The sequence below is a fragment of the Zea mays genome, chromosome 9 (genome assembly GCF_902167145.1).
Source record: "Zea mays cultivar B73 chromosome 9, Zm-B73-REFERENCE-NAM-5.0, whole genome shotgun sequence".
Classification (NCBI taxonomy): domain Eukaryota; kingdom Viridiplantae; phylum Streptophyta; class Magnoliopsida; order Poales; family Poaceae; genus Zea; species Zea mays.
This window is the reverse complement of record NC_050104.1, coordinates 26259156-26330748: the sequence shown is the minus strand read 5'-3', so window position 1 is coordinate 26330748 and position 71593 is coordinate 26259156. Positions and strand designations below refer to the sequence as shown.

At 47.8% G+C, this 71593-nt stretch overlaps 2 protein-coding genes, 1 long non-coding RNA gene and 1 other non-coding gene across 5 annotated transcripts; 3 read left to right on the top strand and 1 right to left on the bottom strand.

The window, feature by feature from the left end:
- The first annotated feature begins 33605 nt into the window (after positions 1-33605).
- MIR399j (microRNA MIR399j) lies at positions 33606-33780 on the top strand. The gene has a single exon (NR_121171.1). It is a non-coding gene; the product is annotated as a microRNA MIR399j (primary transcript).
- A 671-nt stretch (positions 33781-34451) lies between these two features.
- Positions 34452-36933, top strand: LOC103638142 (uncharacterized). Its single transcript, XR_002265016.1, has 2 exons — positions 34452-35373; positions 36646-36933. It is a non-coding gene; the product is annotated as an uncharacterized lncRNA (long non-coding RNA).
- Positions 36934-38805: 1872 nt separating this feature from the next.
- LOC100277024 (uncharacterized) lies at positions 38806-45911 on the bottom strand. 2 transcript variants are annotated; one of them, NM_001407164.1, is made up of 7 exons: positions 45585-45911; positions 45393-45498; positions 45204-45281; positions 41120-41212; positions 40947-41039; positions 39357-39483; positions 38806-39262 (listed from the first exon to the last, which is right to left on the bottom strand). In NM_001407164.1, the coding sequence occupies exons 1-7, from the start codon at positions 45830-45832 to the stop codon at positions 39213-39215; spliced, it is 795 nt and encodes a 264-aa protein (NP_001394093.1). In that variant the 5' UTR covers positions 45833-45911; the 3' UTR covers positions 38806-39212. The 2 variants fall into 2 exon arrangements, with proteins under 2 accessions (NP_001394093.1, NP_001144169.1); NM_001150697.2 differs by having other exon boundaries at positions 39385-39483.
- Positions 45912-46037: 126 nt separating this feature from the next.
- Positions 46038-47681, top strand: LOC100276116 (uncharacterized). The gene is made up of 5 exons (NM_001149985.3): positions 46038-46301; positions 46402-46472; positions 46680-46879; positions 46994-47120; positions 47208-47681. Exons 1-5 carry the CDS (start codon positions 46130-46132, stop codon positions 47331-47333), a joined length of 696 nt encoding a protein of 231 aa, NP_001143457.1. The 5' UTR covers positions 46038-46129; the 3' UTR covers positions 47334-47681.
- The last annotated feature ends 23912 nt before the right edge of the window (positions 47682-71593 follow it).

Sequence of the window (71593 nt, the reverse complement as noted above, 5' to 3'; positions counted from 1 at the left end):
CTTCTCCCCTTATCATAGCGAATCTCTCGAGTTCGCCTTCCACCAACTCCATCTTGGTGAGCATTGTGACATCATTCCCCTCATGAGAGATCTTGAGGGTGTCCCAAATTTGCTTGGCGTTATCCAAGCCGCTCACTTTGTGGTATTCATCCCTGCACAAAGAAGCTAGAAGAACAGTAGTAGCTTGTGCATTTTTATGAATTTGCTCATTGATAAACATGGGACTATCACTACTATCAAAATGCATTCCATTCTCAACTATCTCCCATATGCTTGGATGGAGAGAGAACAAATGACTACGCATTTTGTGACTCCAAAATCCGTAGTCCTCTCCATCAAAGTGAGGAGGTTTACCAAGTGGAATGGATAATAAATGAGCATTTGTACTTTGCGAAATACGAGAGTAGTCAAAAGAAAAGTTTGAATTAACCGGTTTCCTTCTCTCGCAGTCGTTGTCGTCGTTGTCCTTTTGGGAAGAAGTGGACTCATCGCTGTCATCGTAGTAGACGATCTCCTTGATGCGTCTTGTCTTCTTCTTCTTCCCATCTTTGCGTCTGTGGCCCGAGCCCGAGTCAGTAGGCTTGTCATCCTTCGGCTCGTTGATGAAGGACTCCTTCTCCTTGTCGTTGATCACGATTCCCTTCCCCTTAGGATCCATCTCTTCGGGCGGTTAGTCCCTTTCTTGAAGAGAACGGCTTTGATACCAATTGAAAGCACCTAGAGGGGGGTGAATAGGTGATCCTGTAAAACTTGAAACTTAAGCCACAAAACTTGGTTAAGTGTTAGCATAATAATGCCAAGTGGCTAGAGAGGAGTCTCACAAAACACGATAACCACAAAGATATCAATCACAGAGATGGCACAATGGTTTATCCCGTGGTTCGGCCAAGACCAACGCTTGCCTACTCCACGTTGTGGCGTCCCAATGGACGATGGTTGCAATCAACCCCTCTCAAGCGGTCCAAAGACCCACTTGAATACCACGGTGTTTTGCTTTGCTTTTCTTAATCCCGTTTGCGAGGAATCTCCACAACTTGGAGTCTCTCGCCCTTACAAAGATGTTCACAAAGAAGCACGGAGTAAGGGAGGGATGAGCAACGCACACAAGACTCACAAATCAGAGCAACAACACGCACACAAGTCGCAACAAGAGCTCGCAACACAACCCAATGAGTTTACAACTCAACTAGAGCTCTAGATGCTATCACAAAGAAACAAATACGTGGAATCGAAGTCTCGATGCTTAGGATTGCTTTGAGTATACTTGATTTTCTCCTCCATGCGCCTAGGGGTTCCTTTTATAGCCCCAAGGCAGCTAGGAGCCGTTGAGAGCAATCTGGGAAGGCAATTCTTGCCTTCAGTCGTCTGGCGCACCGGACAGTGTCCGGTGCCAGATTTCTTTCCTTAACTGGCGCAGCCGACCGTTGGCAGCCAGAGAGCCGTTGGCGCACCGGACAGTCCGGTGCCCCCTTCTAGCCGTTGGCTCGGCCACGTGTCCCGCGCAGATCGCGCGGCCGACCGTTGGCCCGGCCGACCGTTGGCTCACCGGACAGTCCGGTGCACACCGGACAGTCCGGTGAATTATAGTCGTACGTCGCCGGTAAATTCCCGAGAGCGGCCACTTCGCTCGAACCAGCCTGGCGCACCGGACACTGTCCAATGCACCACCGGACAGTCCGGTGCTCCCAGACTGAGCAGATTCTTGGCTGCTCGAGCTAAGACATTTCCAATTGGATTTTTCCTGTTTCTAGCACTTAGACACAATACATTAGTCCATAAAACAATGTACTAAGTCTGAGAAACATACCTTTATCCTTGGTTTGTACTTTGTCCACCATTTTACATTTAAGCACTTGTGTTAGACACTAAATCACCAAAATACTTAGAAGTGGCCCAAAGGCACATTTCCCTTTCAATAGCATAAATTAACATCACATCAAACATGTAAATAACACATACAGTAAAAATCTACACCTTAAAATGAGATCACAGGAACTGGAACCATTAAATTTGGAGTTATAGAGTTCAAGTTATGAATTTCCTAATGTTTAATGTGATTAAAATAGGATTAGATGATAAATTAATTTTCTAACTGAGTTCATGTCAAAACAGTGATACTAAATGAAAGAGAATATTATTACAAAATTTTAGAAATTGGAATGGTTTAATTTGGACCAAAAATGGAATTTCTATGAATTTTACAAGTTTCTAGATTTGTTTTTGTATTAAAAATGAATTTCTAATATTATTTCTCTGTTTTTAATCTCCTCTGGACTGGGCCTCGAATTCTAGAAAAATACAGGGTTCTCGGTGCAAGATTTCTAAGACACAGAGAATAGTGCTCTCTGGATGGCGGGTTGATTAGAAATTTTCTCGGGGGCTCTTTAACAAAAAGTACCCGCGAAGGGGTATGAGGGCATCTGAGCCGCCAGATCTAATTTCAACGGTCACGATTGAATGCGCCAAGGCACGAACCGGTACAAACCCGCGACCATCGGATCCAGAATCAATGGTGCAGATTTAAAATAGCAAAGGTTCCTTCGATCCGACCGATCCCGATCCAAGGGCTAAGGTCCAACCGGTGTGCATGATCTAATCTAATCCGTCCAGTGGCCATCCGACGATAGACCAGTCGTCGTCCCAAAGCAGCGCCAGGCCACGCGGTCAAGCCCCCCCCCCAATGGACGGCGGCGGTCACGCCGGCGACCACGAATTGACGATGCAGAGGACCCAACCTCATACGAAACGTGCTGAACGTAGCTAGGGGCTTAAGGAACTCGGTAAGGACTTCATACCTAGGGATTCGTGGCGCGGAAGACCCTGGCCACGGCAAAGGGGCGGCTTGGCGGCGGTGAAGCGCTCCGGCGAGCAATTCGTGACCACCAGAGGACTTGCTTCGCCCAGGAGGTCCCAAGCCAACTTCAGCAGTCACCCGAGATCACCCCTATGCCCGGCGACGGTCGATTCGTTGCCCTTGTAAGCTCCAAGCCGGCGGCGGCGCGGGCAGACCTCCCCTCTCCCTTTTCTCTCAACGACGGTGGTTCTCGGGTCGTGGGGTAGTGCGGCAAAGCGATTAGGGATGTGCCGCAATGGAGGCTTTATACGCGAGGGAAAAATCGGGGTCAGTCTTCAACGGCCCACCGATTTTGGCGCGGTCTCCCGCCGAGCTCGGGAGCGCCCGTTGAGGGAGGTTGACGACGAGCGCTGACCGAGCCATGAGGGTCGGGGCCCACTGGTCAGAGGGCGCGGGTGTTCGTGAGCGCGAAGACGGGTGATGACAACGCGGGCCCGCGCGACAGCTTAACAGGCGGAGCGCAGGGGATGGCACGTGGGCCCCGTGTGTCGGCGCCGATCTCCTGGGGTTTGGGCGGCGCGGAGAGAGGTGAGGTTTTGGTAGATGGGCCGAAATGGTGCAGTCCGGCCCAGGTAAGCTTTTTATTCTTTTTCTTTTTATTTTTTTCTGTTTTCTTTCTTCTTCTCTTCTAGGTTTAAATTTGAATTTGAATTTAGTTTCAAACCTTGTGCAAATTTGTTATAAAATCATATTATGGAATGTAAAATACAAATTTTAGGAATATATTTATATTATTTATATTTTCATATCATTTCTCTTCTTACTTTCAAACCCTAATTTTCAATTTAGGGTTTAATCCAATTTCTAGTTTTTTTATATTATTATTATTTTTATTTAATGCACAAACATAAAACTCCAACAAGATGTACTTTATTTTATTTTAGAATCATTTGTTTGGATTAAGTCCTCTTACTTACATGTATGCTCTTTTCATAATGCGAATATGACACATAAAATAAGGATAACTCTCTATTATTCTTTGTTTACAATTTTGAGTATTACAAATCCTACCCCCCTTAAAAATAATCTCGTCCTCGAGATTTAGGAAGATCTAGGGAAAAGGTGGGGGAAATCTATACGAAGCTCTTCTTCTCTTTCCCAAGTTACTTCATCTTCACCGTGGTGACTCTATTGAACTTTGCACATCTTTATAATCTTATTCCTTGTAACTCGAGTCAATGTATCAAGAATCTTGATGGGGTACTCAGCATAAGTCAGATCTTCTTGAATACTAAGGTCTTCTATTGGTAATTGTTCCTCAGGTACCCTGAGACATTTCTTCAGCTGAGATACATGGAATACATCATGAACATCTGCGAGATGATCCGGTAACTCCAATTGATATGCAACTTCTCCCACTCGCTTTAAGATTAAGAAGGGTCCAATAAAGCGAGGGGACAACTTTCCTTTGACTTTAAATCTTCTCATACCCCGGAGTGGTGACACCTTCAAATAGACATAATCTCCCTCTTTAAACTCTAGCAGTCTTCTCCGGGTATCAGCATAGCTTTTCTGCCTGGACTGTGCAGTTCTCAAATTCTCCCTTATTTGTTGAACTTGTTCTTCTGCTTCCTGTATAATCTCAGGCCCAAACAACTGCCTTTCACCAGTTTGATCCCAATATAATGGAGTCCTGCACTTTCTGCCATATAAAGCCTCAAACGGTGACATCTTCAAACTGGTCTGATAGCTATTATTATAGGAGAACTCAGCATAAGGCAAGCTGAAAGGGAATTAGGCTTACACCTAGTTCCTAAATAATTTTGGTGGTTGAATTGCCCAACACAAATAATTGGACTAACTAGTTTGTTCTAGTGTATAAGTTATACAGGTGTAAAAGGTTCACACTTAGCCAATAAAAAGATCAAATATTGGATTCAACAAAGGAGCAAAGGGACAACCGAAGGCACCTCTGGTCTGGGGCACCTGACTGTCCGGTGAACCACCGGACAGTGTCCGGTGCACCAGAAGACTCCAACTCCAACTTGCCACCTTCGGGAATTTCCAGAGGCGCTCCGCTATAATTCATCGGACTGTCCGGTGTACACCGGACAGTGTCCGGTGCTCCAAGGAAGAGCAGCCTCCAGAACTCGCCAGCCTCGGAAAAACGCAGCGGCTGCTCCGCTATAATTCACCGGACATGTCCGGTGTACACCGGACTGTCCGGTGAACCAGCAGAGCAACGGCTACTTCGCGCCAACAGTCACTGCAGGCGCATTCAATGCGCGCCAGAAGCGCGCAGAAGTCAGGCACGCCCATACTGGCGCACCGGACATTGAACAGTACATGTCCGGTGTGCACCGGACAATCAGGCGGGCCCAGAAGTCAGAAGCTCCAACGGTCAGAATCCAACGGCATTGGTGACATGGCTGACGCACCGGACATGTCCGGTGTGCACCGGACTGTCCGGTGCACCATACGACAGTCAGCCTCCACCAACGATCATGTTTGGTGGTTGGGGCTATAAATACCCCAACCACCCCACCATTCATGGTATCCAAGTTTTCCACTTCTCAACCTCTTACAAGAGCTAGGCATTCAATTCTAGACACACCAAAGAGATCAAATCCTCTCCAATTCCACACAAGGTTTTAGTGATTAGCGAGAGAGATTTGTCGTGTTCTTTTGAGCTCTTGCGCTTGGATTGCTTCTTTTCTTTCTCACTTGTTCTTGTGATCAAAACTCCATTGTAATCAAGGCAAGAGGCACCAAGTGTGTGGTGGCCCTTGCGGGGAAGTTTTGTTCCCGGTTTTTGATTTGAGAAGAGAAGCTCACTCGGTCCGAGAGATCGTTTGAGAGAGGGAAGGGTTGAAAGAGACCTGGCCTTTGTGGTCTCCTCAACGGGGAGTAGGTTTGCGAGAACCAAACCTCGGTAAAACAAATCCGCGTGTCACACTCTTTATTTGCTTGCGATTTGTTTTTGCACCCTCTCTCTCGCGGACTCGCTTTTATTTCTAACGCTAACCCGGCTTGTAGTTGTGTTTTATTTGTAAATTTCAGTTTCGCCCTATTCACCCCCCCCCCTCTAGGCGACTATCAATTGGTATCAGAGCTCGGTGCTTCATTAGAGCCTAACCGCTCGAAGTGATGTCGGGAGATCACGCCAAGAAGGAGATGGAAACCGGCGAAAAGCCCACTACAAGCCATGGGAGCACTTCATCGGAAGAGTCCCGCACCAAGAGGAAGGAGAAGAAGAACTCCTCCAAAGGGAAGGAGAAGAAGTCTTCTTCACACCAAAAGGAGAAGAAGGAGAAATCCTCTTCTCACAAGACGCGTCGGAGTGGGGACAAGAAAAAGAGGATGAGGAAAGTGGTCTACTACGAGACCGATTCTTCATCGCCATCCACCTCCGGCTCTGACGCGGCATCCGTCACTTCTAAGCGCCAAGAGCGCAAGAAGTATAGTAAGATCCCCCTACGCTACCCTCGTATTTCCAAACATACACCTTTACTTTCCGTCCCATTAGGCAAACCACCAACATTTGATGGTGAAGATTACGCTAGGTGGAGTGATTTAATGCGATTTCATCTAACCTCACTCCACAAAAGCATATGGGATGTTGTTGAGTTTGGTGCACAGGTACCATCCGTAGGGGATGAAGACTATGATGAGGACGAAGTGGCCCAAATCGAGCACTTCAACTCTCAAGCTACAACCATACTCCTCGCCTCTCTAAGCAAGGAGGAATATAACAAAGTGCAAGGGTTGAAGAATGCAAAGGAGATTTGGGACTTACTCAAGACCGCGCACGAGGGTGATGAACTCACCAAGATTACCAAGCGGGAGACGATCGAGGGGGAGCTCGGTCGCTTCCGTCTTCGCCAAGGGGAGGAGCCACAAGATATGTACAACCGGCTCAAAACCTTGGTGAACCAAGTGCGCAACCTCGGAAGCAAGAAATGGGATGACCACGAGGTGGTTAAGGTTATTCTTAGATCACTCATCTTCCTTAACCCCACTCAAGTTCAATTAATTTGTGGTAATCCTAGATATACATCAATGACCCCCGAGGAAGTTATCGGGAATTTTGTGAGTTTTGAATGTATGATCAAGGGCTCAAAGAAGATCAACGAGCTTGATGATCCCTCCACGTCCGAAGCACAACCGGTGGCATTCAAGGCGACGGAGGAGAAGAAGGAGGAGTCTACACCAAGTAGACAACCAATCGACGCTTCAAAGCTCGACAACGAGGAGATGACTTTAATCATCAAAAGCTTTCGCCAAATCCTCAAGCAACGGAAGGGGAAGGATTACAAATCCCGTTCCAAGAAGGTTTGCTACAAGTGTGGTAAGCCCGGTCACTTTATAGCTAAATGTCCATTATCAAGTGACAGTGACAGGGATAACGACAAGAAGGGCAAGAGGAGAGAAAAGAAGAGGTACCACAAGAAGAGGGGCGGCGATGCCCACATGTGCCGCGAGTGGGACTCCGACGAGAGCTCCACCGACTCCTCCGACGACGAGGACGCCGCCAACATCGCCGTCACCAAGGGACTCCTCTTCCCCAACGTCGGCCACAAGTGCCTCATGGCAAAGGACGGCAAAAGGAAGAAGGTTAAATCTAAATCCTCCACTAGATATGAGTCCTCTAGTGATGATAATGCTAGTGATGAGGAAGATAATTTGCGTACCCTTTTTGCCAACCTTAACATGGAACAAAAGGAAAAATTAAATGAATTAATTAGTGCCATTCATGAAAAGGATGACCTTTTGGATTCCCAAGAGGACTTCCTAATTAAGGAAAATAAGAAACATGTTAAGGTTAAAAATGCTTATGCTCTAGAAATTGAGAAATGTGAAAAATTATCTAGTGAGCTAAGCACTTGCCATGAGACAATAGACAACCTTAGAAATGAAAATGCTAATTTGTTAGCTAAGGTTGATTCTCATGTTTGTAATGATTCAATTGCCAATTCTAGAAATAATGATGATGATTTACTTGCTAGGATTGAAGAATTGAACATTTCTCTTGCTAGTCTTAGAATTGAAAATGAAAAATTGCTTGCTAAGGCTAAAGATTTTGATGTTTGCAATGCTACTATTTCCGACCTTAGAACTAAGAATGACATGTTACATGCTAAGGTTGTAGAATTAAAATCTTGCAAACCCGCTACATCTATCATTGAGCATGTATCTATTTGTACTAGATGTAGAGATGTTGATATTAATGCTATTCATGATCACATGTCTTTAATTAAACAACAAAATGATCATATAGCAAAATTAGATGCTAAAATTGCCGAGCATAACTTAGAAAATGAAAAGTTTAAATTTGCTAAAAGTATGCTCTATAATGGGAGACGCCCTGGCATCAAGGATGGCATTGGCTTCCAAAGGGGAGACAATGTCAAACTTAATGCCCCTCCTAAAAACTTGTCTAACTTTGTTAAGGGCAAGGCTCCCATGCCTCAGGATAACGAGGGTTACATTTTGTACCCTGCCGGTTATCCCGAGAGCAAAATTAAGAAAATTCATTCTAGGAAGTCTCACTCTGGCCCTAACCATGCTTTTATGTATAAGGGTGAGACATCTAGCTCTAGGCAACCAACCCGTGCTAAGTTGCCTAGAAAGAAAACTCCTAGTGCATCAAATGATCATGGTATTTCATTTAAGACTTTTGATGCATCTTATGTCTTGACTAACAAATCCGGCAAGGTAGTTGCCAAGTTTGTTGGGGGCAAACACAAGGGCTCCAAGACTTGTGTTTGGGTACCCAAAGTTCTTGTTTCTAATGCCAAAGGACCCAAAACCGTTTGGGTACCTAAAGTCAAGAACTAAAATTGTTTTGTAGGTTTATGCATCCGGGGGCTCAAGTTGGATACTCGACAGCGGGTGCACAAACCACATGACAGGGGAGAAGAAAATGTTCTCCTCCTATGAGAAAAACCAAGATCCCCAACGAACTATCACATTCGGGGATGGAAATCAAGATTTGGTCAAAGGATTGGGTAAAATTGCTATATCACCTGACCATACTATTTCCAATGTTTTTCTTGTAGATTCTTTAGATTACAATTTGCTTTCCGTATCTCAATTATGCAAAATGGGCTACAACTGTCTCTTTACTGATGTAGGTGTCACTGTCTTTAGAAGAAGTGATGATTCAATAGCATTTAAGGGTATGTTAGAGGGTCAGCTATACTTGGTAGATTTTGATAGAGCTGAACTCGACACATGCTTAATTGCTAAGACTAACTTGGGTTGGCTCTGGCACCGCCGACTAGCCCATGTTGGAATGAAGAATCTTCATAAGCTTCTAAAGGGAGAGCACATTTTAGGACTAACAAATGTTCATTTTGAGAAAGACAGGATTTGTAGCGCATGCCAAGCAGGAAAGCAAGTTGGTGCTCATCATCCACACAAGAACATCATGACGACCGACAGGCCGCTTGAACTACTCCACATGGATCTATTCGGCCCGATTGCTTACATAAGCATCGGTAAGAGTAAGTATTGTCTTGTAATAGTGGATGATTATTCTCGCTTCACTTGGGTGTTCTTCTTGCAGGAAAAATCTCAAACCCAAGAAACCTTAAAGGGATTCTTAAGACGAGCTCAAAACGAGTTCGGATTAAGGATCAAGAAAATAAGAAGCGACAACGGAACGGAGTTCAAGAACTCACAAATTGAAGGCTTCCTTGAGGAGGAGGGCATCAAGCATGAGTTCTCTTCTCCCTACACGCCACAACAAAATGGTGTAGTGGAGAGGAAGAATCGAACTCTATTGGACATGGCAAGAACCATGCTTGATGAGTACAAGACTTCGGATCGGTTTTGGGCCGAGGCGGTCAACACCGCCTGCTACGCCATCAACCGGTTATATCTTCACCGAATCCTCAAGAAGACATCATATGAACTCCTAACCGGTAAAAAGCCCAATATTTCATATTTTAGAGTTTTTGGTAGCAAATGCTTTATTCTTGTCAAAAGAGGTAGAAAATCTAAATTTGCTCCTAAGACTGTAGAAGGCTTTTTACTAGGATATGATTCAAACACAAGGGCATATAGAGTCTTTAACAAGTCCACTGGACAAGTTGAAATTTCTTGTGACGTTGTGTTTGATGAGACTAACGGCTCTCAAGTAGAGCAAGTTGATCTTGATGAGATAGGTAATGAAGAGGCTCCATGCATCGCGCTAAGGAACATGTCCATTGGGGATGTGTGTCCTAAGGAATCCGAAGAGCCTCCAAATGCACAAGATCAACCATCCTCCTCCATGCAAGCATCTCCACCGACTCAAAATGAGGATGAAGCTCAAGTTGATGAAGTAGAAGATCAAGCAAATGAGCCACCTCAAGATGATGGCTATGATCAAGGAGGAGATGCAAATGAGGAAGAAAAGGAGGATGAAGAGCTAAGACCGCCACACCCAAGAGTCCACCAAGCAATCCAACGAGATCATCCCGTCGACACCATCCTCGGCGACATTCATAAGGGGGTAACTACTAGATCTCGTGTTGCACATTTTTGTGAGCATTACTCTTTTGTTTCCTCTATTGAGCCACACAGGATAGAGGAAGCACTTCAAGATTCGGATTGGGTGGTGGCAATGCAAGAGGAGCTCAACAATTTCACTAGGAATGAGGTATGGCATTTAGTTCCACGTCCTAACCAAAATGTTGTAGGAACCAAATGGGTCTTCCGCAACAAGCAAGATGAGCATGGTGTGGTGACAAGGAACAAAGCTCGACTTGTGGCCAAAGGATACTCCCAAGTCGAAGGTTTGGATTTCAGTGAAACCTATGCACCCGTAGCTAGGCTTGAGTCAATTCGCATATTATTGGCCTATGCTACTTACCATGGCTTTAAGCTTTATCAAATGGACATGAAAAGTGCCTTCCTCAACGGACCGATCAGGGAAGAGTTCTATGTTGAGCAACCTCCCGGCTTTGAAGACAGTGAGTACCCTAACCATGTTTACAAACTCTCTAAGGCGCTTTATGGGCTCAAGCAAGCCCCAAGAGCATGGTATGAATGTCTTAGGGATTTTCTCATCACTAATGAATTCAAAGTCGGAAAGGCCGATCCTACTCTATTCACTAAAACTATTGAAAATGACTTGTTTGTATGCCAAATTTATGTTGATGATATTATATTTGGGTCTACTAACGAGTCTACATGTGAAGAATTTAGTAGGATCATGACACAAAAGTTCGAGATGTCTATGATGGGGGAGTTGAAGTACTTCTTAGGATTTCAAGTAAAGCAACTCCAAGAGGGCACTTTCATTAGCCAAACGAAGTATACTCAAGATATTCTAAACAAGTTTGGAATGAAGGATGCCAAGCCCATCAAGACACCCATGGGAACTAATGGGCATCTCGACCTCGACACGGGAGGTAAGTCCGTGGATCAAAAGGTATACCGGTCGATGATAGGTTCTTTACTCTATTTATGTGCATCTCGACCAGATATTATGCTTTCCGTATGCATGTGTGCAAGATTCCAAGCCGACCCTAAGGAAGCTCACCTTACGGCCGTGAAACGAATCTTGAGATATTTGGCTTATACTCCTAAGTTTGGGCTTTGGTATCCTAGGGGATCCACTTTTGATTTGATTGGTTATTCGGATGCCGATTGGGCGGGGTGCAAAATCAATAGGAAGAGCACATCGGGGACTTGCCAGTTCTTGGGAAGATCCTTGGTGTCTTGGGCTTCAAAGAAGCAAAATTCGGTCGCTCTTTCTACCGCCGAAGCCAAGTATATTGCCGCAGGCCATTGTTGCGCACAATTGCTTTGGATGAGGCAAACCCCGCGGGACTACGGTTACAAACTAACCAAAGTTCCTCATCTATGTGATAATGAGAGTGCAATCAAGATGGCGGATAATCCCGTCGAGCATAGCCGCACTAAACACATAGCCATTCGGTATCATTTTCTTAGGGATCACCAACAAAAGGGAGATATCGAGATTTCTTACATTAATACTAAAGATCAATTAGCCGATATCTTTACCAAGCCTCTTGATGAACAAACTTTTAACAAACTTAGGCATGAGCTCAATATTCTTGATTCGCGAAATTTCTTTTGCTAAATTGCACACATAGCACATTCACATACCTTTGATCATGTCTCTTTCATATGCTATGACTAATGTGTTTTCAAGTCTATTTCAAACCAAGTCATAGGCGTATTGAAAGGAAATTGGAGTCTTCGACGAAGACAAAGGCTTCCACTACGCAACTCATTCTTCGCCAATCACTCCAAGCAACTCTCCATTTTTGGGGGAGAAAGCATGAGCACCAAGCAAAAGGACTCCATCTTTGGTATAATCTTCACTCATTTATTTATCACCAAAGGGGAGAAAGTAGTTTCAAAGGGATCTAATGATTCCGTTTTTGGCGATTCATGCCAAAGGGGGAGAAAGTATGAGCCCAAAGCAAAAGGACCGCACCACCACCAATTTCAAAAACTTAGTTTTTCAAAGAGTATTTTCAATTTGTATCCTATTGTGTTCAAAAGGGGGAGAAAGTAGTATTTCAAAAATGATATATCAAAACCCTCTTGAACACTAAGAGGTGGATCTCATTTAGGGGGAGTTTTGTTTAGTCAAAGGAAAAGTGTTTGGAACAAGGGGAGAAAATTTCAAATCTTGAAAATGCTTTGCAAAATCTTATTCATTTGCCTTTGACTATTTGCAAAAGAACTTTGAAAAGGATTTACAAAAGAGTTTGCAAAAACAAAACATGTGGTGCAAGCGTGGTCCAAAATGTTAAGAATGAAAGAAACGATCCATGCATATCTTGTAAGTTTTAATATTGGCTCAATTCCAAGCAACCTTTGCACTTACATTATGCAAACTAGTTTAATTATGCACTTCTATATTTGCTTTGGTTTGTGTTGGCATCAATCACCAAAAAGGGGGAGATTGAAAGGGAATTAGGCTTACACCTAGTTCCTAAATAATTTTGGTGGTTGAATTGCCCAACACAAATAATTGGACTAACTAGTTTGTTCTAGTGTATAAGTTATACAGGTGTAAAAGGTTCACACTTAGCCAATAAAAAGATCAAATATTGGATTCAACAAAGGAGCAAAGGGACAACCGAAGGCACCTCTGGTCTGGGGCACCGGACTGTCCGGTGTACACCGGACAGTGTCTGGTGCACCACCGGACAGTGTCCGGTGCACCAGAAGACTCCAACTCCAACTTGCCACCTTCGGGAATTTCCAGAGGCGCTCCGCTATAATTCACCGGACTGTCCGGTGTATACCGGACAGTGTCCGGTGCTCCAAGGAAGAGCAGCCTCCGGAACTCGCCAGCCTCGGAAAAACGCAGCGGTTGCTCCGCTATAATTCACCGGACATGTCCGGTGTACACCGGACTGTCCGGTGAACCAGCAGAGCAACGGCTACTTCGCGCCAACGGTCACTGTAGGCGCATTCAATGCGCGCCAGAAGCGCGCAGAAGTCAGGCACGCCCATACTGGCGCACCGGACATTGAACAGTACATGTCCGGTGTGCACCGGACAATCAGGCGGGCCCAGAAGTCAGAAGCTCCAACGGTCAGAATCCAACGACATTGGTGACATGGCTGGCGCACCGGACATGTCCGGTGTGCACCGGACTGTCCGGTGCACCATACGACAGTCAGCCTCCGCCAACGGTCATGTTTGGTGGTTGGGGCTATAAATACCCCAACCACCCCACCATTCATGGTATCCAAGTTTTCCACTTCTCAACCTCTTACAAGAGCTAGGCATTCAATTCTAGACACACCAAAGAGATCAAATCCTCTCCAATTCCACACAAGGTTTTAGTGATTAGCGAGAGATTTGTCGTGTTCTTTTGAGCTCTTGCGCTTGGATTGCTTCTTTTCTTTCTCACTTGTTCTTGTGATCAAAACTCCATTGTAATCAAGGCAAGAGGCACCAAGTGTGTGGTGGCCCTTGCGGGGAAGTTTTGTTCCCGGTTTTTGATTTGAGAAGAGAAGCTCACTCGGTCCGAGGGATCGTTTGAGAGAGGGAAGGGTTGAAAGAGACCCGGCCTTTGTGGCCTCCTCAACGGGGAGTAGGTTTGCGAGAACCGAACCTCGGTAAAACAAATCCGCGTGTCACACTCTTTATTTGCTTGCGATTTGTTTTTGCACCCTCTCTCTCGTGGACTCGCTTTTATTTCTAACGCTAACCCGGCTTGTAGTTGTGTTTTATTTGTAAATTTCAGTTTCGCCCTATTCACCCCCCCCCTCTAGGCGACTATCACAATCTCTTATCCCAACTACCTCCATGTTGAAGGGCACAAGCTCTCAACATATCTTCCAATACTTGATTAGTCCTTTCAGTTTGTCCATCAATCTGACAATGGTAGGCCGAACTAAAATTCAACTTCGTAACCATATTCTCATGAAAACTTTTCCAAAATCTAGAGGTAAATTGTGATCCTCTATCCAAAATGATCCACTTCGGTATACCATGTAGAGACACAATCCGAGCTATATATAACTCCGCCAATTGAGATACCTTATAAGCAGTCTTGACCGGAATGAAAATAACCCATATAGAATCATATCCTTTCGAGGTGCGAGGCAATCCAGTAATGAAGTCCATACCAATCTTTTCCCACTTCCACTCGGGTATCTTCAGTGGGTATAATAGTCCAGCTGGCCTCTCGTGTTCAGCCTTAACTCTTTGACACACATCGCACATAGCCACCTGTGCAACCACATCTCTCTTCAATCCATACCACCAATATTTCCGCTTCAAATCCTGATACACCTTGGTACTACCAGGATGAATAGAATAATCCGAGTCATGGGCCTCTTTCAAAATAGTCTCTCGAAGGCTTTCAATATCAGGAACACATATCCTGTCCTTGAACCACACAGTGCCTTGTTCATCTTTCGTGAATTCCGGACCTCGACCTTCAGTAATCAGATCCTTAATCTCTTATATTTTAGCATCACCAATATGTCCTTTGCGGATTTCTTGCTCCAAGGTAGGTTCCAATTCAATAGTAACTCCTTCCGTATGTGTAACAATTCCCAGGTTGAGCCTCTCAAAATCTTTTGCTAATTCATCAGGTAGCTGGACAACGAAAGCGGAGTAAACATGCTCCTTCCGACTCAAGGCATCTGCAACCAAATTTGCCTTGCCTGGGTGATAGTGAATCTCCAAATCATAATCCTTAATGAGCTCCAACCAACGGCGTTGCCTAAGGTTGAGATCCTTCTGAGTGAATATGTACTTCAAACTCTTATGATCCGTGTGTACTTGTCACTTAGTTCCCATAATGTAGTGTCTCCAAATCTTAAGTGCATGCACAACTGCTGTCAGCTCCAAGTCATGAGTGGGGTAGTTCAATTCATGTTTCCGCAACTGACGAGATGCATAGGCGATCACATGTCCTTCTTGCATGAGCACACATCCCAATCCTTGGCCACATGCATCACAATAAATGTCAAATCCCTTCTGTAGATCTGGCATAATCAATACTGGTGGTGACATCAATCTCTCCTTCAATTCATCAAAGCTTTCTTGGCATTTCTCATCCCACTTGAATTCTCTTCCTTTCTCCAAAAGCGAGGTCATAGGCTTGGCAATCTTAGAGAATCCTTCAATAAATCTCCGATAATATCCTGCAAGTCCCAAGAAACTCCGAATCTCAGTAACTGTAGTGGACACTCTCCACTCCATTATCTCCTTCACTTTAGCAGGATCCACTGCTATTCCTCCATTAGAAATAATATGACCAAGGAATGGCACCTTGTCAATCCAAAACTCACACTTGTTGAACTTAGCATAGAGTTGATTATCTCGCAGCTTCTGTAGCACCAACATTAGATGTTGTTCATGATCACTTTCATTCTTAGAATAGATAAGAATATCGTCGATAAACACCACGACGAATCTGTCCAAATACTCCATAAACACCTTGTTCATCAAATTCATGAAATAAGCCGATGCATTGGTTAATCCAAATGACATAACAGTAAACTCATATAATCCATATCGGGTTGAGAAAGCCGTCTTAGGAATATCTTAGGGTCTAATCTTCATCTGATGGTATCCCGATCGGAGATCAATCTTCGAGAATACCCTGGCTCCTCTCATCTGATCAAACAAATCCTCAATACGGGGTAATGGATACTTGTTCCTCACCGTGACATCATTGAGTGATCTATAGTCCACACACATCCTTTGCGATCCATCCTTCTTCTGCACAAATAACACCGGTGCTCCCCAGGGTGAGGAACTCGGACGAATATACCCAACCTCTTGCAACTCTGTTAACTGTTTCTTAAGCTCCTTTAATTCTTCTATGGACATCCTATATGGCCGTTTAGAAATAGGAGCAGCCCCAGGTAAGAGATCAATGACCAATTCAACTTCCATATCTGGTGGCATCCTTGGTCACTCCTCTGGAAAGACATCCGGAAAAATCCCTAACTGCACGGATGTTGCCACCCACAAACTTCTCATCTACTAAGAATGTCGCTAGTCTGATGGTGGTAGTTACTGCAATTTCAACTTCAAATCTTTGTCCTTTGGACTGGTGAGTTCTATGGTTCCCTTAGCACAATGTATATACTGCCTTTGCCTTTCTTAACCATGACATACCAAGGATCACATCTATAGTGCCCTCTTCTAACACTATAGGGGTAGTCCATCTGGGTTAGAAATACAGGGTAAGAAAGGAAGAATTGTAGACAAGGCGAGTAATTACGAAAAATGTTACTACGGGGATTTATTAGCTAAGTAGATTAGTGTGTCACCTACTAAAGTTAATTCATTACCTTATGGTGGTACATGCTAAGATGCCCGTCTATACTACTTCAATCAACCAAAGAAGCAAATCAGGCATTGATCATCAGAACAATCAACCAACATTTTTAATAGAGAAAATAATTTTAATTTTGTCTTAGGTTTTCTATCTCTTAAGACTGTCATAGAGGTAGGGATTCGAAGGTGTGAAATCCATCTTGTCTCAGAATAGAAAAGGTAAGAATGATCAGAGTGGAACAGTAGAAGGTGAGACAGGATCAAGATAAATGTAGAAAGAATCAGAGTAAGGTAAGTATAGAATGAATCAGAATGAGATAAGTAGGTAAGGGTTTTGTCCATTTCTATCTAGGTTTCATCCTACAGTCAACATTTGCCTCTGATACCACTTCTGTAACACCTGGCTTTAAGGAACAAAGCTGGGTGCATCTCATACATGCGCCAAAGAAGACAACATATATAATAACAGAGTGTATAGAGATAAATGTCATAATAATCAGAGTATTTATTACATAGCGGAAGACTTACAAAAATAAAAGATAAATATCGCAGGATCTAAAATCTATCCTTGGCGCCAGAAAGCTGACTGGGAGACGCCACCTAGATCAAGTCGAATGCCCCAGTGTTAGGCAACTCCTCTTCGACCACCTGTTCTTCTTCTGTGGGGGGGTGTGAGACAGCAAGAGTGAGCTCACATACGTTCATAGCTCAACAAGTCGTGGGGAATAATGTGACATGAACTCACCAAAGGTGGGAGTTCATGAAGTGTAAGGCTGATCAATGAAATAAAGGCTGAGGCTGAGCATTGCTTTTATAAGTTGGTCAAAATTTTATTAGCAATTACTAGGTGTAAGTAAATACCAAACCTTAATAATAATAAATAAAAGTAGTAATAAAATAATCCCAAATGCGATGCAGATGCCAAATTAGATTTAAGTTCCATAATTAATCATGTGAGGGTCCGAGCCGCTCATGACCGTGAGCACGGCTAGTATACTAGTTTTACACTCTGCAGAGGTTGCGCATCTTTACCCACAAGTCATGTTACCCATCTGCCAAGAGATGGCCAATCCCATACACCTCTACCAAGGAGGCGAGGCAGGGTAACACTACGAGGCCTTTACAAAGTTCCACTAGCTTCAGAAATCCCGCTACAGTTTATAGGAAGCTCCAATGCAGGGTTCTTGCCTGACCGCCATCGCAGCAAAATCAACCAAGGACCTCCCTACACTGACCACTCCCCTACTGCCCTCGCCCCTTTCGGGTAAGGAAGACCTCCACTAGCTTTCCTAGTTAATCAGCCAAGGGCGTCCCATTATACCCTTGTGGTAGCACTGTTTTCCCGGGTGGTCGCTCCATGTTCCCATTAACATAATGATCTTAACATGAACAGTAATAATAAAAGAGAATAAAAGAGTAATTATTAATAAAGTATCTTCATACCCAAATCCACATAAAGCAATAGCAGGTACTACCCAAAGAAATATTTCAGTGGTAAACAAGGTATAAAGATAGCCAAAACTAGGGTAACCTATTGGGTCCCATCAAAATTATCCTATGCAGATCATTATAATTAATAAGAACATGGCTGGGAAAAAGTAAGTGATCAAGGGCACAACTTGCCTTCAATGAGCTCCTGCTCCGCTACTTCTACTTGTTGAACCTCAGTTTCCACAGTGGCTTGCTCGTCTACTCGCATCAACACAATACATACATAGTATAGCATAAATTAACATCACATCAAACATGTAAATAAAACATACAGTAAAAATCTACACCTTAAAATGAGATCACAGGAACTGGAACCATTAAATTTGGAGTTATAGAGTTCAAGTTATGAATTTCCTAATGTTTAATGTGATTAAAATAGGATTAGATGATAAATTAATTTTCTAACTGAGTTCATGTCAAAACAGTGATACTAAATGATAGAGAATATTATTACAAAATTTTAGAAATTGGAATGGTTTAATTTGGACCAAAAATGGAATTTCTATGAATTTTACAAGTTTCTAGATTTGTTTTTGTATTAAAAATGAATTTATAATATTATTTCTCTGTTTTTAATCTCCTCTGGACTGGGCCTCGAATTCTAGAAAAATATAGGGTTCTCGGTGCAAGATTTCTAAGACACAGAGAATAGTGCTCTCTGGATGGCGGGTTGATTAGAAATTTTCTCGGGGGCTCTTTAACAAAAAGTACCCGCGAAGGGGTATGAGGGCATCTGAGTCGCCAGATCTAATTTCAACGGTCACGATTGAATGCGCCAAGGCACGAACCGGTACAAACCCGCGACCATCGGATCCAGAATCAATGGTGCAGATTTAAAATAGCAAAGGTTCCTTCGATCCGACCGATCCCGATCCAAGGGCTAAGGTCCAACCGATGTGCATGATCTAATCTAATCCGTCCAGTGGCCATCCGACGACAGACCAGTCGTCGTCCCAAAGCAGCGCCAGGCCACGCGGTCAAGCCCCCCCCCCAATGGACGGCGGCGGTCACGCCGGCGACCACGAATTGACGACGCAGAGGACCCAACCTCATACGAAACGTGCTGAACGTAGCTAGGGGCTTAAGGAACTCGGTAAGGACTTCATACCTAGGGATTCGCGGCGCGGAAGACCCTGGCCACGGCAAAGGGGCGGCTTGGCGGCAGTGAAGCGCTCCGGCGAGCAATTCGTGACCACCATGGGACTTGCTTCGCCCAGGAGGTCCCAAGCCAGCTTCAGCAGTCACCTGAGATCACCCCTATGCCCGGCGACGGTCGATTCGTTGCCCTTGTAAGCTCCAAGCCGGCGGCGGCGCGGGTAGACCTCCCCTCTCCCTTTTCTCTCAACGGCGGTGGTTCTCGAGTCGCGGGGTAGTGCGGCAAAGCGATTAGGGATGTGCCGCAATGGAGGCTTTATACGCGAGGGGAAAATCGGGGTCAGTCTTCAACGGTCCACCGATTTTGGCGCGGTCTCCCGCCGAGCTCGGGAGCGCCCGTTGAGGGAGGTTGACGACGAGCGCTGACCGAGCCATGAGGGTCGGGGCCCACTGGTCAGAGGGCGCGGGTGTTCGTGAGCGCGGAGACGGGTGATGACAACGCGGGCCCGCGCGACAGCTTAACAGGCGGAGCGCAGGGGATGGCACGTGGGCCCTGGGTGTCGGCGCCGATCTCCTAGGGTTTGGGCGGCGCGGAGAGAGGTGAGGTTTTGGTAGATGGGCCGAAATGGTGCAGTCCGGCCCAGGTAAGCTTTTTATTCTTTTTCTTTTTATTTTTTTCTGTTTGCTTTCTTCTTCTCTTCTAGGTTTAAATTTGAATTTGAATTTAGTTTCAAACCTTGTGCAAATTTGTTATAAAATCATATTATGGAATGTAAAATACAAATTTTAGGAATATATTTATATTATTTATATTTTCATATCATTTCTCTTCTTACTTTCAAACCCTAATTTTCAATTTAGGGTTTAATCCAATTTCTAGTTTTTTTATATTATTATTATTTTTATTTAATGCACAAAAATAAAACTCCAACAAGATGTACTTTATTTTATTTTAGAATCATTTGTTTGGATTAAGACCTCTTACTTACATGTATGCTCTTTTCATAATGCGAATATGACACATAAAATAAGGATAACTCTCTATTATTCTTTGTTTACAATTTTGAATATTACAGTGTTTCTATCCCACCATTTTGCCAGGCGGAGTAGTAAGGGCAAAGAACAACAAAGGCGACGTGGAACACCGTCGGCCGCCGTTGCTAGCAAATCTGCTTCATCAAGTGGCTCTAGAGTATTGGCACCCTCTCCTGCCTCTACTTCAATGCCATTTTCATTAGGAGCAGAACCGCCTCCTTCTACTCCCCTTCTGTTGAGGTCTGTTCCTACAGAACCCAAAGAAAATTCTGGGATGCTTATCTTAGTGTCATCTCCGCCTAATGATATGATGTCTCCAAACATTACAGGTGCTCAAGGAGGTCCTAAGCTTCCTGCACAAGAGGCTGATCTTCCACCTCCAATTATATTACAATCAAAGAATTTAGAACAAAAAAGCACAACCCTGCCTAAAGGAAGTGTTCGAAGGAGAGTGGAAGAATTTGAGAAATCAGTAGAGGCTAAGATCAAACAACCTCCATCCATGTATACATCTATAGCGACGCCGCTAGAAGTGTGGGTTATTCAAGAACCAAAGAGTTATGCTTATCCCACCATTTTCTATAAAGCTCCACAGGTATTACCTTATGATTCTATCATTAGGTTACCTACATTTAACAGTCATGCTGACAAGGCACTAAGTACTATTAGAGCCGATCCAAGGTTGGCTCATTTGTTAGAAAAATCTGGGATTAAACTTCAACGCAATTTTAGGCTTCCATCACCGCCTGCCATTTGTGAAGAATGGTGGGATGAGGCAGAAAGATTAATTAGAAAAAGGAATAAAAAGGGGAGAAACATAACTCAATCAAAGTATGGCCTGGGTTATAGTCATGATGACTCAAGTGAAAATGAAGAGGATGAAGTCAATGACCCACGACGAGTGACATGTCATATGACCTTCGAGGGTGCTTCCTCTTATGAAGAACAAGATAAGGCTTATAAAATGCCATACTGGTCCCGATCAATTCACACAATAGCAAATGCTTGTCAAGGAATGGGAAATGAGCAGTATGTCTTATCACGAGTTGAAGAAGTTCTCACTATAGGAGAACAGGGAGAAGTCGTCGATGCTGCCCCTGCCCCTCAACAATTAGAAGATGGGGTTCAACTCACTATTGATGAATTAGTTGAGATCAACTTAGGGGCTGAGGATGATCCACGTCCCACGTTTGTAAGCGCAAGCCTTACACCTGAGGAGCGAGAAAGTTACCGAGAATTCCTTATGGAATTTCGTGATTGTTTTGCTTGGTCATATAAAGAAATGCCCGGGCTTGACCCTCAAGTTGCCACACACAAGCTTTCTATTGATCTTAAGTTTCGACCAGTGAAGCAACAACCACGTCGCTTTCATCCTGAGCTGCAGGACAATATCATTGCAGAAGTAGAAAAGTTGATCACTGTCGGGTTTATCAAAGAAGTACAATACCCACAATGGCTTGCAAACATTGTCCCCGTAATAAAGAAAAATGGACAAGTACAAGTATGTGTTGATTTTCGTGACTTGAATCGTGCTTGCCCCAAAGATGACTTTCCTATTCCCATCACTGAGATGGTGGTTGATGCTACAACAGGATATGGTGTTCTATCCTTCATGGATGGGTCGTCTGGCTATAATCAAATCAAAATGAATGAGGATGATGCAATAGATACTGCATTCCGCACCCCTAAAGGGAATTTTTATTACACAGTCATGACGTTTGGCTTGAAGAATGCGGGTGCTACATATCAACAAGCAATGACTGTTGTGCTTGATAATCTTATCCATCACTCTGTAGAATGCTACATTGATGACATAGTGGTGAAGACAAAAAAATGTCAAAGACATCAGGATGATCTTCGTGTTGTCTTCGACAGACTCCGAAAGCATCAGTTAAAGATGAACCCTTTAAAATGCGCCTTTGTTGTTAAATCAGGTGTGTTTTTAGGTTTCATCGTCCATCATCGAGGTATTGAAATAGAGCCAAAGAAAATTAAGGCAATACAGAAAATGCCTCCTCCTAAAAATTTAAGTGGCCTCAAATCTTTGCAGGGTCATTTGGCGTACATACGACGCTTTATATCTAATCTCTCTGGGCGTACTCAACCATTCACGAGATTAATGAGGAAAGGTGTGCCATTCCATTGGGATGAGCAATGCCAAAATGCACTTGATAGTCTAAAGAGGTACTTACTTAATCCTCCAGTATTGGCTGCACCTGTAAAAGGTCGCCCACTTATTTTATATATTGCCACACAGCCAGCCTCAATCGGCGCGCTTCTCGCACAACATAACGATGAAGGGAAGGAGGTGGCTTGTTACTACTTGAGTCGTACCTTGGTGGCAGCTGAGAACAATTACTCTCCAATAGAGAAGTTGTGCTTGGCCCTAGTCTTTTCCTTAAAGAAGTTGCGACACTATATGTTGGCACATCCAATACAGCTCGTGGCAAGAGCAGACCCTGTAAGGTATGTGCTAAATCAACCGGCCCTCATGGGACGCCTTGGTAAATGGGCAGTAATCATGATGGAATTTGACATTACTTATGTGCCACAAAAAGCAATTAAAGGTCAAGCCTTAGCTGATTTTCTTGCTGCTCATCCCGTGCCAGATGATTCGCCGTTGGTGATAGACTTGCCCGACGAGGATGTTTTTACCATCGACATAGAGTCACCATGGGAGCTTTATTTTGATGGAGCGTCTCGTATAGAGACTGGTCCTGATGGTTCTCAAAGGAGAAGGGCTGGTGCAGGGATAGTATTCAAGACACCACAAGGTGAAACAATTTATCATTCCTTCTCTCTGATGAAGGAGGAATGCTCGAATAATGAAGCAGAGTATGAAGCCCTCATATGTGGTCTCTTGCTTGCACTTTCTATGGACATTCGACATTTGCTAGCATATGGTGACTCACAGCTTGTTGTTCGACAAGTTAGCAATATTTATGAGGTACGTAAGCCTGGGTTGGTGCCTTATTACAAAGCAACACGAGGGCTCATGGAAAAATTTGATAATATTAATATCTCTCACATTACGCGAGGTAAAAATTCTTCAGCTGATGCTTTAGCTAAACTTGCAGCTGCGCTAGTGCTCCCAGATGGGGAGCCCGCTCAAATAAAAATTGAAGAAAGGTGGCTTCTACCAGCCGTCTTAGAATTAGTCCCACAAGAATGTGAAGTCAACCATATTCTCGTTATGGTTGTTGATGAAAGTGATTGGTGTAAACCATTCTTGGATTATTTTAATCATGGCATTCTCCCAAAAGATCTTGTGGAAAGGCGTCGTTTACAACAACGTCTGCCTATTTATACCTACAAGGCTGGGGTATTGTACCGACGGTCTTTTGGTCAAGAAATTCTTTCACTATGTGTGTCAAGGGAAGAAGCCAATCAGATATTACAAGAAATGCATAAGGGTGTGTGTGGTGGACACCAAAGTGGAGCTAAAATGTATCACAGCATCAGGCTGATAGGTTACTTTTGGCCTGGAATTATGGCAGACTGTCTCAAGATCGCCAAGTCTTGTCATAGTTGTCAAGTGCATGATAATTTTAAACATCTGCCGCCAGTACCTCTTCATCCTACAGTTCCTTCATGGCCATTTGATGCTTGGGGAATTGATGTTATCGGTGCCATCGAGCCTCCATCTGCCAGGGGGCACCATTTCATTCTAGCTGCAACCGATTACTTCTCTAAGTGGGCTGAAGCTATACCATTGAGAGAAGTCAAGTCGGATAATTTCATTAACTTTCTAGAGCGGCATATTATATATCGCTTCGGAGTGCCACGACGCATCACTTCTGATAATGGAAAGGCTTTCAAATCAAACAAGATACAAAGATTCATTGCCAAGTATAATATAACGTGGAACTATACCACAAGTTATTATCCTCAAGCAAATGGTCTAGCAGAAGCATTTAACAAAACACTTGGAAAAATACTAAAGAAGACAGTCACCAAGAATCGAAGAGATTGGCATGATCGTCTATTTGAAGCTTTATGGGCATATCGAGTCTCTGTGCGTACACCAACACAAGCCACTCCATACTCTCTTGTTTATGGGAGTGAAGCAGTCCTACCCCTTGAAGTGCAACTACCCTCACTACGAATTGCCATTCATGAAGGGATTAGTAATGATGAACAAATCAAACTCAGATTCCAAGAGCTTGATGCCCTAGAAGAAGGACGCCTTCAAGCTGTTCAAAATCTTGAACTATATCGCCAAAACATGGTAAGAGCTTATGATAAGCTGGTTAAACACAGAGTATTCAGAAAGGGTGAACTTGTGCTTGTTCTTCGACGTCCAATTATCATTACCCATAAGAAGAAAGGAAAGTTTGAGCCAAAATGGGAGGCAAAAGCATAAGAACAGTTTTCTTCTATGGTATGTTAATAAAAAAAGAGGAAAAAAAGAAAAGAGGATATGATATATGGATTACCCGTGAATGTACACTGGTAATGACGCGTCTGGTATTCGTGGAAGGATCATGACGCTGGTGTGCAGAGGGGCTGATAGTCTGGCTTGGATGATGATCAAGCCCATCGCCAGATCTAATTCTCTGCCTTGCTACGTCTTGGGTGTTCCGATCATACGAGTGAGGGAAGGATGGTCGAGCATGAATAGTATTCATATTCTGCGGGAAGTCACCTTGGCGGCGTGATCGACCCCTCAGCGGCATGGCATTAAGTCTCTGAATTGTCAACTTGGCAAGAAAGCTAAAAAGAGGCAACAGAAATAGTTGAAGATTCGGAAGTATGTAGCCAATATTCAGATCCCCGTTAGTTTATGTGTGAGATCTGCAGATATAATCAGAGAAGCTGTCAGACCTTTTTGCTAGCTTATGGCAGCGTGTCACCGAATCTGCAAACTACAAAAAAAAAGTAGCAGGGCCTTCTTGTTAGCATGTGCTTGCGTGCTGCAATAATAGCAGATGCAATATATAAAATAAATCCCAAGACCTCTCGCTAGCTTCTTGTTGACCAATAGAAGGAACGTTGGCAGGAGGTGTTTGAAAAATCAAGCTGATTAGCGCGGTGCCCTTTTGATCAATCCCACGGTGAACAAATATATAGGTTGCGATCCAAGCATTGCAGCTATAACTGCCTCAGTAATTTGAGGGTGGATTCTCAGGTTTCCACCAAGTTGAATCCGGAATTTCTGCGCCTCCGAACCCAACTTGGCGGGGGGGATTTGTTCAATGGATTTTTTTTATATGCTGGTACATGTACATACACGTTGAAAATAATCATAGAATAAATAATAAACAGTTTCGGTGATCAACTAAATAAAAAAGGGAGTGAAGATAAGACGTAAAATAATGGAGTTGTAGTTACGTGATGACTTTGGGATCTTTCTATCCATCCCATGCATGCATGAATATGATTATTTATCTACAAAGGTTGGCCGCATGCACTGTGATCCAAAATATTCGTGTGATTAGTTGACCATAACAACCTGAGCAACGCCAATCATTTAAATTAAAAGGCATCCACGTGCATGTATGGAGTCCTTATCTAATTAACAGGCACGTGCAAGGGATAGAAGACTTATCCTTACGTGAAGTTCATCTGTTTGCCTGCTGCCTATAAAAAGGAGACCATCGCAGATCCACGGGGGAATCAAGGAGGTAGCTGCAACTGACGCCGCCAGGAAGAGCGATCAAGCCAGAGAGATTAGCCAGACGAAAATACACGCAAAAAAAAGCAAAGCTAGCTGCAGGAAGCCGTTGCTAGAGAGGAGCAGATCAGCCGCTGTCCGCCAGGAGTCAGCCCGTAAGCAATCAGCACCGTCAACCATCTCTCGAAGCCAGCTGCCAGGGACGCGACCAGAAAAAAGAAGAAGAAATAAGAAGCCGCTGTTACCAGGAAAAAAGAGAGAAAGCAGATCAAGATCAGTCACCAACAGATCAAGATCAGCCGTTAGCAAATCAAGACCAGCCGCCAGCAGGTCAAGAAATTTTGCAGCCACCGCAAAACAAGCAGCCCTTCTCACAGATCACAGCATTTGCACATTAGGGAAACACTTGTCAACAACAACGCAGATCGTCACCAGATCGGCTTACAATCATATGGCGTTTACAACATCTATGGGTGAGACCAATATTTAATATTTTATTTTGTTGTCTACCCTACAGTAACTTATCAGGTCGAAGGGCCTATGACTTGCGTTATGCACCACGCGTCCAGTAAGATCTGATGATTTACTTCGGATGTCGAAGTACCCCACGACTAGCGCTTTAAAACGCGTCCAAGAAGATCTGATGATTTATTCCAGATATTGAAGCCCCTAGGACTTGAGTTGTACACCACGCGTCCAAGAAGATCTGATGATTTATTCCAGATAATGAAGCCCCTAGGACTTGCGTTGTACACCACGCGCCCAGGAAGATTTGATGATTTATTCCAGATGTTAAAGCCTATCGGATCTGCGTTTTAAATAACGCGTCCAAGAAGATCTGCTGATTTATTTAAGATGCGGAAGCATCTACAAATCCGATGGTCATGCCGGATCAATTTAATTTGATAATCTGATGTTGCGCTTGTGCGCCAGATTGGTCCACTGGTACAATGGTTATTCCGGATTAATCTAGGAAAAATCTGATAGTCATGCCATATTAATTTTCACACAAAAGGGTGAACTCTTTTCTCGCTACCTCGATTAATTTTCACACAAAGGGGTGAACTCTTTTCTCGCTACCTCGAAGGGCGAACTCACGACTTGATAAAGTGATAGCCAAATTATTGACAAAATTTATCATTATTAGTCCAACGACACGTCTTGTGTAAACGAGATCAAACACATTGTTGCTGGGCACCGACGAGGCGAAGGCAATACATACGTTCATGCTGATGAAAACTAGCGGACATACGACTGGGCACCGACGAGGCGAAAGTCATCCCCTTCATCAACAACATCCCGTTTACCAATCAACGTGACAATGGCGTAGTCATGATTAAGTTTTGGCAATTTTAAAAGGCACTCACATCATTCACCGTGCACTCATTCTGGAGATACGACGACCACTATGCGCAGCTTAATCGGAGGTGTTCTACATATTGTACTATGTAGATGTAATTAACCGGGCGAGCCTCTCTCGCGTAAGGTCCCGGGAATCAGCGAACTACACATTTCTCCAAGTCAGAAGCTTGTCCAAGCAACGATGTAGAAGACAGCGGAAGACAAGTTCAGGCGAACTATGTACTTTGTAAAAATCCGATGATTAATGAAATATATGGTTCATGATTGCAACACTTGTCCTCATTCGCTCGATTTTTTTATTTCTTTTGTTCTCGCGAACACATACGCCCGCTCACAAATTTTCCAAGGATCTCCTCGGGCGTCATCTTGGTGTACCTGGGGTTTTCACGAATAAGATTGACAAGATGGGGATCAATTACAGTAAATGACCTTAGCATGGGTCGGACGACATCATGATCCATCCATCTTGTGCTTCCGTAGCTTTGGATCTTGTTGACCAGGGTCTTGAGCCTGTTGTAGGTCTGAGTTGGCTCCTCTCCCCTGATCATTGCGAATCTCCCTAGCTCGCCTTCCACCAGCTCCATTTTGGTAATCATGGTGGCGTCGTTTCCCTCATGAGATATCTTGAGGGTGTCCCAGATTTGCTTGGCGTTGTCCAAGCCGCTCACCTTATTATATTCATCCCTGCAAAGAGATGCTAGCAAAACAGTAGTGGCTTGGACATTTTTGTGAATTTGTTCATTTATAATCATAGGGTTATCAGTACTATCAAAATGCATCCCATTTTCCACAATTTCCCAAATGCTAGGATGGAGAGAAAATAGATGACTACGCATTTTATGGCTCCAAAATGAGTAATCCTCTCCATCAAAGCGTGGAGGTTTTCCAAGAGGAATATAAAGTAGATGAGCATTTGAATTGTACGGAATACGAGAATAATCAAAAGAATAATTTTGATTGACCGTCTTTTTCTTTAACGAGGAGTTGTCGTTGTAGTCGTCGTCCCTTGGTGAAGAAGATAGGGCATCGCTGTCGTAGTAGATGATCTTCTTGGTGCGCCTCTTCTTCTTCCTGTCTCTCTTCTTGTGACTTGAGCTAGAGTCAGTAAGCTTGTTGTCTCTTGGCTCGTTGAAGAGGGACTCCTTCTCCTTGTCGTTGACCACCATCCCTTTCCCTTAGGATCCATCTCTTCGGGCGATTAGTCCCTTAGATGAAGAGTACGGCTCCGATACCAATTGAGAGCACCTAGAGGGGGGTGAATAAGTGATCCTATAAAATCAAACACTAAATAGCCATAAGACTTAATTTATTAGAGAGTTAGTGCGACTAAGTAGCTTTGAAGCGAGTTCTTGTGAACACAACAATCACAGAGAAAGCAACACAAGAGACACGCGATTTTTATCTCGTGGTTCGGCCAAGTAACACTTGCCTACTTCCACGTTGTGGCGTCCCAATGGACAAGGGTTGCACACAACCCCTTTCAAGTGATCCGATGATCAACTTGAATACCACGGTCTTTTCTTTTAGAGTCTTTTCCCGAGTGCGAGGAATCTCCACAGTTTGGAGTCTCTCGTCCTTACAATAGAGATCACAAAGAAAGCACAGAGTAAGGTTGGGGAGAACAACACACGCAAGACTCAAATCCGCAGCACAACCACGCACACAAGTCACGACTTGAGCTCGAAACACAACACACGGAGTTCTCAACTCAAATGGAGCTCAAATCACTAACACAGAGAATCAAATGTGTGGAGTCGGAGTCTGAAAGTCTTAGAATGTTTCTTGAAAGCTTGGTGTTCTCCTCCATGCGCCTAGGGGTCCCTTTTATACCCCCAAGGCAGTTAGGAGCCATTGGAGATCAACATGGAAGCCTATCCTTGCCTTCTGTCGAGTGGCGCACCAGACAGTCCGGTGCGCCACCGGACGGTCACTGTAGCATGTCCGGTGCACGATCTCCTTCCAAATCAGGCGCATCCGACTGTTGCTCCTCCGGGCTCGTTGGCACACCGGACACTGTCCGGTGCACACTGGACAGTTCGGTGCACCAACTGACCGTTTGAGCAGTCCACGTGTCGCCCGCAGATTGCGCGGCCGACCGTTGGCGCTGGCGACCGTTGGCTCACCGGACAGTCCGGTGAATTATAGTCGTACATCTCCATCGCTTCCTCATACATCTCCGTCGCTTCCTCATACATCCCGAGAGCGGCAAGTTCTTCGCGGATGACTCACCGGACAGTCCGGTGCACCACCGGACGATCCGGTGAATTATAGTCGTACATATCCGTCGCTTCGCGAGACCGGCTATTTCACCGTTGACCAGCCTAGCGCACCGGACACTGTCCGGTGCACCACCGGACAGTCCTGTGTGCCAGGCCCGAGCAGATACTTGGTTGTTCGCAGCAAGTCTTTTCTGATGCTTTTCTTCTTTTGTTGGCCCTGTTTCTATCACTTAGACAAACACATTAGTATACAAAATAATATACTGAGTCTAGAAACACACCTTACACTTTAATTTGCACTCTTCACACATTTTGCACATAAGTACTCAATTAGTGTGTTGGGCATTTAATCACCAAAATACTTATAGAAATTGCCCAAGGGCACATTTCCCTTTCACATCCGAGTTAAGAATTCTTTTCCTTTATTCTTATCTCCATTTTTTCTTATTTCCAAATCTTGGATTTCACATTTGAATTCAAACTGGTTGTGATATTCATAATTAGGTCAACTGTTCAAATTAATATACCAGTATTAATAGTTTTACCTTTATTTATATATTCATTCCTTTATTTTGTATAGCATTTTTCTTTCTTTTCTCTAAACTCCGATTTGCATATTAGGGTTAAATCTCCAAATTTGCATATTAATATATTTCTTTTTATATTATTTTTATATTGTAACAGAATGCACACAAAATAAGGTCGAGCATGATGCATAATTTATTTGAGTGTCTTTTGTTAATTATTTATTTGTGTAAGTGAGATGTTCACATGTGATGGTGAGTAGAAATAACACACGCATATAGATAAAGGAATATAATTTCTCCTTTTAAGTTTTTCTTGCAAAGTGGGTATTACACATTTTTTACCTATCAATGGTTAAATTAAATAAAAATTTGACCAAATAAAATATCATACAAACTTATATTTGAAATAAAATATAGTAGTAAGTTTTATTCTATCATGTATTTAATCATTGGAGTTAATAGACAGAGTACGATCAAATTGTATTAAATACATCTTGAGCCCTCTTAAACCTACCTCTCCTATATCACCATATAGCTAACATCCTAACAACACAATTTTCTCCAACAATTCACTTATCTCTAATTATTTAGTATAAACTAGATAGCAACTGGCCTTAAATTCGAGCAAGTGATGCTGATTTAGTATATCATTACCTATAAGATGTATGTATAGTGGATTCTTTTCTTTATATTTTTTGGCAGAGGGGATATGATGGTGTGGTTTTGTTGCATAAATCTCAATTATTAACTAAATTTAACAAAATTGAATATGCTTTTTTTGTTAGAAACGTATGTGCAATTAGTACCAACATGGTAATCTGTTGAACTAGGATTTGGCCCCGCACACAATGACTTTTTCATGTTAATTTTGGTCAGATCGGACCCATATAATCTAGTACGTCTTCATTCACCTCCAAGTCCAACACTGTCTGGAGCTGCCATCTCCGTGTTTTCCGATTTGTTCACTTTTGGTTGTAGAGTTTCATCTCCACTCCTGATGCCAGGCGATTTGCTGAGATACGTTCTTTTCCCCTGAAAGACGGTCTCAGTGGCAGTCCGTCTGCATCCGGAGCATGGCTACGATGTCACTGCGGCGCCTTAAGTTGTGGTGAACATGGAGCATGGCGGCCATGACGAAGTGTTAACGACGGTTTCGTGCCTCGCATTCGCGTCGAAGCATGGGTACATGATCTTCTCTTTCATGCATATGAGCATGCTCCACAATGCCAACATGAATCATATCAACGTTGTACAGAAAATTGGAGACTTTCACAAATAATTCCTCACGGGAACAGTAACTTCAACTGTGTAGTCATTAGCACAAAGAAATAACCAACAATAAGTAAGGACATATATATATTGTAATTCTCATGCCTATGGACATAGTCTAATTGCAACACTCAATTTCAGTTTACTCTAAAATCTCAGAACTAGCATAATTTTGTTTTGGGGTAAAGAAAATAGAAGCTCAATATTCATTAGGTGAAAAAATATTATTGGTTAGAGGACATCCGTTGGAAGGAAGGAGTACATAACACACAAGTAAAGGCATTCGAAACTACACAGAAGCCAAAAGTTGAGTTAAATAAACAAAGTAGTAGGTATGGTCATGATGAAAGCATGATAAACACACAAACTACATGAATGTTGTGGTACACTACCATGGTAAAGAGAACTAGAAGAACATCTTACTTTCACAAAGGAAGAGCAACAAAGCGATGAATAATTAAATTTGTTCCTGAGACTAACGGGTGAGATTATTCATGCTATCAAGCTTTATCATCCAAATAAAAAAATACCTACATGTTTACTAAACCAAAATAAAAAATAGAACTGATTGAACATATATGTACCCGATTTGAAATTACATAGAGCTTACTTTTTATAATGTACATGCGTGTGCGTGTAATTGATGTACTCCATTTGAAATGGACTATATATATGATGAGATTGAGTGTGTACTAATAAGGACGGAATTAAACTTGGCCAAGGTGGATGTTGGTCATGGCAGGCACACATGGACTGGCGGCCGGACACGCAAATTTCCTAGCTGTCATATGTAAATACACACTCAATATAATATTCTCGATCAATATATAATATTCTCGGATCGATCACTAAGCGTGGTCACATCAGAGGGTTTCCGGCCATTAACTTTTGTTCCAAACCGGTTACTGATCCAAATACTAGTACCTGAGATTTTAAATATCGCATCATCCAGATCATAACAGTACCAGTTGATGTCTCGCTTGATTAACGCATCCAAATAAGAAACCGATTTTTATTTTTGTGTTGATGGTATTTGTAGGAACAAAACTACATCTCACTTGCTTTTTTGTTTCTTTCTCACCAAACCAACTATTCAGAATTTGTATTGGGCATGCACAACAGAGAAACGAAACTAATCAAATATGTCTGGTCTCCATTGCATACCGTTTTAACTCAGTCTGGCTCTAAATCTCATACAGGCTCAGTTGGGCCACGAACCAATTGGACCCTATATAGTCAACCAACAAACACATGTGACGCCTAAAATCATTCTAGGCTTCTAGCTTTTTTTTCCGTTCGCATTCGAATGAATGTAGATTTATATACAAAATATATTCATAAGTTAATTAATGAATTTATATTTAGTCTAAAATGAATTATATTTTGAGACGGCTTGTGTAGAATGGAATTCAATTCTAAGAATGCAAACTGGACGTTACATTTCTTCTAGATTAAATTAAACATGAAAGCTAAATTCCTATCAGGTACACAACTTACAACTATAGCCGCAATTTGGAATTAGAGGAAAGGTGCACTACCGGAATCCGGCTCTTTGTCGAGTGCTCTAATCTATATCGAGGGCAATTTATCAGACACTCGATAAAACATGCTTTACCGAGCGTCGAACACTTCACATACACGGAAGGAGGCTTTGACGAATGTCACACGCGATCCTAACCCTACAATTGTCAGCAGTCATCTATGGCTAACAGACGAGACCTCTTCACCGACAGTTGTTATAGTCGGTTTACCAAAAATTATACTCGGTAAAAAGTTAGCCAAGTGTTTTTAAGGTTTCAACACTCGACAAAAAACCTGATTCCGTCAGTGGTGCTTGACAAGCGACGAGCGACTCACGGCACGTAGCAGGTAGCAAAGCCATCCGATCGGCGCCCGGCCCGGTGGACGACAGTGGCTGGACACAGACCAGCGATCGGCCGGCCCCGGGATTCTCCATGTCGACGGAAGCCTCATCGTGGCCGGGGAATAGGATAAAGTTGATGGGCGCGGAGGAATCCCGGAGGAGGGATATCCATGGTACAAACCATGGGCCTAAAAAGTCGCAGCGCATCATGCGCATGCATCCATCGGTAGGCCCATGCATCCTGCAGCAGCAGCAGCAGCAGCACGGCATATGCCACCGCCGCCCGCCTGCCAGGCTGCCACACGCGCCCCTGCTGATCGACGGGCTACTCCGTTCCTCGGTCGTCGTCGTGGACTGACTCTATAAGAGGAGCGCCAACACTTCGCGAGGTCTAAGCAGAGGAGCTAGCTAGGAAGAGGTACGGTGCTGGCTAAGCTAGCTAGATCCATCGTCCATGGAACTGAGAGCAGCAGCTACCTATATATCTAGCTGGTTTTCTAACGACGATGACGACGACCGCGGGACTAGCATGATGCAGCTAGCTGAAGACAGTTGTAGGCAGCTCTCCTCTGGCAGGCAGGCGCGCGGTCATCGTCGCCATCGACGACGGTTGCTTGGCTCTGCTATGCTGTGTTCGTTCGTCCATGGTGTGCTAGCTAGCCGTGCATGCATTGCAGTGTAACATGCGTGCATGCACGCGCGTACGTCCTGCCAAAGGAGAGTTGCCCTGCGACTGTCTTCAGCTCGAACAAGATCGACCGGCCCGGACAGGAATGTTGGGCGTACGTTGTCATCAGGTGAGAGTATTACGTACAACACGTACAAGTACCTTCAGTTTTTGCAAAGTGCACGTCCGCTACTGGAACTTGTAGCCTTTTGTTGAGGGCAGCCAATGCAAGTAGTGTGATAATCCTCCGTGTCATTGCTAACAATCTGCAATGACGCAGCTATTATTATTCTATTAATACCTAGCTATATATAAATGTAGTCGTCAACCCCCGCACCTTCTTTCTCCACGAGCTCATCCTATCATTTTGACAGGGTTTAAGCTCCACGATTCCAAATATTCACCACTTCTGGGAGGAGTTTTGAAGCTGCTCGAAAGCATATTGTGTCAGGCCCCGTTTGTTTCGTTGGAATTGAATTCCATTTTGATAATTATAATTTAGACAAAACTAATTAAGTTTATATATTTATATATGTAATATATTTGTATATTATCCTAAATTATATGAGAGAGATAGTTATATACTACATTTGTGTTATAGCGAAGCAAGTAGATGAGTGTGCTATAAGTTGTACATCAAAAAAAATAGTATGTAAATCTATAAAATCAATTTCCATCTCTCACCCCATGAATTTGAGATAGGCTTATATGATAACTTTGGAAAGTGGTGGAATGTCACATTCTAAAAAAAATAGCTTATTCTATTAGTAAGATTCCAATTCTTTGAAATGAAAGGAAACAAACGGGACCTGAGTGTAAATCGGCGGGGAATCATATGTTCATGTTCTCACTGCAAGAATAAGCTTGTCAAAGAGGGTGGTGAAGTAAAATCTCACCTGATCAGGTGAGGTTTCACCGATGAATACACGGTTAGGAGGTTTCACAGTGAAGAGGATGTGAGTCTGATTGTTCCCTTCAATGGTGATAGCGGCACAGGTGCTCCTAGCGACGGGTGTAAGTCATGGAGGACAAGCAACAGGAAGTCCACTGCCAAGTGCTTCCATCGTCGTCAAATCACAGGTCAGGGGTTAATTATATGGGGAAGAGGCCATTATCATCAGGTACGCGTGGTTCTCACACAGTCGGGGCCACGTTCGTTGATGATCTGCCTCTTAATCGGCATCTCAAACTCTTGTTGTGCTCTCTACATCAGTAGAGAAGGTGTGTTCACAAGTCGTTTCTTCTTAAGACTATGTTTTGGTTGATCTTGATCTATAGAACTATTTTATTGTAGAACTACTGAACCCTTTCGAAGTGTTGTACTCAATTTGTGTAGAACAATGCATGATTAATTTCTACCAATAGTCTACGGTAGCCGGTAGTTGTTTTATCCTACTAGAAATTGTTGCATGGTTAATTGGTTAATTTGTGTAGGATGTGCCAAAAGAAGAGGAAGAGAACACCATCAATATGAATGGTGAATTATTCGTAAGCTTATCTTCCACTAATGGTGCTGGAAGCCAGAAGGAGAAAGAGGAGGATGGAGATCATGTGTCAAGGCTCAGGAGATAAATCGAGGAAGAAAAAGATCGAAGGGTGGTGTTTAGTTGTATCCTTCCAAGTTCCAAGTTCACGGTAAAGAGAGGAAAGTGTGCTAGTAAGTATTCAAAAAATACTTGTGTCAGTACCTTGAAACAAAGGTACCCGTTACTACAGTATGAAAGTGTGATGTCCATACGGCTGTCCTTAGTCGCATGGCGAACAGTACCTGACCCCACCACGTGGACGGCTCTAGGGCCCCCACATGGCCAAGAAAGACAATATACTCCATGGTGTCAACAGTGTGTCCGGACCCCCACGGAAAAGTGTCGGACCCCTGGATACACAACCCGAACCTCCGGGCAGGGTCCAGGACCTCCGCGAAGTACAGACCGGACCCCCGAGACGGGTCCCGGACCTCCCTGTGTGGGGCCTAGGCCGCTTATAATAAGATCTCGGGATTCTAGAAGAAAGAGTACCTGGACCTTATTCAAGGCCAGGTGGGGGTCCGGAGCCAACACGTGTCTGGACCATATTGCATACGCCTCTGCTCCCCGCTCAGGCGGAGACCCAATGCTGCCACGTGGCCAGCTGCCTGTGACGTGAGTCAACGGGCGGAGCCGGACGTAAGACCTCTGAGCCGTGCACATTTACTGTGGGTGAGGCGCGCCGCCTGTCAAACTGGCAGGTGATGTGCCTCAGCATTAAATGTGCCATGTCTACTCCACTGACAAGCGATATGCTGCCTCAGTATTTAATGTGCCCTGTCACTCTACTGGCGGACGGCGATTAGACCATCCCGCAGGCGGTGTGCCTGTCCATTCCCGTGGCAGACGGCACGTCCATACTATCGCATGTGCCACGATCATCATCACTCGTACATTGCCAGGGAAGCTTTCGCTGGACGCCAATGCTACGCAGACCGCAGATATCAGGGTACAAGAAGATTGCACTGGCGACTAGCATTAGTTGCTCCAAGTATTACGTCTGTTATGTTCCTGGGCCCACATGTCGGGGCTCAGCACCCTTGTACGTGCCCCCTTGAGCTATAAAAGGGGAGGCACGCAGCGTTACAGACTCAAGCTCACTCAGACACACTTAGACCCAGCTCAGGCTCACAAGTTCATACAAGCTCTCAAGCTCAATACATCACACATTGGAGTAGGGTATTACGCTCCAGCGGCCCGAACCACTCTAAACCCTTATGTGTTCTTGTGTTCGTTCATCGCTTAGTAGACAGGCAAAACACTTAGGTCCCTCCTTATCTTAGGATTTAGGGCAGGTGCATTCCGCCACCCGGTCGGAGATTTTCTCTCCGACAACTTGTTAAGTAGAGAACTACAGATCAAACTCTATACAAATATGTACTTATGTGATACTTATCTCACAGGTTCAAGAGAGTATGGGATGGAGATAGGCACCATTGGACTTGGAGTGGAGGACAAGATGTTACCATTTTGCATTTCCATGGAGCGTGGAGACTTCTGAGTGCTTCAATCTTTTTATTAAAAATCAGTCTGAGCGATGATGAGTCTAAAGAGACTAAGACTATATCATAATCTACGATGGATTTAATCTATAAGGTGGATATATCACATATGGTTGCCAATCTTGTATATTTCATATTTGCATGGTTGTAGTTGCACTGTTGCAATCTTAAGACCTGTATAGTTGCATATTTGATTGTGTTTTTAGAATGTTGATTTGTGGTTGTGCTCGCTTCTTTCTAGCCTCTTAGTGCAAATGTGAACGTCAAATATTGACCGGCAAATAGGTGACATGTTGATTTACAATGCTATTAGGTGTACTTTTGCTCTAGCTTGTGAGTCAATTGGGCTAACTCAAGTTGTCCAATAAATCAAGCCGAATAAATCTCCAGCTCATCATTAAAACGAGTCAAGCCAAGCTAGCTTGTTATGATACGAGTCATATCAACTCTAGCCAAAACAGTCATACAGATCCAAATAAAAACCGCCGGCAAAGCGCGGAAGCGGTATGACCAATGAATCAGGAGAAAATTCCCTCAGTGCCATCATAACCTATACCAATTCTCTATATGCCATCAAAAGTTATAAGTTTCCTTCGATGCCATTAGTTTAGATTCTAAATCCCTTAAAAGCCATCACCGTCACTGATGCCATCTACTACCGTTACTGGTTCATTTGGACCCACTCGTCATACTATAACCTCGTTCCTATACCTCTCTTTATTGATCTCCATGACTCGTGTACAGGAGGAAAAAAGGTGTGGCTGCTGCCCAACGGGTGCGCCAGAGCCGCCCTAGTTTCACGAGTCATGCATGCGGGCGTGATCGTCGCCCGTCTTGGCCTCACGTGTTCTCTTCCAAGCCAGTGTTGCGACAATGTCAGCTAACCACTATATGGCAAGGCCACAGGTGTCGGTGAGCAAGTGGAGCGCGACCTCGAGCTACCCGAGAAGGGCGACATACTGTGGCAGGTCCCCAGCGACGACCATGCGGTAGAGCAGTGGCGGCTCGAGGTTGTGCACAACGTCGAACACCTTAATACGACAGTCACCGAGCCCTCGCGGTCTATGTTAGGTCTCTGCTGCGGTGAGCACCTCCCGCGACATGCATTGGACGCACTGACGTCGCCATGGCCGAGAGGCACACCAGGATCCCGTCCAGCCTAGGCGTCGACTCGTCGGCCAGCGCGCACGCTCGCTCTAGGCCGGTCCAGAGCACGCTCACTAGTTCGAGGCATGTGGACATGTGCAGGCCAAAAGGCACCAGTGATGTGGTGTCTTGAGTGCTTCAAATGGAGGAGGATGGCAAGGTTTGCTAGCTAGAAAATAATCCCAGCTCGTTTGTGTGCGTGTTGCTGTTGTTTGTGTCTGCTCCATCGTGTGGCGATTTGGGGCTGCGTTGGTTGCATGTGTGGGTGTTGCATCGTGTCTACGTGTGTGCATGGAGATAGATGCTCCTACGTAAATTACGTGGAGTCTGTTAGGCAGTTCGTGCGTGTAGCCATAGAGACATGCAAAGGCATGAGTTCGCTATGTCTTCAGGTTCGCGCGGCATGCATTGCTAGCTAGCAACTGTCATAGCCTATTTAAATATCTATAAGAAGCACATGCAAGAAAATAGCAGAACTGCTATTGCAATTTGAGGGTCATTTTTTTTGGTCTCGTGTTGTGCTTCTTCTATATCTATCTATCTCTGTTCATGGCGTTCCTGCCAGCGAGTGAGTAAAGTGACTTCAATTTATTTGCTTGAGCAGGATCAGCGACCTTCAGTATGACAAGTAGGCCCAAATAAACCAGTAACGGACTAACGGTAGTAGATGGCAGCAGTGACGGTGATGGCATTGAAGGGATTTAAAAACTAAATTAATGGTATTGAAGGGAACTTATAATTTTTGATGGCATATAGAGAATTGGTATAGATTTTGATGGCATTGAGAGAATTTTCTCATAAATAAGCCACACCGCAGCGCTGCAGCAACGACGCACAAACGCACGTACATACTCCAAACTTTAAACTCGATGTTCATGTTTACTAGTCAATTGATCGTACATTCTATATATTATATAGGATTAAATGAAATATTTATTTAAACACGATTATACTTTTATTTTTAAATTATTAGTATATGTATACATAACACAAACAGACAAGCTTAAGCGCGTTATACCAAACGAAGAGATAGAGATATATATGATTTGGTTTCGCGAGTGACGTTCCTCCTTCCATTTTACAGGCATGACGGCCACCACTGTTTTAAAGTGCTAGCAGGTCTTCACAAGTTGGCCGACGGCGTCGGCTGCGGCAGCAGGCCTTCCCTCTTGGCCATCTCGTACAGGGCTATCGCGGAGAGTGCTTTCGCGTCGCCGGTCGACCGCCAGAGCTCGCTGTACGGAACCACGCGCAGCTTGATCAGCTCACCGTGGTCGCGCAGCCCGGTTTCCTTCCCCTGGAGCGATCTTATGGTCTCCTCGTCAACGCGGCCCCTGTACAGGAACAGGCCAATCTCTTCGTCGCAGCCACCCTGTAACAGAGACTTCAGTCTAGATTAGCAGGAACAGTAATGAACTGTTTCCGACACCACAGTTGAAAACACCAGCGAGGGGGTAAGTCATAACCAGGTGAATAGAAGTTTTGGCCAGTTACCGGTGATGGTAGCATTCGACCTCCAGTAGCAGGGTCCAGCAGTGCCGTAAGATCAACCATGTCTTCTATATTCAGCTTTATACCAGTCTCTTCTTCCACCTGCCAGCAATTAAGGATCACCGCCACAAGAATGTATACAGTTATCAGTGGCGGACCCAGAAAAAAAATTAGCTGGGGCGAGATTTAGCTGCAACTTAAAAACAAATGCGCGGAAAAGAACTCATACATATTGCAACCACACAAGCAAACAATAGTATTAAAACGGGCACATCTAATTTGAAGAACGAATACTGTTCTTGTACCAAACATTCAAAATACACCAAAAGAAAATTGACCATCTTGTACATCTTATAATATCAGTTAGTGAGTGATAACTAAGAGATCGTTGATGAATACAACAACAACAACAAAGCCTTTTTGTCCCAAGCACGTTGGGGTAGGCTAGAGATGAAACCTCATATGAAAACCTCAGAGCTCAACCCCCAAAGAAAAGAAAAGGGAGACAAAGGCAAAGGAGAACCGAAAAACGACGAAACGGGAAAACACATAAAAAGAGATAAAACCCACAAGAACCAGCAAGATCTAAAGGGGCACAAGAAAAGGTCAAACGATTAAGGAGGAAAAGCGAAACTACAAATCAGGGTTCTGGCACGTGAATTGCACACTTCCACCCCTTCCTATCCATGGCGAGCTCTTTATCAATATTCCACTCCTTCATGTCCCTCTTCACAACCTCTGTCCACGTCAAAGTTGATCGACCTCTACCTCTCTTCACATTCTCGGGACGCCTAATTATTCCGATGTGCACTGGTGCCTCTTCAGATCTTCGTTGGATTAAGCACGTTGCTGAGACCAAGAACTAAACGTGCTTAATGCTTTAGTAGAGGCATATACATGTATATTTTTCTAATATTCATCAACGATCTCTTAGTGCAGGACAATATTAAATGATGGGCCAATCATTTGACATCTGTTATGGTCTTCTTGCTTATGCCTTCCAACTTAGTCCTGCGCCGAGCAACTCCCTCTTCCCTATGACAGTGCATACGCTGGCAGCCGCTTGCTACTGCCTACTGCTATCCTGGGCTACTATACAGCTGGGGTACCCACGCACTAGGCCACTAATTACCTAATCCCCTTGGCCCACAAAGCAAGCACTGCCACCACATGTCTCAATGAAGCTGGGGAGCAGGGTTTCTTCTTCCATCGCCCAGACTTGAAGCTCCCACCACGACTCCTTCCTACTGTGACAGAGCTTACCGTCGGCCATGGGATTGAAGAGAAGGGGAGGGGGGAACAGGAAGAGTCTATGCCTCTATGGAGTCTCGCCAGCCAGTAGCTGGGGTGGACAGCCCAGCTCGCCTGTAGGATGTGTCCGCCCCAGCAGTTATTACTTATTAGTACTTTACAGATTCATAGAAAATTCTGACTACAACAGCAATGTATTACAGCCTGTGCAATCTGGACCAAAATCTGGCAAAAACAGGATAAATACAATGCTGGCTATCCTGCATTAGAACACAAATTTCGGTGCATGCGTATTCAGAAGCCAAGATACTAACCTCACGGACTGCGGTGCCAACAAAATCACCTTTTTCGTCATCTAGCATCCCAGCAGGCAGCTCCAACAGGAATTTTCCAATAGGAACTCTAACCTACAGTTTTAATAGCAGCCAATAGGTGAATTTTCTTACTGAATATCAATTCATGTGCTCTCAATCATGGTACACTATACCTGTTCGGTAAGCACAGCATATGTTTCTCCATTCGACTCCAAAAGAATCAACACAGCAACCGCGGGCCCTCTTGCAAAGACAATTCCTGGAACCTAAATATACTGTCAAAAGATGATATGAACTAAACATTGTCCTGCTGGTGCTATACACCTCACAAATACCAATTTAAAGTCAAGGAATTCATCAGTAGATGTAAAAAAGGTATATCACAAATATTGTAAAGGTCACTGGAAACCATACTTCATGTTAGAATATTTGTATAGGCCTTGTGTGTGTGTGGGGGGGGGGCAGGCTGTCATCTGCGTATGTACAGGCCCGGCCCATAGGTGCTGCGCCACCACAGGGGGGAGGTTTTCCCCCCTGTCCTGCCGCCACCCTCCTGTAGGCGGCAGCCCTAGGGTTTCCTCCCCTCCTGTCTGCCTATATATGTTGACCCTTGGGGTCCTATCAATACACAATAATCATAAGCGACTATCACTGTCCAACATGGTAATCAGAGCCATCCACTTTTTTCTTGCTTCCGCTTCCCTCTAGGGTTAGCCGCCGCCCTCTCTCTAGGGCCTGCAGCCTGCAGCGTGCCTTCCCTCTCTAGGGTTGGCCACCGCCATGGTCCTGGCCGCCGCCACCTCCCTGCAGCGTGCCTTCCCTCTCTAGGGTTGGCCGCCGCCACCTCCTCTGGTCTTGGCCGCCCCATCTCCTCTCCTCATCCTTCCCCGTCGTTCTGCAGCCGCCATCGCAACAAGCGAGCAGTTCGTGGCGGAGCTGAAGCAGACCCTGCTGGCAATCTCGCTGGTGCTGGAGGCGGCGCGGGAGGAGCTCGGCCGGACGGACCACCAGAAATCGCGACGACGCGCGGGACCAGGCGCAGTGCCTCCGCGACGTGCAGGACCAGGCACCGCCTCCGCGCTGCCTAGGCCGCGCGACCCCGTCACCTCCTCTCCTCCTTCTAGGGCTGCTCGGCGCGCCAGCATCTACTCCCCATGGCCGACGACGCCGCCGCTGCTTCTGCGGCCCTCCAGAGGCTCATCGACGACAAGCTGGCCGCCCTCCAAGCTGCGGAGCAGGAGGCTGCGGCAGCTCGTGCGCGCGTCCGGGCCATCGCCCTGCTCCTAGAAGAAGAACAGGCTGCTGTCGCAGCCTTGACGCCAAGGTTGTGGCTGCGGCAAAACAGATCCCTTCGTCGTCCGCCACTGCGCCTACTACTCCACCCATCGGAGATGAGTCTGCCGTCATCGCCAACCTGCATGCCCAAGCATGCGGCGTACAGAACATCCACAACATGATTGGTGTTGTTCTGGACCCCTCTTCAACGAACTACGCCCGCTGGCGCGATCAGGTAATGCTCACCCTCGAGCGCTACAAACTCGCCGCCCATGTCCTCCTCGACACTCCTCCTCCCAACGATCCATCCTGGAAACGGATGGACAGCGTTGTCGTCTCCTGGATTTTCGGCACCATCAACATTGACCTTCAGGACATCGCCCGGGAACATGGCATCTCTGCGCATCAGACCTGGCTGACGCTCGAGAACCAGTTCATCGGCAACAGCGAGACACGTGCCCTTCACCTCGACGCCATGTTTCGCAACTTCGTCCAAGGTGATCTCTCGATGACTGAGTACTGCCGCAAGATGAAGGCGATGGCGAACTCCCTCGGCGATCTTGACTGCCCGGTCTCGGACCGGAACCTCGTCCTCAATGTTCTTCGCGGCCTCAACAAGAAGTATGAGCATCTTCGGGCGATCATCACACGCAGTCCTCCCTTCCCGAGTTTTCTTAAACTCCGGGATGATCTGGTCCTCGAGGAACTACAACTTGGGCCAGACACGACTTCAGCACCACCTCAGGCCTTCTACTCAACAACTCCCAGCCACCTTCCTCCTCTCGCCCCCCTGGCAGTGGCGGCCAGGGACAGGGACGTGGTCGTGGCCGCGGCCGTGGGAAGGGTGGTCGGGGTTCTGGTGCTAACCATCACAGGCAGGGAGGGCACCCTGCTGGTCCTGCGCGCAACCAGGCTAATGGCAGCACCTCGGCGATAGGTGCGCCGGCAACCTGGCCCTCCCTCTACAACCCATGGACTGGGACGATCTCCATGTACCTCGGTCCAACTATGGGTGAACTGCAGCAGCCCTCACGCCCCCAACAACAGCAGGTGTTCCTCACTGCTCCGGGCTAGCCCGTGGGTCTATCTCAGCATACCACCCCACTGGCGCCCATCCCTGTTTTGGCGCAGCTGTATGCTGCCCAGCAGCAACATCAGCTGCAGCAGCAGGCGCAGGCTGCGTATGGGGCGCAACAGCAACAACAGGTTGCCCAAACACCCTGGAACCCGTGGAAGGGTACCTGGGATCAGCAGTCGCTGGCCTCTTTCTTCAACACGATGACTCTTCAGCAGCCCCAATCCATCACCGAGTGGATTGCTGACTCCGGGGCCTCCAACCATACGACCCTGGACTCTGGTAACATCTCCCGTTTTCGTTCTCCAACTTCTAATATTCCTTCATCCATAGTTGTTGGAAACGGGTCTAGTCTGCCGGTCACCTCTGTAGGAGATACGGTGCTTTCTGGCCAGTTTTATCTTAATAATGTTCTTGTTACACCTGATATCATTAAAAATCTTCTTTCTGTCCGTCAGTTTACGACTGATAATAATTGTTCCATGGAATTTGACCCGTTTGGCCTTTCTGTGAAGGATCTCAGTTCTAGGAACACAATCCTTAGGTGCAACAGCTCTGGGTCCCTGTACACCATCAGTCTTCCTACTGCGCGTGCTCCTCCAGCCACTACACACTACGGCCTTGCTGCTGTTACTACTCCTGCGTCCCTATGGCACCAACGTCTTGGTCATCCTGGCCCTGACGTGCTTGCTAAGCTTTCTAGTATTGTTGTTGTTTCATGTAATAAGCCCAAACATGTACTTATCTGCCATGCTTGCCAGTTAGGTCGGCACACTAGGCTTCCGTTTGCGCAGTCCATGTCGCGTGCTACTCAGTGTTTTGATTTAGTTCATTTGTATAGGCCTTGTGTGTGTGTGGGGGGGGGGGGGGGGGGGGGGGGGCAGGCTGTCATCTGCGTATGTACAGGCCCGGCCCATAGGTGCTGCGCCACCTCTGTTGGGAGGTTTTTCCCCCTGTCCTGCCGCCATCCTCCTGTAGGCGGCAGCCCTAGGGTTTCCTCCCCTCCTGTCTGCCTATATATGTTGACCCTTGGGGTCCTATCAATACACAATAATCATAGGCGACTATCCCTGTCCAACACTTCAGACTATGATGGCACGTGTAACATTCCGTCCCAAAAGCAACGTCATCACAAACTAGTGAACTACACATGTGTCAGGTGTGCTTCAGCCTAAATATTCATAAGCAAAGGCTGAGCCACATCGACCCGAAGCACCCATGTACCTCTGCTCGTTTGCTCCTCACCAGTATGTAGTGCCTTATCAATTGTAAATAAAGGGGGAAAGGAAAAGTACAATCACATATGTATATGCTTATTAACAGGAGTCTAGGAGAAATACCTCAAGCTACTATAAGGGAGTGTTTGGTTTCTAGGGACTAATTTTTAGGCACTGTTTGGTTAGATGGACTAATCTTTAGTCCCTATGTTGCCAAACAAAAGGACTAAAATAGGGACTAATTGGCTTTAGTCTCTAGTCCCTCACATGGGTGCTAAAAGGACAACATTTACTCCAATTGCTCTTGACTAGAAAACTAGCGTCATACACAGAAAACAAGAAAAGGGGTATTTTGGTTTTTATGTGTTGAATTTAATGTATTTAGAATCTGTTTAGTCCTTACAACCAAACAGGGTAGTCCTTAGACTAAACTTTAGTCCTAGAACTAATGGAACCAAATGGGGCCTTAGTACATCTATTTTATTCAATTTAAGTCCCTAAATTAACAAATACGCTGTATTTGGCAATTTAAGGACTAAAATAGAAAAAAAAAATAAGTGACTAAAAATTAGTCCCTACACCCCCTCAATCAAACTCCGATAAGACAATTTGGACTGCCCAGACCATTATTGTTAGTCCTAAATGACCACACGACAATAGCACAGTAGCAGCAACATTCCAAGCAATCACCTTGGTTTTGGTTTCCTCGTCCACGATATCAGCCTTGAACTTGAGAAAGCCCACCCGTTTCCCGAACATGTCAACGCCCTGCATCGCAGATCCAGACGCAATCGAGCGCAAATTGAGAAACGTCATCCAATCAATCAATCACAGAGCACAACAACAATTCGACGAGCCAGCAGCAGAAACGCATATCACCTGGATGAGAACCCGCGTGAGGCTCAGCCTCCCGTAGGTGAGGACGCCCTTCTCCGACTGCAGGTTCCGCAGCCACTGCTTGAACAGCGACGACTCCACCGCGTTCCTGCGCTTATCAGAGCCCACAGCCAGCAAACGCGTGAGCGAGCTTTCCATCAGACGGGACCGGAGAAGGGGACCACAGACGCTGACCTGAAGTCAGCCTCGGGGAGCCCCGGCGCGCCCACGACGAGGACAGGGGCCCCGGCGCCGGGCACATCGACGGTAGCGCTGGGCAGGGCCGCGGCAGAGCCGTCCGACGAGGCCATGCGTACGCTGCGGCGGCAGGAAGCTGCTCGTGTGGTAGCGGGAGGGGAAGGGAGAGGAAGAAGCGGCAGTGGCGACCAGCGGCGGAAGCGAAGGAGGCACTGCGCACGAGCAATCGCGGCCTCCGATGCCATCGGGCCAGCGAGTTTCCAGAAGCTTCGTTCACGTAGAGCAATTACCAATCTCGATGGGCCGGCGGAAAGTGATCCCAACGAGCATGCACGTGGAGCAAAAGCCTTGTGAGGTTAAAAGCTCGGGCAGGCCCACGTGTAGCTTTTAAGCCCACATGGCTTTTTGCCTAGCCCATTTTAAGCACAACGCTACTGCCCTCGTTTCGTCTCGTCTCTCCCACCAAGCCGCAACACAGCGCAGACGGCGGCGGCTGCTAGCCTGCAACGAACAAACCAGCGAGCGAGCGGGCGGAGGAGGAGATGCCGGGAAAGGGGCAGCGGCGGAGGGAGAAGAACTTCCGGGCGGCGCACGGCGGGGTACCGTGCCTGCCCCCGCCGCCAAAGCAGAGGGAGCTCGAGGCCATCCCGACTAAACTCCGCCGCCTCATCGCCTTCCAGAACAAGCACAACGCCAATGCTGACGCGTCCTCAGGTGCTGCAATTAGACCATAGATGGTCTGCCCAATCTCCTGTTCTGCTCCCTGACCTGACATTGTGCTCGTGGTGGTGGTGTGGTGATGATTGCTGCACAGGAGGTGCTCCCAAGAAGCAAGACGATGGGTTAAGGAAGAACAAGCTAGCAACAGACAAGGCAAAGGACAAGGTAGTTCCTGGGTAGAGTAAGAGTAAAATTCGGCCCTGCTTGTCCTCAGCCCCGCACTTCACTGCAGTTTACTTGATTCATACCATGTGTTGTTGTGGTTCATGGTTGCCTGCCAGTTGTCTGTGCAATAGATGCTGTTAAGAATGTGATGCGCTAACTTCTTCGCGTTTTTTTATCTTCAATTCAATTTTTATGGTGTTCATGTAGAAAACCAAGAAGCAGGCATTGGTGGTTCCTGCTGATAGCAAAGCATCAGATATTAAAGGTAATGATAAACGTTCAGCTGCCAATGAGGATGTGAATGCAGAGGGAAGTAAGGGGAAGAGAAAGAGGGGAAATGTTAAGGACCTTCGTTTCGAGGAACTGGACAAGAACATCTCAGCCTCGAAGAAGCAGAGGAGGAAGCAGTGAGTTCTCTAGTACTGCAGCTACTGCCCTTATGCATTTGATCTAAACTCCGTTGTTATGTCATTATTAGTAGGAGATGTAAACAATAGTGACATGCCCTTCCATGAACTTAGGCACCTGGATGAGAAGAAAAAGAAGCGCAAGGACAATAAGACAGAAACTCTACCAGACTTTCCTGGGCGCGAGAAAGTCAAATTTGGTGAAGTTGTTGTGGCTCCACCAAAATTGTCATTCCCGAAGGTAGTTACTTCTCCACATGGCTCTACATGAATCCTTTTGTGCGATCTGTATTCTGGATTACACATCGATGGTTCTATACTTCTATAGGTGAAGAGTGCTTCAGATGCTTCTCGCGAGATGCTGAGGAAAGAGGCAATTGAGAATTACAGATATATCAAAGGCTGGACATCGAGGCCTGGACTGCAGCTTCCAACGCTAGCAGAATCACAATAGATATTTTCTCTGTTTATCGTTGTCAAACTTACTCTGTTTATATCAGAGAAGTTTAGAGTATCAATTGTGTAATTTGTACTCTCATGTAGGCAATTCCGAACAAATATTCCTGTCTGGATTTCCTCTCTTCTTTTGTGTGTTTGTTTTTCCAATTGGATCATTGTTGTGCTCTTGCCAATAGGGTATTATGTGATTAAGAAAGAAAATGCTGACTGTTTGATCAGTGGCTTGGATTTTGGAAAATTGCCCATATTTGGTTCAAGTCCATTCTTTGATGTGGCAATTGGAGCATAATCAACTAATATTTCAGGATATCTATACTCAGTGAGTTTTTCTTCCAACCTCCCCAATGTATAGTTGTGGAATATGTACATGTCTTCAACAGTAACAAAGGATTAAAAAAATATTGTTTTGGCATTTCAAGTTGAACGTGTGTATGCATACAACTGGAGCCCTTTATCCATGTGGAGGGTAGACATTGTTTTGTATGTAGCATCCTTGGATTCATCTGAAGAAGTGTATCACAGTATCAGGGTGGCTACCATTATCTTCATCTGCCTATATGCAAACTCCTTCCCCAAGCAGATGCGGGGTCTCGCCTCATCATTGAAGAAATATTTGTTAAACGCAAATGGTTGTTGTCGGTACCCTGAAACAGGGTACCCCTTACTACAGTATGAAGACGCGGTGCCCACGCGACTATCTCTAGTCGCGTAGTGAGCAGCATCCGACCTCACCACGTGGACGGCTCTGGGGCCGCCACGTAGCCAGAGAAGACAATATACTCCAAGGTAACAACAGTGGGTCCGGACCCCATGAGAAAGTATCGGACCCCTGTATATGCAGACCGGACCTCCGGATAAGGTCCAGGACCTCCATGGGTGCAGACCGGACCCTCCGGATGGGGTCTGGACCCCTCTGCGTGGGGTCCGGGCCACTCACAGCATGGTCCCGGGATTCTGGGACAAAGAATACCCAGGCCTTAATCAAGGCCAGGTGGGGTTCCGGAGCCGACACGTGTCCGGACTGAAAGGGAAATAAGGTAAAACCTTTTCCTAAATGATTTTGGTGGTTGAATTGCCCAACACAAATAATTGGACTAACTAGTTTGCTCTAGATTATAAGTTCTACAAGTGTCAAAGGTTCGACACAAACCAATAAAAAGTTAAAGTTAGGGTTCAAAAAGAAAGGAGCAAAACCAACCGAAGGCTGCCCTGGTCTGGCACACCGGACTGTCCGGTGTACCACCGGACAGTGTCCAGTGCTCCAGGGATATCAACTCTGAACTGCTCAGCTTCGGGTTTTTGGAGAGCCACTCCGCTATAATTCACCGGACTGTCCGGTGTGCCATGCGGAGCAACGACTACTGCGCCAATGGTCGTCTGCAAAAGTGAATAGTGAATGTGAACAGTGCGCGGACAGCGCACACAGAGTCAGAGCAGCGCCAGAAGGCGCACCGAACAGTAAACAGTGACTGTCCGGTGCGGCACCGGACTGTTCAGTGCCCCAATCTGTCAGAGCTCCAACGGTCGAACCCTAATGGTTGGGTGACGTGGCTGGCGCACCGGACAGTATCCGGTACGCCCCATCGACAGCCAGCCTCCCCAACGGTTATTTTAGTGGGTGGGGCTATAAATACCCCCAACCACCACCACTTCAAGGCATCCAAGTTTTCAGTCATTGCATTCAATACAAGAGCTCTATACTTCACTCCAAGACACAAAACAAAAGATCAAATCCTCTCTAAGTCCCAAACTTATTCCGAAGACTTAGCGGCTTGTGAGAGAGAGACATTTGTGTTCATTTGAGTTCTTATCGCTTGGATCGCTTTTCTTCTTCCTCCATTCTTGTTCTCAAGCAACTTGTAATCAAGCAAGAGACACCAAGTTGTGGTGGTCCTTGTAAGGGGTCTAAGTGACCCGTTGATTAAGGAGAAAAGCTCACTCGGTCTAGGTGACCGTTTGAGAGAGAGAAAGGGTTAAAAGAGACCCAGTCTTTATGACCACCTCAACGGGGAGTAGGTTTGCAAGAATCGAACCTCGGTAAAACAAATCACTGTGTCATCCGCTTTCATTTGCTTGTGATTTGTTTTTCGCCCTCTCTTTCGGACGCGATTATAATTCTAACGTTAACCCATCTTGTAGATTGTGTTTAAAGTTTATAAAATTCAGATTTGCCTATTCACCCCCCCTCTAGGCGACTTTCAATTGGTATCAGAGCCCGGTACCTCATTAGAGTCTAACCACTCGAAGTGATGTCGGGAGCATCCGCCAAGAGGGAGATCGGGACCGGCGACAAGTCCGCAAGCTCGGAAGAACACACTCGAGAGAGTCCGGCCACAAGCACAAGGAGGAATCCTCTTCCTCCTTCAAGCCAGATGGGACACCAGTCTTGTTCCCCGTAGCCTGAGCTAGCTAGGGGTAGGGTAATGATGATCCCCCCTGTGGCGTGGTCGGTCCGAGCCCAAGGTCGGGCGAGGCGGAAACTCCTCCGAGGTCGAGGTTGAGGCCGAGCGAGGACGTGATTCCGCCCGAGGTCGAGGTCGAGGCCGAGCCCTAGGGTCGGGCGAGGCGGAGTCCATCTTCCGAGGCCGAGGAGGGGGCCGAGCCCTGGGGTCGGGCGAGGCGGAGTCCATCTTTCGAGGCCGAGTCGGGGGCCGAGCCCTGGGGTCGGGTGAGGCGGAGTCCATCTTCCGAGGCCGAGGCGGGGGCCGAGCCTTGGGGTCGGGCGAGGCAGAGACTTCTCCTGAGGCTGAGGCCCAAGGTCGGGCGAGGCGGAGCTTCCTGTGGCGCCTGGGGCTGGACTCAGCTGCTGTCAGTCTCACCTTGGTGGGTGGCACATCAGTCGGAGAGGGGCGAGCGGCGCTGTTTTCCTGTCAGGTCAGTTAGTGGAGGGGAGAAGTGACTGCGGTCACTTCGGCCCTGTCGACTGAGGACCGTGCCTCAGGATAAAGTGTCAGGCGATCCTTGCATTGAATGCTGCTGCGATACGGTCGGTTGGCGAGGCGATCTGGCCAAGGTTGCTTCAGTGCGAAGCCTGCCCGAGCTGGGCCTCGGGCGAGTCGAGGGTGCGCTCGTTGCTTGAGGAGGCCCTCGGGCGAGGCGTGAATCCTCCTGGGTCTGCTGTTCTTGCCCGAGGCTAGGCTCGAGCGAGGCGAGATCGTGTCCCTTGAGTGGACGGAGCCTTGACCTGAATTGCGCCCATCAGGCTCTGCGGCTTGTGCTGATGGTGATTACCAGCCAAGTTTAGGAGTGTTGGGGGTACCCCTAATTATGGTCCCTGACAGTAGCCCCCGAGCCTCAAAGGGAGTGTTGGTACTCGCTTGGAGGCTTTGTCGCACTTTTTTTGCAAGGGGACCGGCCTTTCTCGGTTACATTTTGTTCCAGTGGGTGCGCGCGAGCGCACCCGCCGGGTGTAGCCCCCGAGGCCTCGGAGGAGTGGTTTGACTCCTCCGAGGTCTTAATGCCTTTCGTGATGCCTTGGCCGGTCTGGTTGTTCCCTTATGCGATCTGATGGTAGCCCGGGTGTATGGTCGGGTTCCGAGTTCTCGGGCTGGTATGTTGACGCTGTCAACGGTTTGGCCGTAGCCAGGTTTGCGAGAGCAGCCCCCGATCCTTTGCACGGAGCGAGAGGACGATCGAGGACTGACTCGGCTTTTATCATACGCCCCTTCGTCGCCTTTCTGCAAGGAGGGGGGGAAAGCGCCATGTTGCCCCTGGGGGGCGCTGAACATGGTGTCTCCAGTGAGTTGCTAACGGGTGATCCGAGTGGACGCCCGTGCCCCGTTCGATAAGGGTCGGCTAGTGGCCCAGAGGCGCGCTCCAAAAGTACCTGCAGGTGATTTGCCGGACCCGGTCCCGTTTGATAGGGTCCGAGGGCTCGATGACTCCCTCTGATGGGATTCCGTTACAGAATCGCTCCTGCTGGTCTCAGAAATGTCCTAGGGTACCTCGGGAGCGTAGCCCGAGCCTCGGCCATGTATTGGACGTACCCAGAGTCATCCCTCGCTCTGCATGTTCTGGGGCGGCTGTCGAACCCTTCGAGGGGCCAGCCTTCGAACCCCTGATCAGTAGTGGGCGCGGAGCCCGAGTGCTCTGAGGCAGCTGTCGAACCCTTCCGAGGGGCCAACCTTCGAACCTCTAATCAGTAGTGGGCGCGGAGCCCGAGTGCTCTGAGGCGGCTGTCAAAACCCTTCCGAGGGGCCAGCCTTCGAACCCCTGATTAGTAAGAGGGCTCGGGGCCCGCTTCCTTCGCGGAGAAGGATCCCTTTCAGAATATCCCCTTTCCCGGTCCCTGTAGCAAGAGAGAGAAAGGGGAGAAGGAAAATGATACGAATTTAAATGATGTGGTGCACCTTTTTTGACGCGGTCATCATGGCGGAGGTGAAACGTCGCCCGCTTCGCCTGCCAAAGGTGTCGCTTGCCCTGCCGCGAAGTTAATGTGACGGGACGGGTGGTTCGCGGGGCAGCCGTTGTGCGTGCGCGAGTCGTTCGAGGAACGGGCGTTTCGTCTTTGAGTTTGAACTTCGCGGCGGGTTCGGGCGAAGTGTTGAACCGGTCTTGCCCGGGCCTTTATATACCCGGAAGAGGGACCGGTGGCTATTCTTTACTCTGCTGCTCGCCTCCTGCTTTGGTTTTCGCAACCTAAGGGAATAGCCGGAGAAAGAAAAACCGCGTACCTTGTCCGCTCCGCCACCACCCCCTTCGTTTGGCGATGGCCGACCGGGTGACCGTCGTTCCGCCGCGCGACCCGTGGCCTTTCTCCATCGTCACGGTGGAAGATCTAGAGGCCCTTGTCGCTGATGGTTTGCTCCGTCCCCTCTCCGGTGACCCACAGCCGGAGTGGATGGTCCCTCCGAGCGGGACTGACCCGACCCCGCCGCCGGGGTATGTGCTGAGCTTCGTCTCCTTCCATGAGCGGGGGTTCGGAGTGCCAGCAAGCCGTTTCATGCGGGCGCTCCTGCATTACTACGGGGTGGAGCTGCACAACTTCAACCCCAACTCCATTGCGCAAGCGGCCATCTTCACGGCGGTTTGCGAAGGCTTTTTGGGGATTGACCCCCACTGGGATCCATGGACCCATCTCTTCTCCGCGGAGCTTTTTGCCTTGACGACGGGGGAGAAGAAGGTTCGCATGGCGGTGCGGGCCGGTGGCTGCACCCTCCAGTTGAGGCAGGCGCGCGCGCAGCAGTACATCCCCGCCATCCTTGTGTCTTCGAACAAGGGGTGGCAGCGCCGGTGGTTTTACCTCCGGAATGACGATGGAAGGCTCCCGTCGTTTTCTCAACAAGTGGTGACTGCTCCCGGCAGCAATTGGTGCTATGGGGCCACGCGCGAGAAACAGGAGAAACTCCAGCCCCTTCTAGAGGCCTTGCAGGAGTTACGAGATGGGGGGCTCACCGCCGCGGGGGTGGTTGCCGCCATCCATCGCCGGAGGGTGCTTCCCTTGGCAGAGCGGCGGTTGCCGCTTTCGGAGATGATGCTAGGGGTCGACTTGGAGGGTTTGCAGATGTCCTCGGTCCCCATCTCTGCCGATGACCTCCGCAGGCGGGTAGCGGGCACGGTGGGGAGGCTGGACGCCGGCGCCCTTACCCAGCCCTTGATGTGTCCCGAGCGTGGGTGCGCGTCCCTAGTGAGTGTCCGCTCCTTCTCCTATCCTGTGTCAGGTTGCCTTTGATTCTCTCAGTCGGGATTTCCGTTCGTCTCCAGGAGTTGGGGTGTTACAAGCCTTCCCTGCCACCGGTCCCGGAGGACGCGGTGGACCGAGCCGCGCGAAGGGTCGCTGCGGAGAAGAAGAAGGAGAAGAAGGACGCGAAAAAGGCTCGGGCTCGCGAGCGGATGCGGGCTCGGGACGCCTTGGAGAGGCGCCGTCGGAGGCAGGAGAGGGACGGGCTCCCGAGGGAGCCGTCGCCGGAGACGCCTGACGACGACGATGATGACGAAGACGACGACATGGCGCCTCGCCTTGGCCTCAGCCCGGATCTGAGGCTGGGCCAGGGGTCGTCGAGCCAGCCCCCGAGTGGGCTGGCGCCATCGGTATTTGGGGCCGGGACATCAGGGTCCCGGTCCGAAGAGCAGGGGCAGGCTGAGGGGGTACTTGACCCCTTGGCCGAGGTAGTTGAGGTGACCCCGGGGAGTCAGGCCGACCCACACGTCCCCCAAGAGCAGTCGCCCGCGCCGGCCGTACTGGAGGTTGATCCTCGGGCCGTCGTGACGTCGCATGGGCAGGCCGTCCCTTCGGCGCCTCGGGCGCCCGAAGTGGGAACGGCGCTGAAGCCGGTAGCGGGGCGAACCTCGGCGGCGCTTGTGGGGACCGAGGCCCGAGGGGCCTCCCCGCAGGCACGATTGGCCTTGGTCCGGAGCGGGTAAGTATCTAAGGATACCTATGTCCTGGCTCCTTCTTCGTGTGTCCTGATCTTGCTTTACCTTTTCCTCCCAGCAAACAGAGGCACGGTTCAATCGGTCTGGCTCCCAGGAAGGCCCTTAAAACGGTGCCGACTTCTGCAGCCAGTGCCGCACCGCGCCACGTCGGTTGGCTGGCCTCCGCACAAGATGCCCCCAAGCGGGGGCCCAGGTGGCGCGAGTTGCCATGGGGCGAGCTCCCCAGGCTGACCCCTCCGTCGAGGCGGCCGTCGTGCTGGGGGAGACTGCTGGCGCGGCCGCGGCCTTGAGCCCACCTGACGTGCTGCCATCGCCGGCACCAGCTTCTGCCGAGGCTATTGCCGTTCTGCCCGTGGAGCCACCCATCGCCGCTGATGTTGAGATGGTTGAGGTGCCGCTGCTCGAGGTCGGTGATCGGAAGCCCGCCTCCTTAGCCGAGGGGGTACCCGATGCGTCGACTACAGGGGGTCCCGACGCCTTGGAGGAGGGGGCGCAGAACCGCGGCCCGTCTTGGGGAGCGGCGACCTCATCCCCACGCGGCGCGATCCTAGTGAGCGGCGTGGACAGACGCTCTGGTTCTGGACCCGCGGCGCCTCGAAACCCCTCTTCGTCCTTGACAATGAGCGGGAGGAGCAGTCTCGGGATGAGCTCCGTGAGTATGCCGAGGCAGCGATGGGGTCGCTTCGGTCGACCATGGAGATCCTTTCCATGGACGTTCCCAGGATCCTCCATGTAAGGATTTTAGGCATACCTTTCGCATGACCAGGGCATTCTTTGTGACGCCCTGCTTCCCTTCCTCAGGATCTGACGGATCTAAGCGCCGCCAAGTCGTCGTTCATCCGCCGCGAGGCCGACGTCTGGGGTTCGCTGCAGTTCTTGAGGGCCGCGCTTACCGAGGCTACCAAACGCCTCGCCCATCGGAGTGCCGAGGCGGTGGACCTTCGGTTGCTCTGTGATGAGCTGGGGGTGGGGGCAGTGGCGGCACGCGCAGAGGCGCAGCAGTGGCAGCTGGAGCTTGGCCAGGTCATCGGCGAGCGGGACCAATCTCGGAACCAGGCTGCCGAGGCTGAAAGCCGGGCTAAGGCCCTTGGGGGCTAGCTAGCCTAGGTGTCTGCTCGGGCCGGAGCCCTTGCGGAGGACCTGACTGTGGCCGTCGGGTCTACCCAGTCCGCCCAAGCCGCAGCCTCGGAGCAGCGTGCCCAGGCTGATGGTATGTCTTGGCCGCTTTGAGACTTCGATTCAGCTTCATTCTTCAACTCATGTCTGAAGAATTCTGTTTGGCTGTTTGAAGAGTTCGAGTCAGCCCTCAATGAGTCCGCCAAGGCACTTGCCCAGGTAGCTGAGCAGAAGGAGGCCGACCGCGTGGCCATGTCTGAAGCTATCTCGGCCTTCTGCCAGGTCTTTGGTCTTGACGACGTCCCCTCGGGAAGCTCCCCCCAGAGTCGCCTGCAGGCCTTGGGCGGCCATGTGCGTAGTAGACTCCGCGAGGTGCTGCATCACGGTGTTAGGCGGGCCTTCGCCGTGCTCGCTTCCCACTACGACGTGGACCTGGAGCGGGTTAGCGAGGGGTACTGTCTACCCGACGAAGATGAAGCTGCCTTAGCCGAGGTTCAGAGGCTCGACGCGGCCATCGCGGGCCCGAGCGCGGTGCTGGCGTCCTCCTTCGAGGTGGAGATCCTTCCGCTTGCATCGTCGTCCAGGGCCAGGGTGGATCTCGCCGAGGGTGGAGATGACGCTGAGGGTGGAGACGAAGCCGAGGGTGCCGCTCCTCCCCCGGGCGATGCCTGATTCTGCCGAAGCAGTTTGTTTGGAACATGCATGTGTCTTTCGCAGCCGCCGAGGCCTAAACACTTTGTCGTCGTGTTATAAAGCTGCGTTTCTTTTCCTCTTGTTTCGAGTATCCGGACTTGTTCATCAGTAGCAGAATCGCTTATCCGAGTAAGAGTTGTTTTTCGTGGAAGGTGACGAGTGAGGTATCCGTATCCCAGAGGCGTAGGAGTCCCTCAGCTCGGTCGGCCTTGCCGCTTACATGCGCTCTTATTCGTTTTGCGGGGTTCTATTATCGATATAGTCGGGAAACACGAAAGTTGTTTTGATAGAAAAACTTTTCCGAGAAAAATTTTGACGCAGAGAGGGTTCCCCCCCTTCTAGCCCCCGAGGGAGGGTCGGGCTTTGCCGAGGCAAGGCTGATCCTTCCTTGATGGTTAGACTTTATTTGTGTATGTAAAGGGAACGAGGTATATGAACGACTTGAAAACATCTTAAGGGTAAAAGCGACGTAGCTATTGGATGTTCCAAGCGTTGCTGTAGACCTCGCCTTGACTGTTGGCCAGCTTGTATGTTCCGGGCTTCAAAATCTTGGCGATGATGAACGGCCCCTCCCAGGGAGGAGTAAGCTTGTGGCGCCCTCGGGCGTCTTGTCGCAGCCGAAGTACCAAGTCCCCCACCTGGAGGTCTCGGGACCGAACCCCTCGGGCGTGGTAGCGTCGCAGAGACTGCTGATACCGTGCCGAGTGTAGTAAGGCCATGTCCCGAGCCTCTTCCAGCTGGTCTAGTGAGTCTTCTCGGCTGGTCTGGTTGCTTCGGTCGTCGTACGCCCTTGTCCTCGGGGAACCGTATTCTAAGTCTGTGGGCAAGATAGCCTCGGCCCCATAGACTAGAAAAAATGGTGTGAAGACCGTGGCTTGGCTTGGCGTCGTCCTCAGACTCCAGACCACCGAGGGTAGTTCCTTGATCCATCGCTTGTCGAACTTGTTGAGGTCGTTGTAGATCCTCGGTTTTAGTCCTTGTAGGAGCAAACCGTTGGCACGCTCTACCTGCCCATTCGTCATGGGGTGAGCTACGGCGGCCCAGTCCACCCGGATGTGGTGGTCCTCGCAGAAGTCCAGGAACTTCTTGCTAGTGAACTGGGTGCCATTGTCGGTGATGATGGAGTTCGAGACCCCAAAGCGATGGATGATGTTGGTGAAGAACGCCACCGCCTGCTCTGACTTGATGCTGTTTAGGGGTCGGACCTCGATCCACTTGGAGAATTTGTCAATAGCGACCAGCAGGTGCGTGAAGCCCCTGGGTGCGTTCTGCAAGGGACCGACGTGGTCTAGGCCCCATACAGCAAACGGCTAGGTGATGGGTATTGTTTGCAGGGCCTGAGCGGGAAGGTGCCTCTGCCTTGCGTAGAATTGACACCCCTGGCAGGAGCGTACAGTGCTAGATTTCAATCTAATCCTAAGAAAGCTCACCTTCACGCTGTTAAAAGAATTCTTAGGTATCTCAGGCACACCCCAAGCGTTGGTCTGTGGTATCCCAAAGGAGCTACTTTTGACTTAATTGGCTATTCCAATTCGGATTATGCCGGTTGCAAAATTGATAGAAAAAGTACTTCTGGGGGGTGCCATTTGCTTGGGAGATCACTAGTTTCATGGACATCCAAAAAGCAAAATAGTGTTGCCTTGTCAACCACCGAAGCGGAATACATTGCCGCGGGTGCTTGTTGCACACAAATTTTATATATGAAACAAACTCTTCTAGACTATGGCGTAGTTCTAGAAAAGGTACCCTTGTTGTGTGACAATAAGAGTGCTGTTAAAATTGCTAATAATCCTATATAACACTCTTGCACCAAGCACATTGATATCTGTCATCACTTCCTTAGAGATCATGTTGCTAAAGGAGACATCCTTTTGGAAGGAGTGAGGTCGGAAGATCAATTAGCGGATATTTTCACTAAGCCACTTGATAAGACCCGCTTTTGCATGTTGAGAAATGAATTAAATATACTTGATCTTAGAAATTTTATTTAAGATGTCAAATCGTGTTGTCAAGCTTGTATTGCATCTAGGGCTTGTCTAACCTAGTTGAGATAACCGCCAACAAAGCGAGTGAAAAAGCTTAACTCGGATCAAACTTGACAAGTCTTAGTTTTAAGCTTTTAGCACTTAAATTCTTACTTTTTATGCAATTGTTGGTTCTTGAAATATGCATGAGTTACTGCACTTAGGGGGAGTATTCAAAACTCAAATCACTCATGAAAACCCCTAGTGCAAGGCCAAAAATGCAAATTTCACCATTTGCCTATTTTCTCTAAAAATTATCTAGCCTATGGCAAAATATTTTGAAAATTATGAGAAAATATATGAGGGTGCCAATACCTGTCCCAACAAGTGTTATTTTGTGTGATTATAAGTTAGGATTTGGTTTGGTTGAAAATTAGATAGAAAAATTCAAAATTTCAAATTTTCCCTCTGTCTGGGCTCACCGGACAGTCCGGTGTGCACCGGACACTGCATTGTGCAATGTCCGGTGCACCGGCAGCCGCGCGCTCAAATTCCATTTTTCTGTGCGCTGTCCGGTGGTTCACCGGACAGCTACTGTGCGCTGTCCGATGTGCACCGGACAGGCACTGTAGACTGTCCGGTGCACCCATATCGCGTTTTAAAAAAAGGCCTCCAGCCCGCGCCCGAGCTAGAGGCTACACTGCTTATCCACTCTCTGGCTCTCTCTCCCCTCTCCGGCGATCTCCTCATCGACGGCGATCCTCCGGCGACCAAGTGCTACTCTTCTTCCCTCTCTGGTGAACAGCCCCTGCTCTCTCTTTTCCCCTTTCTCTCTGTGTTTCTGCCTCCAAAGAAGTTCTCCTCAACCACCCTTTGATTAACATTCCAATTTCTATCAAATCCTATGAATTCAAGTGCATGATTGAGTTCCTGTATGCTCCTTGAAGTACTCCTACAGGTTTCTAGCTCCTTAGGGAGGGTTTCACAGCCTAAATTGACCAAATACCAAAACCCTATTTCACTGCACGTCACGTGTTCGGTGAAATGTCCAAACCAGCCAAAAATGCTCCGATTGAACCCAAATTTTATAGGCACCTTCACAACACCTCCAGTAACATATTAACCAAATTTCACGCCAATCCGATATTCCAGGCTTCAATTTCACACAATTCCCTGTTTCGAGCGATCAATTCCGAGCCGAGTGCCCAAATTCCATTTTCTTCGCCTAAATTCAAACCAAGCACACACTTCACTCTTATTTACCTATATAAACCTATTCGTGAAGTATCGGCTCAATTCCTCGTTGTTTCATACCTCAATTCGAATTTCAAACCTCCTATGGCACTATTTCTCGCTCAAACGCCGTTTTCGCGACGTTTGACCTCTCGATCGCCATATCTCTCGTTTTCTGTGCCATAACACTCTGTGTATGTATTTATTCACATTTCATATACTTATGACTATGTGACTAATACGTGCTCACCTCTTCTGTCATTTCAGTGACCTTGCCTGCCCGTGAGCCGTCTCCTGTCCTGCCTGGATTTTCACCTCTCGTGTGAGCTTTCCAGGTAGACATCCACTCTTCTGAAATTCTATCGACAGTTATCAACTTGTGCTTAGTTTCTCTCTCTCATTTGCAGTCATCAGGTCAGGATGCCACGCACGAAGAAAGTGTCGGCACCAGGGGGAGGAGATGACGAGGATCCTTCTCGCCCCTTCAGGCAGGTCAAGGGAAAGGTCGTGTATTTGGAGCAGCAGGAAGGCCGCAAGAAGCGGCGTATGGACAGAGCAGCCCGAGCAGCGGCAGCAGCAGCAGCCGCTGAGCAGGCAGAGCAAGGAGCTCAGTTGCAGATTCCTTCTGATCAGATTGCCTACCGAGTTCATCGTCACGCCTCTCGTCCTCGCTCCTCCGCTCCTACCACTCCCACCACTGCTACCACTCCTCCACCCACTTCGCCTGCCCCCATCACTCCTACGCCATCCACCACCTCAACCATACCCACCACCTCCACTACTCCAGCTTCCACTGTTCCTTCTGCTTCCCTTTCTGCTCCACCTATCCCACCTGCTCGCTTCCGGGAGCGTGATGAGACTGAGGTGCGACCACTTGCTGCGGATCCCAGGTTGTTTGACCTTCAGCGTGCTACAGCGGCACGGGTACGTCGGTTCAGATACGTACCCGTGGAGTATTGGTTACCGGCTCAGAGGGACCCTGCTGCAGTTGACCTCTTCAGCACCCATATTCAGGAGTCCTTCTTCAGAGCTCAGATGTCTGCACAGATTGCTCTGCGAGTTCACTGGCTTCTGGACCTTCCTGCATTTCTGCTTGTCGCTGGTGCTGATTCTGAGGTACACCTCTCCTATCTGCCTGGACTTCTCACTCTTTTGACTACCAGCGACAGATATGTTGAGGAATGGGTCCGAGTTTTCTATGCTATTGTATGGATCGACCCTGATCACCACTGGATGAGATTCCGTTTTGAGCGCGAAGATGTTACCATTCATGCCAGTCAGATTCGTTAGTTGTTTGGATTTAACGAGTCATCGACTCGTCTTCACAGCTTGTGCTATGGCACCTCTGACCCTCCTCGTCGCCCTCACGGTGGAGTTACTCCTGGTACAGCTCACGTCGCGGCTTTGTTTCGATCGCCCTTCTCAGATGGGTCGCGACGTTCTCCGGCAGATTTCACCCCAGCGGCCAGGTTTCTATATCAGCTCATGAGACGGACGCTTCTGCCACGGATGGGTTACCGGGAGGCTGCCACTCATATTCAGCTTTGGCTCCTTGGTGCCCTAGTTTCTCATTCAGAGTTTGATGTTGTGGATTTTCTCATTTGTGAGATCGAGGACACAGTACTGGATGGTCTACGTGCTCGTCGACAGCTGCCTTATGCTCACTATCTGTGTCACATCTTTGCTCAGCTGATTTAGCCTCCACAGTTCTAGGGTACTCTTGAGGCCTCTTGCCTCATCTTTGGGCCGTACCGTCCAGCTCTAGAGGATCCTGTGCCAGCATCTGCTCCAGTGATTGATACTCAGGCCGAGGACACCACCTTCCATCAGTTTGAGACTCAGGGCGCAGCAGCCCATGATGATGATGATGATGTCTTTGGGGTTCCACCTCCGCCTCCTATGCCTCCACGCTCACATGATCATGAGACTAGGAGTTCTAGTGCTACCCCTGCTGCCCCTCCTGCCATTGACCCTGCTCTTGCTTCGATCCTCCAGACTCTTACTCAGCAGCAGGCTCACTTGGCAGCCGAGCAGGCCCGTCAGGCAGCGGCCCACCAGCAGTTGTCCGAGAGAATGCTCTCGATGTTTCAGACGATTCAGGACAGGCAAGATTCTCTTCAGCAGCAGCTTCTCCAGGACCGGGCTGAGAACAGGGCATTCAGCACTCTCATGCTTCAGCATTCTGGTGTATCGATTCCCCCAGTTCAGTCAGCACCGCCTCCACCTCTTCAGGCTCCTGTTGTGCCTGCTCTTCAGGCAGGACCCCCTCTTCCTTCAGTTGGTCCTTCTTCCTCTCCGCTCCGGCCAGTCACCCTGGTTTTCACGTCGCCGGTCATCAGCTTCATCAGCCCTCAGCCGCTAGTGCCACCAGCTTCTGCTATTACCACTACTGCTGTGGCAGTGTCTATGACTTCTTCGGCTCCGGCAGCTCCTGCAGTGCAGCTTCCGTCTGAGTCAGTACCAGCTCCAGCTTCTATAGCAGATCCTGGATCCGAGACTGACTCTGACCCACAGCTGGCGTTCGCTTTACTGCCTCGACCGCGACCGGATGCGCCCCCGCCGCCTCCTCCCTCTTCTGATGTGTAGGTTTGGGTTCCCTTTTGGTGTTTGACGCCAAAGGGGGAGAGATATGAGTTGTGAGAGCTAGGGGGAGTTAGGGAGTTAGTAGAGAGTCATTTTGATGTAATATATGTGCTTGTTACTCTCTGTACTAGCTTCACTTTTGTATGATGCTTTTGGCTCACAAACTCTATATATACTCTCGATGCTTATGTTGACTGTGTGTGTATTATGTTTTCACCTTATATGTTATCACCAGTCTTTTAGTTCTTGTTCATCGATTTGATTTCACTTTTTATATGAACAAGAAACTTACGATGTGTATGCGCTCATTCTTATTATTTTGGTACACACTCTTTCTGTCAAAGATTACTGAGTATAACTAACCATCTTCTCTATTGACAGAAACTTCAAAACAAACTACTCTCACAAATCTTGTAGGGTTGTCATCAATCACCAAAAAGGGGGAGATTGAAAGCATCTAGGCCCCTGGTTGGTTTTAGTGATTAATGACAACGTAATGTTATATGTGACTAACGTGTGTTTTGTAGAGACAAATGGTAAGTTAGGTCGCATTACAGGTAGAAGTACTACAACGGTGAAATCAATCTCGGAGATAAGAACTCGAAGCGATGGCTAAAACGACGAAACAAAAGGTGAAGGACTATGTAGTCTGAGTGTCAAGGAGTTGTGGACACTCGTGATTTAGTTAGGTCTTTTATTCTGTTTTAGCCGTACTATAAAGAGGGGTTGTCGATGAGTAGTTTGACCAAGAGAGTTCTAGTGTAGTGTTGGTGCACATTCACACTCACATATAGTGTTAGGTGACACTCTAGAACATACACTCAAGTTAGAACAAAAACCGATTTGAAAAACAGCATATAACAGAAAATAGGGTTTCTGGCCTTGGGGCACCGGACTGTCCGGTGTGCACCAGACTGTCCAATGCACCCTCTACCAGGTGGGGCCAAGCTGGCCCTGGGGAAGAGTTTTACCCCGAAGAAACCCGAGAGCGCCAAGTTCCCGAGTGGAATTTTAGTGGCGCACCGGACAGTGCACCGGACAGTGTCCGGTGTGCCATCTGCCCAACGGCTAGCTATCAGAACTAGCCGTTGGAGTCGACCGTTGGCGCACCGGACTATCCGGTGCGCCCATGTGCAGAACATTGCTGGTAACGGCTAGTTGGTGGGTGAGGGCTATTTATACCCCCTCCACCCACCATATTCAATGTCTTGCTGCCCACATTAATTCCAGCACATTGGTAGAGCATTGCAAGCACCAAAAGCCTAGTGAGGAGATTAGAGAATCTTAATCCCGCATTTGTTCCTCATTAGCGCTAGCGAGAGCCACCTAGAGCACACACCACATGCATTAGGCTTCTCTTTGTCAAGCGAAAGTCTACGGCTTGTTACTCTTGGTGATCGACATCACCTAGACGGCTTGGTGGCGTTGGGAGCTCGGTGATCACCATGGAGATCTTGTTGGTGACCCGACTCAAGTTTATAAGCGGTCGTGAGGGATCCACCACGCCGGAGTGGCAAAGGATCATCTCGTAGTGAGCACTTGGTTCTTGCGAGGACCAAGGGGGAGCGATACCCTTGCGCTGGTGCTCCAATGAGGACTAGTGGAGAGTGCCAACTCTTCGATACCTCGGGAAAAATTGGAGGAGTCTTCTAAACCTTGCTTTACATTACACACTTAATTCAAGCATCTTACATTGTATATTTGTTTAGCAAGTATTTGAAGTATTGTCTAAGCATTGTTGCATTTTTAGTATTATTATCTTAGTGCTAGTTGTTGGGGTGAAGTTGGGCTCTTGCTTAGGTTTTAATTAGTGTTGATTTTTAGAAAAGCCCAATTCACCCCCCTCTTGGGCATCGTGATCCTTTCAAGGTTGATAAAGCAACATGGTGATCTTCAAGCACATGCAAGCTGGAATAGAGACATCAGCTTGCGCTAACCGAACCAAGGCCTGGTCTAAGATGGAATTATGACTCGAGATTCTTATTTTAAGCCTGAGTACACTTTATGTCCAGCAAAGAAATTATATAAGCATTTATTTGTACGTGTTTGGTCATGGAGTGATAATGGAAAAATCAACTTTGGGTCATGGTTCACCAACTAAGAACATAGCCTAGTTTTCGGTTTAAGCAAACAAACTACCAACCTTCTATCAACACATCAAATACCAGAGCAAACACATATATAACACCTAAACATATTACCTAAAGAACGGAGGACAACTATTTCATCGAAGTTCATAATACAACATTACACCACATTATCTACAATCACTGGTTACTGGAATAAAGATGAGAGAAGCATTTTGGATGTATAGGTGACAAACATGATGCAACAATCAGGATGCATGCTCGTCCTATTAGTCCTCACTGTTTTTGCCAACATAATGTGGCAATAGCGTTCTATCTCGGTGGCATACTTACGAATCTCACGGTATATGGCTAGTCGTCAGGTACACATACATTTTTGAGGTTAGTGTACCTGCAGAAAATTCCCTCACAGCCCAATTGCCCATGATGCAATATCCACGCATAACAATTTATCACAGTTTATACTCCATATATTTCTATATGGAGGCCAGCTCATCATTAAGCGCCGAGCCACGCATAGGCGCGTTGCCACACTTTTACCATAGGGCGACTCATTATGGTAACTCACCTTCTTACCTGAGCGTAGGTGCGTCGTTACAAGTACATTACACTTCTCAGTATTCCCATGTCTGTATACCCATACACACACATGGGGTACCGAATTCCCAGAAAAGTAATTACTCCACATCGCAGCCTTCATATATACATATGTGGAACATGTATATAATCAAGCGCCACAATTAAGCACTTCCCTAGACTGACGATTGTTCGGTCATGCCCTCACATCTCACCTTACCTTGAGCGTCGATCCATTCACAATTGAATGGACTCAAAAATAACAATACACATGTATGCAATACCCCCGGTTGTGGGTTAGTGGTTTTGATCTAAGCCACCTGATAGTCCTTAACTTAGGGCTTAATAGAGGATATCGCTAGCATTATAGTTTTTCAAAGCCAAACAATGTGTTTAGTTGAAAATAGGTTTTCTAAAACCAAAACTTTTGTTTTGAAAATATGTATGTGATCGTATATACTTAATCCTGCTCTGATACTAGCTGTGGCAGAACCTCCCAAGTTATTGGGCCCACATGCACCTGCCCTTGTCTCAAAGACCTCAGACGGCTATGCATGTGCACCAGATAACTTAACAGGATCTGTCCGAGTGCCCCAGGGACCTCGAATAAACCACTTATAACCAGGACCGCAGGATAAAGTAAACACAAATCACACACCAACATTTGGCGGAAATCTTATTACCAAATTTTACCAATTACATCAAGTTTTATGATGTACATGATCGAAGTGATTACAAAAGTGATTCAAAGAAATAACCTTGAAATGTTATAAAGTATTTATAGTTTTGAAATATATGCTAGCTTAAGTGACCATCCTCAATAAGAAGTATAGAAGAGGTACTTAGACTTATAAGAAGGTCGAGCCCACCGGCACTTAGCACCATCCACAGCAACACACTTCTATTTTTGGTTCTTCCTCCTGCTTGTGAATCCCCTTTGCGCAAAAGTAGCAAAGCTCCGAAGGCTCTTCACCTAAAACAACATGGGACAAAGCCCTGAGTACGAAGTGTACTTTCGCAAGTATTACCCGACTAAGGAAAAAGACTCTCAAAGATATGCTAGATTTAGGAATCAAGGAGAGGCTCTTAGCAAGAATCAACTTAGATACTTTTGCAGAAATAGCTTACTAAAGTGAGTCCTTACTTTCAATATTATAACGCCAGATTAAATATTAATAGACTCTGGTTGCACCTAGTCTAATCTCACCATCTCATCAATACAACATCATTTTTACTCATAATGTTACATCCTGACTTAGGTTGCAGGGCAGCGATCAAGTCTCCACTCTCCGGGGATATAACGGTGATCTGAATCGATTTACTCAGCTGAGGATCTCTAACCACACGACATATGTAGCACTTAACCCTTGCATATGTCAACTGTTCCCACAGATCCTCCACAACATGAACCGGTCCACGCTACCCGGGAGCACAGTACTCCTCCATCCAGCCTCCAGCCAGGAGGGTACACGCTACTTCCACCATCTCCCACGCCCAGTGCGCGGTTGTCTTTTCACGTATGGAATAGCCAGGTTCAAGCTTACCCTGTCCCATATCCAGGGCATGTGGCCAGTTAAGATAGTCCTTGATCATACAGGCCTACATACGCATCCAATCCTTAATAACCTGGGTGGAGCATCACCTGTTCCTAGCCCAATTCTCGAGTTAAGTACTTCCACCCTTAGGATTGTTTTGTGTTCCTAAGGATGAAAAGAGCATTATAGGGAACTTTGCAGTAAGATCCCACCATGCTCCTAATGAAAATATTCTTGCAGGTAGAAGTTATCCTTCCTCAGGATAAACCTGAGCTAGGCATAAGTGCAAAGGACAAACTCTATCTACTTATAAGCAGGGCTAAGCATTTTTTTGTAAATCACATTTTGATACTTCACCAGAAGTATCTATAAAAGGAATGGATTTCAAGGTAGCCAATGCATCAAAGGGTTTCCAAGCAACTTCTATAAACCTAATACACATTTAGCTAGACTTAAAGTGTGTATAAATTATTCAAAAACACAAGGAAGGGGTTGCATGCACCGGGGCTTGCCTCGAATAAACACTACGTTAGTGTTTGTTAGACGTCGATCACTTGACGACCATCTTTTGTTCTGATACTTGTTTCGTCTGTCCATCTTCAGTTCCGTTCATCAGCACCATCTTGTGGTCGACTCAGTTCTGGTTCTCCGCATCACGTGGTTAATTCACGTACCTAAATGAAATGCATTATGCACATGAATACATATAGACAGGAATATCACAAATCTAAATAGTGCTACGCGATAGCGAATTAAACACCTAGCGGCGAGGCGTTGTACAATTTCATATGGAAACACTAGTTATCGACATACGACTACACGCAATAATTATAAAATAATAAACTATATATACTAACTACAACACTCGCGTTTCTCTGGTTTAATCATATTTAATCCCATTATCAAGCAAGAATAAATTATAAACACACACTATCATCTTTAGTTACAATATATCGATGTTACTTGATCCTAAATATTCGAAGTAGCAATCAACATCCATTCAAATCATGAAATTGACCAACACACATTCATGCCTGGTTTAGAGAGCATACTAATTGACTTACAATTTTAGCTTCACGATTCTGGGACACCTAATGTTTATAAAATTAATAGAAAAACTTTTATTAACCTTCTAAACTAATTTTTCGGCTAACCTGTGTATCACACATATTAATAAAACCTCATATTTTTACCTAGTCAGCCTAGTATGACCACTATCATATAATTCCATAAGATTACGACTTTAACACCTACAGTCCCACAAACACTGAGATCTATTGAGACCTCTTTCATCATACGACATCGACCAAATCACCGTAAACGACTCAGGAAATCTAATAAATATTATACCTAGTCGACTGGAATAATGAATCAACTTACTATAACTAAACTCGACCCGAATCCATGAGGTCGACGACGATTTTGCCGATGAGGACACAAATTTGAAGGGCGACGCGACGAAATTATCGGAATGGTGGAATCGTGGACGTGGTTGCTGTTGACGTGAGAACAAGAAACGACGACGACATCCAAGGCACGACTAATGAAGCACAGAACGACGACCGGCCTAGGTGTGATGGGCGAGTTGAGCGACTCCGACGACGTGTGTGAGCTCGATCCAAGGCGTGGACGCGAGTTGCAGCAGAGTAAAACGTGGCCATGACAGTTTTGCACTGCAAGGACGCTGAAGCAGACGCAAAGGCGAGCGTAGTGATGCTGGGGAAGCCGAGCATGGCCAAGGCACGACGGCGTCGGCACGAGCTGGAGCTATAGGGAGGTGAGGGACGCCATGTGCAGAAGGACAGGTCGCTGGACTTGGACGATGGCGCGCGGTGCTGGGCGAGTTAACTAGGGAGGAGCGACGACAAGGATGGAGCTTGACCGGCAAAGAGGAGCGTGCAGCTTGGGGAGCTAGGCGTACAGAATGCGTGTGGCGGAACTGCCTGAATTATTCCAACTTAAGTGCCTAAGCCCCGCCTTAGAGGCTAGACCACACTTAAATGGGAATAACCCGTCAATCCCTCGGATCTAGTCCGACAAGGCCACTGACAGGATCAAGTACCACAATCTCACTCGATGGTGAGTCACAGAGCAAATACAATAAAGCATAAAACCATGCATGTAAGAGTATTAAAATTATTACATCACCATCGGAGTTTTGCAAAAGTAGTCATCATTGTTCGAAATGCAGCGGAATAAAACTAACGGTAAATAAACAGAGGGATGGGGAAGCCTGTCCCATCACTCCTCATGCTCCTCCTCATCCAAGGTAGGGTCCCACTCGACAGTCCAACCCGGTGGCAAGATGGACGACCAAGTCACTCCAGCAACCATGTCCTCTAGAGAACCTGTAAAATTATGCCACAAGCAAGGCTGAGTATACTAATACTCAGCTAGACTTACCCGGTGTGAGGAGTCTACTCCTCTACCTCTAGACATGCAGCTGTTTGGCTGTGGGGTTTGGTTGCCAAAAGCACTAGCTGAGTTTCTAAGTCAAGTTTTAACTTTGTCATATTTAAGTGTGACTCTCTTAAGGCTAAAAGTGTACTATCTACTCATACATAGTAGCAAACATTATTAGCAATCAACATCTTATATCAACTCATCATAATTCCACTTGTTACTCAATGCAGTACAATGGATCAAGCAGTCTCATTAGCTGCGAGAAGCAGACGATTCGAATCGAGTTTTTATCCTTGCAAGGTAAACCTAAACACACGACATGCAGGGGCACTCCGTCCCCACACACATCAACCGTCCCCATCGATTCCCCGTCAGCAGAGAGGGGCTCACCGCCTTGGCGTACAATGCCTCACTGACCCCGACTGCCGTCGTGCAGTGACCGCACTTGTACCCACCATAACCGGAATGGGAGACCTCGTCTCAGGTCGCGTGAGGAGGGCAATCTGCTGCCAGGTTCAATCAGGTACTAGGCTTACCGATTTACCATATTTCTCGGCATGTGCTTAGTACGTTCAATCGCTTGACACAGGTATCCGCACGTTAATCCTTATTCCAATTTCACCTCGTAGACCACGCATCCCCATGGATCCGTGTCCACCAACCAACTATCAATATGATATGAAAAGTGGGTACAACCAATTCCTGATCTCGCGCGAGTGCTAGAAAAATCACTCGTCTTCTACCGAGATCCTAATTAAATAAAGCAACTACTCGACCTAGCATACTAGTATCCATCTCAAAAGGTGTCGGGGACCATAATTAGGGGTACCCTCAAGACGCCTAATTCTCAGCTGGTAACCCCCATCAGCATAAAGCTGCAAAGGCCTGATGGGTACGATTAAGTCAGGGATCAGTCCATACGAGCGACTCGATCACGCCTCGCCCGAGCCTAGCCTCGGACAAGGGCAGCCGACCCCGAGGGATTTCCGTCTCGCCCGAGGCCCCCTCCAACGGTGGACACATCTCCGGCTCGCCCGAGGCCTTGCCTTCGCTAAGAAGCAACCCTGACTGAATCGCCGCGCCGACCGACCGAGTCGCAGGAGCATTTAACGCAAAGGTGGCCTGACACCTTTATCCTGACGCGCGCCCCCCGGCAGAGCCGAAGTGACCGCCGTCACTTCGCCGCTCCACTGACCGGTCTGACAGAAGGACAGCGTCGCCTGCGCCACTCCGACTGCAGTGTCACTTGACAGAGTGAGACTGACAGGCAGTCAGGCCCTGCCAAAGGCACCATGGGAAGCTCCGCTCCGCCCGACCCAGGGCTCAGGCTCGGGCTAAGCCCCGGAAGACGGCGAACTCCGCTCCGCCCGACCCAGGGCTCGGACTTGGGCTAAGCCCCGGAAGACGGCGAACTCCGCTCCGCCCGACCCAGGGCTCGGACTCGGGCTAAGCCCCGGAAGACGGCGAACTCTGCTCCGCCCGACCCAGGGCTCGGACTCGGGCTAAGCCCCGGAAGACGGCGAACTCCGCTCCGCCCGACCCAGGGCTCGAACTCGGGCTAAGCCCCGGAAGACGGCGAACTCCGCTCCGCCCGACCTAGGGCTCGGACTCGGGCTAAGCCCCGGAAGACGGCGAACTCTGCTCCGCCCGACCCAGAGCTCGGACTCGGGCTAAGCCCCGGAAGACGGCGAACTCCGCTCCGCCCGACCCAGGGCTCGGACTCGGGCTAAGCCCCGGAAGACGGCGAACTCCGCTCCGCCCGACCCAGGGCTCGGACTCGGGCTAAGCCCCGGAAGACGGCGAACTCCGCTCCGCCCGACCCAGGGCTCGGACTCAGGCTAAGTCCCGGAAGACGACGAACTTCGCTCCGCCCGACCCAGGGCTCGGACTCGGGCTCAGCCCCAGAAGACGACGAACTCCGCTTCGCCCGACCCTAGGGCTCGGACTCCGTCCTGGCCTCTACCGAACGACCTCCGCCTAGCCCGACCCAGGGGCTCGGACTCGGCCTCGGCCATGGAAGACGGACTCTACCTCGGCTTCGGAGGAGCCTCCACGTCGCCCAACCTAGGGCGCAGGCCAGCCACGTCAACAGGAAGCGCCATCATCACCCTACCCCGAGCTGACTCAGGCCGCAGAGAACAAGACTGGTGCCCTATCTGGCTAGCTCTGCCAGATAGGCAATGATGGCGCCCCGCAAGCTCTGTGACGACGGCGGCTCTCAGCTCTCTTACGGAAGCAGGAGGACGTCAGCAAGGACTCAACCGCTCCGACAGCTGTCCCTCCGCCAGGCTCCGCCGCTCCTCCGACAGCCACGACACCACACCAGCTGGGTGCCAAGATCTCTTCGGCTGCCACATTGGCATGTACTTAGGGCGCTAGCTCTCCCCCTCTAGACACGTAGCACTCTGCTACACCCCCATTGTACACCTGGATCCTCTCCTTACGCCTATAAAAGGAAGGACCAGGGCCTTCTTAGAGAAGGTTGGCCACGCGGGGACGAGGGCGAGACAGGCGCTCTCTTGGGGCCGCTCGCTTCCCTCACCCGTGCAGACGCTTGTAACCCCCTACTGCAAGCGCACCCGACCTGGGCGCGGGACAAACACGAAGGCCGCATGATTTCCACCTCTCTCACGCCCGTCTCCGGCCACCTCGCTTCCCCCCTTCGCGCTCGCCCACGCGCTCGACCCATCTGGGCTGGGGCACGCGGCACATTCACTCGTCGGCTTAGGGACCCCCCGGTCTCGAAACGTCGACAGTTGGCGCGCCAGGTAGGGGCCTGCTGCGTGTTGACGAACAGCTTCCCGTTAGGCTCCAGATGGGCAGTCTCCAGCAACCTCTCCGGCCCGGGACGGTGCTCCGTTTCGGGAGTCTTGAGTTCATGTCCTTCGACGGCAGCTACGACATGATACTCCTTCCACCGCCGCGCGACCACGGCAATGGTGGCCGACAACCCGTCCACCGGCGGCGGAATCGACGACATCTTCCCCGCGTGGTGGAAGGACAACATTCGAGCTCGCCCCGTCCTCTCCCCCGCCAACGGAGGAGGAGGCGGGGCAACCAAGGCTAAGCGGGAGGCCGCGCTTCGTCGGCTGTCGAGCGAATCGACGTCCCCAGCGCCCCAACGGGGGGCGCGTCGGGCGTCGACCTCGCGTTTGAGACGAAGGCGAGCGCCGTCCCCCCGCGACACACCAATCCCGAGCAAGTGGACGACGCCAGCGCGCTCGCGGAGAGCTTGCAGGACGTCACCCTCGTACCTGAGACGACGGTGCAATCAGTCCCCGACGTGACTATGTCGCTGCTCGTCGACCAAAAGGTACCGACCGATTCCCATCCTACGTCATTTTGACTCAGCCTCAACCCGCCTAGCGACCTCGCTTTGGCGGGCGCTCTCGTTGAGGCGAGTGCAACCCCCCTGGGGTTTCGTATGCGGTCGCCTTGGGACCGATTGACGGACGTCTCGACCTACGGGCCCTCTGGGTCCGAGGAAGATGACGATCCCAGCATCTGTTGGGATTTCTCTGGATTTGGCAACCCCAGTGCCATGCGGGACTTTATGACCGCATGTGACTACTGCCTCTCCGACTGTTCTGACGGTAGCCGCAGCCTCGACGACAAGGACTGCGGCCCAAGCCGCGAATGTTTCCACGTCGAGCTAGGGGATCCCTCCGAAGGCAACCGTCTCGGCATGCC

Bases quoted from the DNA above. Each gene is read 5' to 3' on its own strand.
- LOC100277024 (NM_001150697.2), bottom strand. From the start codon at position 45,832: ATGGCATCGGAGGCCGCGATTGCTCGTGCGCAGTGCCTCCTTCGCTTC. The intron at 45,499-45,584 runs GTCAGCGTCTGT...TGATAAGCGCAG, and splicing joins CTCCCCGAGGCTGACTTCAG to GAACGCGGTGGAGTCGTCGC. The intron at 39,263-39,384 runs GTAACTGGCCAA...TCTCTGTTACAG, and splicing joins GTCGAATGCTACCATCACCG to GGTGGCTGCGACGAAGAGAT.
- LOC100276116 (NM_001149985.3), top strand. From the start codon at position 46,130: ATGCCGGGAAAGGGGCAGCGGCGGAGGGAGAAGAACTTCCGGGCGGCG. The intron at 46,473-46,679 runs GTAGTTCCTGGG...GTGTTCATGTAG, and splicing joins CAGACAAGGCAAAGGACAAG to AAAACCAAGAAGCAGGCATT. The intron at 46,880-46,993 runs GTGAGTTCTCTA...CCATGAACTTAG, and splicing joins AAGAAGCAGAGGAGGAAGCA to GCACCTGGATGAGAAGAAAA.